Source organism: Protopterus annectens, chromosome 8.part0 (genome assembly GCF_019279795.1).
Source record: "Protopterus annectens isolate FY-2018-M chromosome 8.part0, PAN1.0, whole genome shotgun sequence".
Lineage (NCBI taxonomy): Eukaryota > Metazoa > Chordata > Ceratodontiformes > Protopteridae > Protopterus > Protopterus annectens.
In genome coordinates this window covers 473,927,503-473,999,591 of record NC_056741.1, presented here as the reverse complement: position 1 = coordinate 473,999,591, position 72,089 = coordinate 473,927,503, and the positions used below count along the sequence as shown (strand labels likewise).

At 40.4% G+C, this 72,089-nt stretch overlaps 2 protein-coding genes across 2 annotated transcripts; both read right to left on the bottom strand.

Moving 5' to 3' along the window:
- Positions 1 to 48,196: 48,196 nt before the first annotated feature.
- On the bottom strand, positions 48,197 to 50,835 carry LOC122808887 (P2X purinoceptor 7-like). Its single transcript, XM_044080000.1, has 3 exons — positions 50,816 to 50,835; positions 49,545 to 49,790; positions 48,197 to 48,506 (listed from the first exon to the last, which is right to left on the bottom strand). The coding sequence occupies exons 2-3, from the start codon at positions 49,758 to 49,760 to the stop codon at positions 48,231 to 48,233; spliced, it is 492 nt and encodes a 163-aa protein (XP_043935935.1). The 5' UTR covers positions 49,761 to 49,790; positions 50,816 to 50,835; the 3' UTR covers positions 48,197 to 48,230.
- Positions 50,836 to 52,156: 1,321 nt separating this feature from the next.
- On the bottom strand, positions 52,157 to 56,591 carry LOC122808886. The gene is made up of 10 exons (XM_044079999.1): positions 56,398 to 56,591; positions 56,220 to 56,312; positions 55,806 to 56,082; positions 55,434 to 55,716; positions 55,098 to 55,334; positions 54,940 to 55,016; positions 53,714 to 53,818; positions 53,395 to 53,615; positions 53,134 to 53,298; positions 52,157 to 52,508 (listed from the first exon to the last, which is right to left on the bottom strand). Exons 1-10 carry the CDS (start codon positions 56,571 to 56,573, stop codon positions 52,241 to 52,243), a joined length of 1,902 nt encoding a protein of 633 aa, XP_043935934.1. The 5' UTR covers positions 56,574 to 56,591; the 3' UTR covers positions 52,157 to 52,240.
- Positions 56,592 to 72,089: the final 15,498 nt, after the last annotated feature.

Genomic DNA, 72,089 nt, shown 5'->3' with positions numbered 1-72,089 from the left:
AGCACTAAAAACCAGTATAGGAACAATGATAAACTAGTGTTGTGTTCCTAGACCTATCCAAAGCTTTTAACACTCTATCACACCAACATTTTCTCACTGAACTCTCTTCTATAGGTATTTCACAATCCTCCCTTACATGGTTCCTTAGTTATCTATCTGGAAGGCAACAAGCAGTCAACTAGCAACAGAACCTCTCCTCTTCTCTATTAGTTACCATAGGTATTCCACAGGGCTCTATACTAGGACTCCTACTCTTCAAAATCTTTATAAACAAGGTTTATATTGCCATAGACCAAGCAAATGTAGTACAAAACACTGATGTTTCAGATTTAATATGCACAGCCCTTACAATATCCAAAGTCCAAGAAATCACTGAAATCTCTTTCTTTTCTGCTGAAACCTAGCTAAAAAATTCAAAACTTCTCCTCAGTTCTAATAAAACAAAACTTATACTTTTCACCCCAAAACATTATCTCTTTTTTTTTTTTTTTTTTTTACAAACACCTTTACTGAATTATCACTTGTGACTTAGGCAAATTTACATTAATATAAAAGTAATCAAACTGCGTTAACATGACAAACATTATACTTCACATATATTGCTATACATCATATAACCTAAGCCACATTGCATAAATTATTCAATTCCTGCCTTTTTTTAAAACAAGAAACATCTTTATTAAACCATCACTGACTACATAGGCAATCATATATTTATATAAATGAAAACAAGTCACACTGACAAAATCCTAGTTGCAAGCATTTTACACCACAAACCATACTGACACACTTCTAGTTGCAACATTATACAGCACTTATAATCTACCCAATCTTTCTCACTCAAACATTACATAGCTCATTTAAGTCCTGCCACCTTTTAGACCTCATTACTCCCTTGTATGTATTGTTCCCACAATTCCCATTTTTCCTATGTAGTTTGCTCCTACCCTTTTCTAAAGATCTCAGTTCCAGTTGTTTAATCTCTGTTACTATATTCACTACTTCCAGTATAGTTGGTTTAGATTTTGATTTCCATTTTCTAGTAATTGCTTTTTTGGCAGTCACCATTATTAGACACAGCAAGTCCTTACCATATCTAGGGAATTCTGATTCTGTATCACAGCTCAGAAAAATCATCTCCCTCATCAGACCAATCTGCCCACCCAGCATCTCCAACATTGCATCCTGCACGGATTCCTTACAGTCTGCCAACTCACCGCACTCCCAGAAAATATGTTCTCAGTTACCTCTTTCTTCCCATTCACACCTCCAACATTTACTGTCTGGCTGAGGAAAAATTCTCTGGTGTCTACTTGGGTTATAAGAATATCTATGTAAACATTTCCAGGCAAAAATCCTAAATCTTCTAGATTTTGTTGCATATTTGGGAGACATACATATATCATCCCATTATTTCTTTGTGGATTGCTTATCCAGTCTCTCTTCCCAGTCCTTTCTAACCTCCTTTGTTTGATTCTTATAGTTATCCTGCAATATTTTATATGCTTAACTAATTATTCCTTTTTTAAAAACTCTAACAGTGCTGGTCTTTTGTTTAGGACCCCCCTATTTCCTTCTCTTTGCCTGGACTCTGATATCAATTCCTGATAGGCAAGGCAATCTCTAACCTACAGTCTAAATAAATTCTTGGCATTTTCCCATTCTATTATCTTTCCCTCTCTAGTTATTTGTTCCCAGTACCTTGGTTCGTTTGCCAGTTTTCTCCCACGCAAATTATGACCCCCCCTCTTGCCTATTGTCTGTATCCCTAATTAAAGTTATCCCTATTGGCAGAATCTCCTTTCTCCATTCCCTTGTCGGTTTAGTTCTTAGAATACTTTCTGCTACTTTATGGATATAATATTCTGCATGATTATTGTTATTTTCCTTGAAGGCCTGCATCCAAAATCCTAGTCTCTCCTTGTTTCTTGAGCTTCCGTCATATTTCGTCATCATCCCTTTCCAATTTGAATGATAGTTCTCTGCTTGTGCTATGTATAGGAGTCTTAACTATGTAGCTCTGAAATACCCCTTCAAATTGGGTAATCCCAATCTGCCCTGTTCTTCTGGAAGAATCGGCTTACCCACTTGACTCTTGTCATCTTCATCTCCCAAATAAAGTCTTTCAGCTCTTTATTAATTGCTACCCACAACGTCTCTTCTGGTTGAAAACATATGCCTGATGTGTATAAGACTAAAGGGACTAAATACATTTTAACTGCTTGTATCTTACTATCCATATCCATATAACAAAGCTTCAATTTTCTCGGTTTTTGTATTATCTTTTGTTTAGTCTCTTCCCACATATCCTTAGCTGCCACACTAGAATAATTTTTAATCCGTACTCCTAAATATTTCATTTTCTCATGTCCCCATAAATATGGGTATTCCTGAACCTGTTCATGTGTGGGTACATAATTTACAGCTATCGCCTTTGTTTTAGCTTCACTAATGTTTTATCCTGAAAAGATCTGAAACTGTCTCAAAATGTTCCACAACACTGTAATGTCTTTTTCTGGTTTTGTCAGGCACAAAATAATATCATCTGCAAATAAATCCAGCTTTTCTTGACTACCATGCCAATTATATCCTTGAATTTCTGAATCCCTTATTTTCTTTGCCAATGGTTCTAAATATAATGCAAATAATAAAGGGGAAAGAGGATATCCCTGCCTGGGTCCTCTGCTCAAGCAGAAATTTTCAGAGAGGACTCCACCCACTTTAAGTTTCACCTCTGATACCTCATATATTCTCGTAATCAACCTTATAATTTTTTTAGGAAATGCAAATGCTTACATTGCCATGCTCATAACATCCCAGCTTACTCTGTCCAATGCTTTCTCTGCATCAAGACCTACCAAAGCAATGGTATTTTCTTACATTCTGCTTCCCTCTGGATCATCAACATTCTGTTAATGTTCTCAAATGTTTGCCTTCCCTCTACAAAACCACATTGTTCCATATCTGTCAGATTTGGCATTACTTTGCCATTATTTTATCCATTATAGACAAGGACACTTTATAATCATGGTTTAGTATTGAAATGGGCCTATATGAAGCTGGATCTGATGGATCTTTACCCTCTTTAGGTATTGCAGCTATCACTACTTTTTTCAGGACAGTGGTACTTCTCCTCCTTTTAAGATACTGTTAAATAAAACCTTCCAGATCTTTATCGGTTTTTTCCCTCCTTGCTTCCAAACCTTCACATGAATACCATCTATTCCTGGGGACTTTCCTGTAGATTGGTTATACATCACCATTTTTATCTCATCTCCTCTTATCCTAACTATTAGTAATTGAGCCTCATCTACCTCTAACCGTGACATATTGAATTCCTCCATAAACATTTCCATTTTGTACTTTTTCATTGATTTTCATATTTGTCTGCTTTATAGAGACTCTCATAGAATTTTTTAAATATGTCTAATACCTCTACAGGATCTCTTGCTACCTTCTTTGTTATAGGCTCCCTAAGTTTGATGACAGCTCTTTCTACTTTCTGTTGCCTGAGTCATTGCGCTAAAAGTTTTTGTGCTGTAGTGTTATCAAAAAATAGTTGCTTAACAGCAATGTTTCTAAGCTTGTGCATATTATTGAGGTAATCCCTTATTTTCTGCCTATCATTCTGCAGTTGATCCTCTTCTTGTTCTGCAAAATTCCCCCTATTCTTCAACACTTTAATATTTGTCAGTACCTCTAAATAACTCGTTACTTCTTAACTATAGTTCCCTTTCTTTTATTTCCATCCTGTTTCTAAACTCCACCTTAATTTTATCCCTCTCCTTAGCTATATTTTCAGAAGAAATTTCTATCCTCTCTAATAGTTCCTGAATAATCTGCATTGCTCATTCCTTAAATTTCTTTCTTTTCAACATATAGGTGTGAAAGTGCCAATGTTGCATTTTTATTTCATTACCCTATATTTTTATTTTAGCTATTATTGGTGCATGATCTGAAATAGTTATTGGGTGGGTATCAAGACCTTCAATTAAAAGCACGTGTTCTTGTGAAATGTAAATTCTGTCTAGCCTAGCCCAGTTTTTATATCTTGGGGAATAATATGTAAATTCACTCTGAACTTCTATTACTGAATTCAGATCTTCCATGCCAAATATTTCTATAAATTTCTTTAAAAATCTACCTCCTTTGTTATATTTTTCCTTCTAGCCCCCCCCCCCAGACACATCTTCACTGCTGCAAATCAAATTCCAGTCCCCATGTATAAGTAATATTCCTTGCTGAAAACTGATTACTTCTCCCAGAATTTTCTTAAGCTCCATTATAGCAGTTTTACGTGGAATGTAAATATATGCCAGTGTAATCATCATCCCTTGCCAGTAGCCCTTTAGCACTACAAATCTGCCATTGTCTTTTTTATCATCTTCTATCACTACTGGAGCTCCTCTTACAATTAATATAAATACTCTTCTATTTCTTTGTCCCAGGTATTCTACTGAATAACCACCCTGAAAACCTTTCTTTATCAAATTCACATGTTCAGTTCTTTCTAAGTGTGTCTCCTGTAACATGGCCATTTGCACTCTACACTTTTTAATATAGTTCACTACTCTTTCTTGTCTGTATTTATCTGTAAGGCCATTTACATTTAAAGACATTAAAGAAAGCATCATTGTTTTAAAAAGTTATTATTCCCACCTTTTATGTATAACACCTTTTTTTGTTAAATGCATAGTTCCAGCTTTTATGTTATATGCATGCATTGTTTTGCAGGTTGAACTTTTATACAGTTGTTTCTTGTCATAAACATTTGTGCCTATGTCACATCTTATAAAACTTTTTGTTTTATTGAAAGCCCTCAAACAACAAAACAAACACACCCCAATACTCCCATAAAACCTATTAACTTAATACTAACACAGAAAACTATGTACACCTTCAAATATTGAAGTTTTGCCCTCCTAATAGGAACAAAAGTCCCAAACTGACAGCCACACTCACAAACTTATGTTAACCTAAAAGAAAGGTCATCCATGCTAAGACACATGGTGGAGCCTGTGCTTCTACTAACTGCTGATTGCTTTTATCTTATCTTTATAGCCCTTCCAGCTGGGAAAACCCTTAATGTTTTCAGGGACTATTAACTACCTTGGGAAAGCCCCTGAATGCTTTCAGAGAACATTATCTACTCTGGGAAAACCACTGAATGCTTTCAGAAAAATTTGTCTCCTAGCCAATTTCTTCCCTTTTTCTTTTCCACAGCCAGTCATTCTCCACCAAACTATAGCCAGTTTGTCTTTATCAGATTGCCTCCATGGAGACATGAGAACCAGGCAGCCAGTTTCTCTTTATTAGATTGTTTCCATGGAAACATGAAGACCAGCTGCAGAATTGTTACTCAGCATACATGTATTTGCTAGAAAAAAGCCTCATAATATTCAACATTCTTTTTCATTTACTTGCTCTGTCTTAAAACCTATTACTAAATCAATCTAAGGTCTTTAATCCAGTTATTTCCTCATGCAAGAATGAGAAAAAGCACATTAATCTTGCTTTTATCATGCTTTTAACCAGGCCTTTTTATACATTGCAGTGTTTAGATTTCTTAAAACTGAGCAAGAAGACAGAGGGAGGAAGGAAGAAAAAAAAAGAACAGCAGCATCTGTTTACAATCCCCATTACACTTAAAAATAACTGAAAAAAATAACATTACATCATAGCATGTAAAGAAAACCATGTCACAAAACTGGTACTATTTAAGAAAAAAAATCTTTATTTAAAGTTAACTTTCTCCCTTCTCTTCCCTTCCCCAAAGCACTTTTCCGAACATTAATGACATGAAGTAGGACATATGTTTTAGAGTTCCCACAAGTCCAGAAAACTCTGAAAAAGTCCAGTATTTCCAGATTTGCTTGTTATGTCATATTTCACACATATAATTACTGCATTGTAACCCCATATTAGGTTACTGGTTTTATTACTGTTCATCTCTGAAATCCTGTCTCTGCTTCATTTCCAATGCACTCTCAATTCTTCTAGTCAACTCTCATGCTGCCTTCCTTCTCTCCAACATTTTCCATTGAAAATTTTGAAAAGGTTTCACAGGCACAGTCCATCTGTGGTTTATTAGTACCATAAGAACAAGAAGCAGAATCTTTTTCTGTTTCACAACTTACTTTTTGTTGGACAAACTTTTGTATTTCCTCCTTAGCATGTACTTCATCAAAAAATGATGTTGTTGTCCCTCCAGGAAAGAATACATTGAAGACAGCTGGGTATAGCAGTTTGAATCTCACAACTGCATCTCGACATTCCCTGAATAGTGGAATAACTTTGCTCCTCTTCTGTCTGGTGTAGAATGAGTAATCATTATCCGCAAACACTCTGTTGTCTCTTACTTGTAGTACTTTGTCTTTCTGCCACAGTTTTGTCAGAATCATCTCCTTCTGCTGGTAGGATTGCATCTTTGTTATTAAAGGTCTAGGTTGCTTTCTTATAGCTAGGTTTGGAGCATACACATGATGTGCCCTTTCAACTAACAACTCCTGCTGTGGAATACCAGTTCAGTTGTTTATTTGTGCTTTCATAAAATTAATGCAGTCTGTTCCTTTCAACTTCTCTGTTATAGCTGAAAATATCAGGTTTTCTCTTTGTGCTCTGTCCCCTAATTCTATTATTTTTTTAAACATCTCATCCTGAGCAGTCTCATATTCAGCCAGCCTTTTCTTTCTTTCAGCATTTGATTTTTGCAGCTTTATCATCTCATTTGAATATTCCATTTTCCCATCCTTTTGTTGTTTGTGTTGATATACTCCATCAATGTTTTATTTAGTTTAACCAGGTCTATATGCAGTTGTCTTGTATCTACCTGTAGGTTACTGGAAGTCATGTCATAAGGTTGCTTTGCTTTTTGCTGAACAGCTGCAGAACTTTCCCCAGTTAGTGTTTCTTCCTCACTTTTTGTAGCTGATTTTTCCAGGTCTTCTATATTTTTTATTCCTGGCATCCAGGCAGTGCACTTACTACCCACCTACTGAAATTTACCCTTAAATACAAGTCTACTAGCCTCTCCTGCTGAGTTTCTGTTTTCACACTGGGAGAGCTAGAAATAAGCTGTTACTCAATGTGCAGCCATCTTGGAAGTCACCTTCACTGCAAGACATTCTCTCAATCAAAAACAATCTTTAACTACTTGGAAGTCACCTTCACTGCAAGACATTATCTCAATCGAAAACAATCTTTCTTTAACTAAGGTACATGAGAATAAAGAAAGGAGATTTTGCTGATGGGGATGACTGCAATTAGAGGTACGGAGAATAGACAAGAGTGTTCTAGAATTTACTGGAGAAAACTGTCAAATGAACTATGGTATAAGGAGCAAATAACTAGAGAGAGAAAGGCGATAGAATGGGAAGAGGCCAAGAAGACATTTGAACTGCAGGTTACAGACTGCCTTCCCTGTCAGGGACCGAATCAGAGTATAGGCAAAGAGAATGTGATGGGGGATCCTAAGTGAAAAACATGTTCTTGTACAATTTTTAGTTGAAACTAGAACAGAAACAGCTGTTATAAAAGGGTAATTAGTAGGACACATAAAATACTGCACAATAAATATAGGAATCAATCAAAGGAGGATAGAAACTATTGGGAAGAGAGATTGGATAAGCAATTTACAAGGAAACAATGGGAGGACATATGTATGGCTCCCGAATTTGCAACAAAGTCTAGAAGATTTAGTATTTTTTATTTGAAAGTGTTTGTATAGGCATTTTTATACCCCAAGTAGACTATAAAGAATTTTTTTCCTCAGATAGATGGCAAATGTTGTCAGTGTGATATGGAAGAAAGATATAACAGTGGGCATATGTTTTGGGGGTTTAATGAGTTGGTAGACTTTAAAATTCCCTGCAGGATACTATATCAGAAACACTGGGTGAGTAAATGGGTGTAACTAAGGAAATTATTTTTTTTTTTTGAGCTAGGATACAGGATGTGAACTGCCTAGACATAGTAAAGCTTTAAGTTTAATTCTGGAGACTGCCAAAAAAGCAATTACTAGAAAATGAAAATCAGAGTTTAACCCAGCTGTATTTGAAGTACTAAATATTGTAACAGATAAAAGAACTGGAAGTGGGCTCTTTAGAAAAGGGTAGGATCAAATTACATAGAAACAATGGAAACTGTGGGAACAGTACATGCAGAATAATGTTTTGAAGGAAGAATGAGATTTAAGGGAAGGCAGGAGCTGATCAATTTATGTAATGTTGGATTGATGATGAGTATACATAATAATATATGTGTTGGGACTTCCAAGATGTCTGCACACTGATCAACAACTGAACTTCAGCTCTCCCAGTGTGAAAAAAGAAAGTGAAAGACAAAGACCAGGATCTCTGTCACTTTTAGTAAATTCAGTTACTGGCTAGCAAGCACACTACCTGGATGCCAACAAAGAATAAACTAAGAGAGCTTGAAAGAAAACCAGCTAGAAATGGTGAAGAGAAAACACTAACTGGAAAGAGTTCTGCAGCTTTTTATTAAAAAATAGTCCAAGTTCTGTCTTTGGTGCAAGACATGGCTTCCAGTAAGCTAGAGGAAAATATAAGTCAAATATGTTCAAGCTGATTAAAATAAATGAAACACTGAATGAGTATGTCAACTCAAATAACAAAAAGATGGAAAAATGTAAGAAGCTTTAAACAGCTAGATGACCTGACAAAAATGAAGAAAGGGCCGGCTGAGTATGAGACTGCTCAAGAAGAGATGGTTCAAAAATGGTAGAATTAGAGGACAGAGCACATAGAGAAAATAAGGGATTTTTGACTGTACCAGAGAAACTAGAAGGAACAGACTGTATTAATTTTATGAAGGCCCAAATAAACAACTGGATTGGTAAGATGGAAACCTACAAGCAGAAAGAGTTGATCCTGACAAAACTGTGGCAAAAGGGCAAATTACTAGAATTTGGGGGCAGCAGATTGTTTGTGGAACATGGTTATTCCCTGTAGACTGGGCAGAAAAGAAACACATTTATTCTAGCATTCAGGGAATGTTGAGAGGTAGGTAGGTAGGTGTGAGTTTCAAGCTGCTGTATCCACCTGTCTTTAGAATATTTTCTCTTGGAAGATCAAAGTCATTTTTTGATGTAGGACAAGATAAGGAGGAAATACAAAGTTTAGCCAACAAAAAGTGAGTCCTTCGGTAACGGTTCTACCACTTTTCTTCAATTTACACATGAATTTAATATGGATGAAATACATTTTTTGGATCTAAATATTAAGAAGGATTATACAAACAAAATACTTGTATCTAGTATATACAGAAAAGCATGTTTTTCAAATTCTTACCTCCACTATTATAGCAATCATCCCCCATTACAGAAGCGAAACATCATTAAGGGACAAATGGTCAGAGTGGCCCGGATGACTACAAGATACAGTGATTTGATTACTGAATTAGATTATGTACATAAATTATTCTTAGAGAGGGGCTACCCTAAATCTATTATTATCCCCCTAAAACAGGAGGTTATTAAGGGATGGGGGACTAAATATATCCCTTTACTTAATACGGAGGTTAGGCTTGACTACAATACTCCAGACGTTAATTTAAACTCTAATACTCAAGTAGTTTCCAATAAGTTTCTAGATACACCTTTTTTTGTTACAACATACAATGCCAATACTAATTTAATAAGAAAAGCAATCAACAAGACATGGGACATTTTTAAAAGTATGCCTAATACTTTAGGTATATTTGACAGGCACTTATGCTACAGTTTTAGAAGGGGGCCAAACCTCAAAACTATTTTTGAGATGAATAATCAAGAGATGGACACTAAGAAAAAAGGTACGTTCCGATGAGGGAGATGCCCCCAATGTACATTTATTGCCAATACAGAGGAAATATTACTACCCACTATTTCAATTACACTAAGAGGGAAATATTATGGTACATGTTACACTAGTGGAGTAGTATATTTGGCCTACTGTACTTTATGATGGGGTTACTATGTGGGCAAGACAGAAAGACATCTACGTAGGAGAATTTATGAACATATGTACAACATCAATAGGAAGAAGGAAACCAATGCCCTATACCGGTGCACACAAATTTGCAAGGAGGCAAATTTTAAATTTTGGATCCTGGAAAAGTTGCCCAAAGACAACAGAGGAGGGGATTGGGAAAACCAGCTTAGTTATAGGGAACCTATCTGGCAATTGAGGCTGGACTCCAACACACCCCCAGGATTGAATGACCATATATCACTTTTACCGGCCCTAAAACTAAGAGCCACCAAAATTAAAAGAAAAAGCATAAGATAAAACAATTAAATGAGAGTTTCTTTTTAAAAAAATAACAGTGAATATTATTTACCACTGTTTTTTAATTTAAATTTTTCTCATGTAATATAACAATTTAATGTGTAATGTTCAACACCAACACTATATATATATATATATATATATATATATATATATATATATATTTTTTTTTTTTTTTCATGTATACAAAATAAACATCATTTACAGATACATACACACTCAGTAAATCAAACTGACTGTTTTGTTTTATACACAATTCACAAGGCATCACTTTTTAACCTCAATTTTACATTTTTTTGTTTAATAAAGTCCTTTTGAGGACATTAAGTGGTTTTTAGTATATATATTCTTCTTGTTGTTGGATTTTTTATCTTAAACACCTGGCGCATGTATTGAACTATTTGTATCAAATTATTTAAATTGATTTATTATTGGTTATTTATGCTGCCTTTTATACAAATATATTACATGTATACATTTGTTGAATGGACAAAATTATTACAGTTATTACACTATGTTTCTTTAAATGTATGTCCTTGGAATTAAGGATTTAATTGAGTCAATTAACTTCATGGTATATATGTGAGTTTGTAACAATGGCAGTTTATTCTGATGAAGTTTCCATTTTATGGAAATGAAAGCACTTAATAAATTCTTTGTACTTCGCCATTAAATTCTTTGGTGGTTCGAACATTATTTGGACTTAAGAATTTGCTTAACATCTGTTTATCTGCTTCAAGTGTTTTGTGGGACAGCCTTCATTGGTTCCTGTGCAACGGAGATACTATGCATACACCAACTAATGATTGGTAGGTTGATGCTTTATACAGTTTTTTCTTATCATCATTTGAATCTATATCACATTTTATGACCTCTTGTTTAATGAAAACCCTCAAAAAAAACCCCAGAACAGTCCCATAAACTGTTAACTTAATACAAATGCAAAATGATATACATGTTCAAATAATGAAGCGTATCCATCTTAATAGGATAAATTCTCCCAAAAAGATGACTGCAAACACCTGCATTTACTAATTTCAAGTTGAAGTTATCAATACTAATATGCATCTTACTACCTGTACTTCTACTTACACTAATTGTTGTCTTTTTTATCTTTACACCCTCCCAGCTGTGAAAAACAACTTGCATGTTTTCAGAAAAGATAATTTTTAGCCTTTTTATTGCCTCACATTCAGCTTCCATGAAAAAAAAACAGAAAAAATGTAGCCCTCAACTACAGGCTTCTAAAGACTTCTTTATCTGGTTTTGTGCTATGTGGATTTGTGATTTTATATAGACTTCTAAAGACAACCTGAAACATTTATTGCTAAAGGAAAACTTTTCATTATATTCAGTGTTATCTTGTTTACTTGTTTCCATTTAAAACCTGTTGTTACATTAATCCAAGGGTCTTAATCCTTATGTTCACCTATGCAAAAGTAAGATAAAACATATCAACTCTACCTATATTATGATTTGTAACTTAAAAATGCTTTTGTCTAGCCATTTTCTCTTTTTGCATTGTAACACATACCTTTCTTAATACTAAAAAACAAAATAGAAATAAAGAAAGAAAAAAGGCATCTGATTACTTTAGTATCTGTATCACATACAGCTAAACATGCTTTATTATAAAGCATGCAATTTATATCATGAAAAGTTTCACAGAAATATTAAGAGCAGAAATTGTTTTACTTGCAGTTACCTTCTTGCTTCCTCTTCCCTTCCTCTAAGTGTCCTTCCAAACATTAAATGAAATGAAGTGAGACAAATCCCATTCATTTCCCCAAAAGTTTAACAAAGTCACCAAAAGTCCACTCTTTCCATTTTTTCTTGTATAGCCATATTTCACAAATGTGACTGACTCTTTGCAGTCTCACATTTATTCACTAATTTCAGTGTTGCTGGTCTTCTTCATGTTCATCTCCATCTCTCAACTCTAGACTCCTGTTCAATTCCAATGTACTCCTGATTTTTCTGTTCAACTCCTGTACTTTTCTCTGTCTCTCAATCATTTTCCTTTGGAAAAATGAAAAAGGTTTCTCTGGCAAAGTATCTCCATGTGCTTTATTATCAGAAGAATGATAAGTAGAGTCCCCTTCTGTATAATGACTCACTTTTTGTTGGCTAAACTTTGTATTTCCTCCTTATCTTGTCCTACATCAAAAAATTACTTTGATCTTCCAAGAGAAAATATTCTAAAGACAGGTGGATACAGCAGCTTGAAATTCACACCTACCTACCTACCTCTTAACATTCCCTGAATGCTAGAATAAATGTGTTTATCTTTTGCCCAGTCTACAGGGAATAACCATGTTCCACAAACAATCTGCTGCCCCCAAATTCTAGTAATTTGCCCTTTTGCCACAGTTTTGTCAGGATCAACTCTTTCTGCTTGTAGGTTTCCATCTTACCAATCCAGTTGTTTATTTGGGCCTTCATAAAATTAATACAGTCTGTTCCTTCTAGTTTCTCTGGTACAGCCAAACATCCCTTATTTTCTCTATGTGCTCTGTCCTCTAATTCTACCATTTTTGAACCATCTCTTCTTGAGCAGTCTCATACTCAGCCGGCCCTTTCTTCATTTTTGTCAGGTCATCTAGCTGTTTAAAGCTTCTTACATTTTTCCATCTTTTTGTTATTTGAGTTGACATATTCATTCAGTGTTTCATTTATTTTAATCAGCTTGAACATATTTGACTTATATTTTCCTCTAGCTTACTGGAAGCCATGTCTTGCACCAAAGACGGAACTTGGACTATTTTTTAATAAAAAGCTGCAGAATCTTTCCAGTTAGTGTTTTCTCTTCACCATTTCTAGCTGGTTTTCTTTCAAGCTCTCTTAGTTTATTCTTTGTTGGCATCCAGGTAGTGTGCTTGCTAGCCAGTAACTGAATTTACTAAAAGTGACAGAGATCCTGGTCTTTGTCTTTCACTTTCTTTTTTCACACTGGGAGAGCTGAAGTTCAGTTGTTGATCAGTGTGCAGACATCTTGGAAGTCCCAACACATATATTATTATGTATAATCATCATCAATCCAACATTACATAAATTGATCAGCTCCTGCCTTCCCTTAAATCTCATTCTTCCTTCAAAACATTATTCTGCATGTACTGTTCCCACAGTTTCCATTGTTTCTATGTAATTTGATCCTACCCTTTTCTAAAGAGCCCACTTCCAGTTCTTTTATCTGTTACAATATTTAGCACTTCAAATACAGCTGGGTTAAACTCTGATTTTCATTTTCTAGTAATTGCTTTTTTGGCAGTCTCCAGAATTAAACTTAAAGCTTTACTATGTCTAGGCAGTTTACATCCTGTATCCTAGCTCAAAAAAAAAAAAAAAATTTCCTTAGTTACACCCATTTACTCACCCAGTGTTTCTGATATAGTATCCTGCAGGGAATTTTAAAGTCTACCAACTCATTAAACCCCCAAAACATATGCCCACTGTTATATCTTTCTTCCATATCACACTGACAACATTTGCCATCTATCTGAGGAAAAAATTCTTTATAGTCTACTTGGGGTGTAAAATGCCTATACAAACACTTTCAAATAAAAAATACTAAATCTTCTAGACTTTGTTGCAAATTCGGGAGCCATACATATGTCCTCCCATTGTTTCCTTGTAAATTGCTTATCCAATCTCTCTTCCCAATAGTTTCTATCCTCCTTTGATTGATTCCTATATTTATTGTGCAGTATTTTATGTGTCCTACTAATTACCCTTTTATAACAGCTGTTTCTGTTCTAGTTTCAACTAAAAACTGTACAAGAACATGTTTTTCACTTAGGATCCCCCATCACATTCTCTTTGCCTATACTCTGATTTGGTCCCTGACAGAGAAGGCAGTCTGTAACCTGCAGTTCAAATGTCTTCTTGGCCTCTTCCCATTCTATCGCCTTTCCCTATCTAGTTATTTGCTCCTTATACCATAGTTCATTTGACAGTTTTCTCCAGTAAATTCTAGAACACTCTTGTCTATTCTCCGTACCTCTAATTGCAGTCATCCCTATCAGCAAAATCTCCTTTCTTCATTCTCATGTACCTTAGTTAAAGAAAGATTGTTTTCGATTGAGATAATGTCTTGCAGTGAAGGTGACTTCCAAGTAGTTAAAGAAAGATTGTTTTTGATTGAGAGAATGTCTTGCAGTGAAGGTGATTTCCAAGATGGCTGCACATTGAGTAACAGCTTATTTCTAGCTCTCCCAGTGTGAAAACAGAAACTCAGCAGGAGAGGCCAGTAGAAAATGTGATGAAATTGTGGTGATAAATGAGGTGAAAACTTTGATTCACAACAGACATATACATGGTAAATCAAACCTTAATACAGAAGAAAAACTAACTTTGGATGAAATTAAACACCAACACCCACATATCAGGACTATGAAACCTGACAAAGGGGGTGGGGTGGTGCTAATAAACAATTGGTCGTATACAGCAAAAATGATGGAAATTTTAAATTGGCATGGTAGGTATACAATTATTTCTAAAAATGAATTGAATATAGCCTGTCACAATACTGACATGACCATAGAAGACAATTTAATGCAAGGTTTAATTGATGAAAGACTTTACAGATTTTTTAAAGTAGAAAAGCCGTTCTTATCTACTATGTTTGGTATTCCTAAGACATACAAGAGTATAGATGATCCACCGTTGAGACCTGTTGTGACATCTGAAGGCTCTAAAACATAACCTTTAGATATTTACATAGACACAAAATTAAAACCTTTCTACAGATTATATACACACATTTTAATTGATTCTTGGGATCTACTAAGGAAACTAAACCAATTGTCCTTTCAAACTGATTATTCATTTTTGACTATAGACGTTAAAGATCTTTTCTCTGTGATTCTGCATGGCACATGACTTGAATGGTTTGAACACATGTTAACTGAGTTCAAATTTTTGAATAACAATGAGTTTAGACTAATTCTGGAAAACATAGAATTGGTCTTAAAGGGGCACTATCTCATTTCAAAAATCAGTAGCTTGCTAGAGTGCTTTGTTTACATTTCAGTGCTGTGTAAGTCACCTGATCAATGAGAGGCAGGATTTTCACACAAGCTCTTTAGCATACTGTAGGTCAGATTTCACAAACTTCAGTGGGGGATGGTCATTCTCTGCAATCTTTACAGTTTGTCCTTTTGTTTTTATCTTCCCCCACCCATAGGCTACTACATTGGCTGACTGACTGGTTTAGCCTCATCCAGAGATACAGTCCAATCACACTCAGATCTGCAGCCTTTGTAGCAGTGACATTACATCTCCTTTAGTATGTGCTTGTTTTTCTGTAAAACTTAGTGCAATGATTATCCCAGCCTAGTCAATTGTATTTGTTTCATGCTTGTTGATACATGCCCTTCTCCCTTAGCTGGTAATTGTTTTTCATATGGTCTGCAGTAGTCTTGCTTATTCGTGCATGTACTAATGCAGACATGCCTTTATAAAGACAGTTTCCCTCATTCTGCACAACAGCACTGGTTTGGGCAGTTACAACCTGCAAACAAACCCAGTGAATTGCAAATGTGCTTAGACTATAAAACCAGACAATCTTAGACCATTTGAAAAAAAAGTCATGTCACACATATTACAAATAAAATTATGTTAGTGCACTATAAGTATTTTCCCAGTAGCTAAAGCCCTTCAGCAGTCAGCAACTGTCTGTATAAAACTGATTGCATCCACCTGCATTTTTTTTTTCATCCCTCCAGTGTGGTGTAATGTTTAGATCTTTCACTCCTTTCCTGAACATTTGTCTGAAGTAGAGTTACACTGGTTACCATTTGAAAGTTGAGGTACATCTACTCTCTATATTTCCGTATATATTTTAATATCTCTGTGCATAAGTATTTATAAAGTATGTAATCTAAGTTTTTATTTATTTAGTTGTAAAGCCACGTCCTTCTTATGTCTTATTGACCGAATTCCAGTTCAAGGCATTATTGAATGTGTGTCAAATTTCTAAATGCTACATATCTGATGATGTGTGTATTTTATTAAAATTAAGTCTGCAGTGGACATAACTGTTCTAGCGGTATACTTCAGTCTTATTATCACACTTCTCATTACTTTTCTCCAATGTTCCTCTTTTGTGACTTGGCTGTGTTGATGACACCATTTAACCCCCTTATCAAGATGGAAATAGATATTAATTGAAGTAAAAACATGCATGTGTTAGGTGTTTATCATATTGATTGCTATTGTTATTTACAGTGTACTTACTGTATATATTTGTCTTTATAGATCCACATATATTTGTATGTCTATACGCACACACACACACACACACACACACAATCAGACACAAATGTGTCTCCCAATTTAATGTCTTTGTTTATGTATGCAGATGTCTATATGCCTATATGTGGGGTATGTTGGTGGATATATACATCTATACATGCATACAGTCATACAATGGCATGCAGAAGGTATTTTCACTAAGGTGACAGTACAGCTTCTAATAGCATTCATGTCACTGACATTTTTTTGCTAGTTTTACAAATTTTTTTTGCATTTGTCTTATGCCACTAGAAAGTATTATTAAAAGTGTGACTCAAACTACAAGAAATACACACCCATACATAAAGAAGCTAGAGTATAAACACCACACACACCACAACACCACAACACATAACAACATGTTCAGCACAAAAACACTCAACCACTCAAGACAGACACACACACACAACAGATACCCATATGCACCACACACCATACCAAAAAACATATATGACACATGACATGCAAACAACACCACATAGGCATACAGAATCACATACCATACAATTGATAGTCCACACACCAATATACACACACACCAGACCATACCATAACCAGTAAGGCCTTCACACCATATGATTTGTATTATTCATACAAGTATTATTTCAGTCACACAGCAATGAAAAAGATTGACACACACATATGTTACTCACAGACAGGATATGTTGTTTGTCCACACACATTATTTATATCCCACAGGTATGAATATGATCACACAACAGGTACAGCCATTGACACTCAATCAACACCCATGATGTCTCATGCAAGACACTGTCTTATTGACTGTTACAAATGAAGCAGACACTGAATGAAGACCATATTGATCTCTCTGATGACTGTATGTCCATAGATGTGATTGTCACACATGCAGCTGTCTGGCATACAGAAAGAAAATGATTGCATATTATTTGCCTTGACCTGCAGTCTGTCACACTGGGATCATAGCCTCCATAGCTGGGAACCTGACTCCCATGGAACCAATATGATGTTTTACATGGGCTTTTCTTTATCTGTCTAAACATGGCTGCCTCCTCATGCCACCCATTCTGCCCTTCAGGTCCTATTGTCTTAACCAGTGAACGTATTTCCAACCAGCTCTCTTTACAGCTGGCAAAAACATTTACAGTACTCAATGACTTTGTCATTCAGCTAATCATGTCTAGCACTCATCTCAAAGGATTCATACTTGGTCAATATATATACACCCAACTTATATCAGACAAAGTCAAAGCTTATCTGGTTCAAATCACACTTAAAGTGCACCTCACCTTGTGGCACATCAACATCATGCACCCAAGAGACTTTACCAACAATTGTCAGACACAGACACCAATGGGCTTCAAAGACATGCCAAAGACAGAGACACTTCAAGATTCATTAAAGACAGACACACCCCATTTGCCAACCAACAGCATGATGATCAACCCAAACTGCCACCATGCAAACTACTATTATAACCCCCCCCATATCAAATAATACAGACTCAACCAATTGCCAAAATTTCAGGTATTTAAGATTCATAAACCAGACCTAAATTACCAAACCCCATTTCCCACCCCAACACTATGGGAAAAAATATCTCACCACCCATGCCAAATTCATTCATAAAAGAGTTCCACAAACCAATTCATTTTTCTTCACTCAGTCCACCCATCACTCATAAGAGGCCCATCAAAACCAGCCATTTCCCTATACTCTGTTTCATACAGACTCCTTGAAGGTGATCTGTGTCTGGCATACAGTGCAATCTCACACCCTGCATTCATGGTATTGCGGCATATCCAAAAATCAAGCTCCACTATAACCCCTACGCACCACCTCACCCTGGTCTGTCATGTCAATAGGATTTGTTGGCATGACAGATTTGTGTACCACACACTGCCCTATCAGTGGAATACACTACCTCTCCACATCAACCACACTACCTCATTATCACTTTTTAAGTGCGACCTTGATAACTGTATGAGAACCAAAAAATACACCCCTGGCATTCCACATGTGTCCCTGGTGTGCAGGGTCTTTTGTTGCTGGCTTGTCTAAACATCTGCTAAACTATTGGCTAGGCTGATAAGGGCCTCAGTACCAATAGCCTGGTAACTTATTACCATCCTATTCTGAATTCGAATAGGCACTGAGTCATGTCCTTCAACAGGAGCATACTCTTGATTGCTCTGAGATCTAGAGTATGTATCATGGACCATACAATAATGACCTCCTATGACCCTATGAGGTAGGGTAATTTCTTCTTGAAAAACATCACCAGATCCATGAAAGAAGGCAAATCTGTGGATACAATCGACCATCACTTTGCACGGTCCCACATTGGGACATCAGTGATAAACTCTCCAACACTGAATATCATCTGCTGTGTTCTCAGGCAGGTTACTAACTGTTTTACCGACAGATGACACTCGGTGAAAGTACGTTAATTTACCTCAATCAGCCGGCCTGTTGATATTATGTTGGTTCCACAGGAGTCAGTGCCGGCTAAAGGAATCGGCTGGAAATCATAACTCCTCTGTGTGTTATATAGCATGGTGCTTCTTCACCGTTGAGCTGAAATCTACACTGCTTGGTCATAGGTGGCTACGCTTCCCACTGGTCCCTTCTACTCCATGCCTAGTATACATGTGTGACCTGACCTTATTCAATCTAATAGATAACGACCAGGTATGTTTCAAATGTGCTTTTTGCATATAAGATACCTACGCCAACAAAAACATCAGTTTCTTGATCAATCTATTTCTATGAACCATCTCATTTCACTGTCATTATAAGATCATTACTATTTACTACTGATGACACCAATTGTTATACTACCATTAGTGTGTAGAGATATCTCTCAACTGCACATGTTGTCCATGTCAACACGGTACAGTTTAGCTTTACACACTGTGCTACTTACCATTTTAAGTTCCATTACAGTATCGACTACATATATACCCATAACACATTACCAGTAGCTAAATATTTTATTGTTTATTTTAATAAGTTACAACAACTATATGTGGACTGTGTCTCCGAGATACCATCAACTCCAATTATGTTTCAAATCATTAGCTTTATCACCCTTATGTTTTAATTCATCTGCTTGTTACTGGATTTGTTGGTTTGTTTACTTCTTTCTTTCAGCTGGATTACCATGCAAGAAGATGGCTCACAGACCTTATAGACTCAAAACCCTAGACACAAACAGAAAATTATAAATGGAGCACAGATTAATGCCACATTCTGAAAGCATGTCAAACAGTTAGGCAAAATGCAGTAGTGTAAATCGATCAAGAAGCTAGTCGACGCTATATAACAAATGCAAATGAAGTGAAACGGTAACTACATCATTGCCAGCAAGCATGGCATTATTGTTCAAGCTGTCATTTTTGTATGGATCTACATATGTAAAATCTATACATATCTATAAGCTATTTAAAATACTGCATATGTAAAGAAGAGAAGGATCTTTTTTGTTACTGTTATGTTTTTTTTTTGTAGGGATGTGGTGAGAGAGGCCATGCAGGCATTGCAAGCGAAAGAGCGAGATGCTGACGACCGGAAGAAAAGTAAACAGATCATCCGCTGTTGGGCCCCCGAACGGGAACAGCTGAAACAAGTTCATGAGGATGATGAGGAATACTGTGCAATGGTGCTCTTTCAAATAACGAGTCTGTATTATACACATCTTGCATTGTTGTGATTTTTCAGCAGATTGTCTCTTTGTAACAAAATATCTAAGTTGCGTTTAATTGCAATTCACACACTTTCAATGTCAACCTGTAACCTTATATAAAACAAAAACTCGAGATGCATAGATATTACAGTTATGAAACAGGTCATTAAATAAAACTATGACTTCACCTGGGACCATGTGTGTCTGCTTGATTGCTTCTTTTCGAAAATAAATCAAACATCTATTAGCAATGGAATGTGTCTGTCTGTTGACTAACTTATGAATGTATAGAGTCATACTGGTGAGTTAAAAACAAAAAAATGCCCTGTATTGTAAAGGAATATGCATGCAATAAAATACTGTTATTTACTTGGGATTTCAAGACATTACAATTGTAAGTGAGGCCATATCTCTCACCCTTATAGCCCAGAGATAAAGGCCTTGTCATAAGTATTTCATTGCCTAAAGTAGTTAACAATGCACAAGATAGCGTAGACAACATTAACTTTACTCAAAAGTCTCACATAACAGCAGTAAGGTACAAGCAGAAGACAAAGTCCATGAGAGTCTCAGATGATGACTTACTTCCCAGCAAATACCCTCTACCACTTACACCCCCCCCAGTGTTATTAAAGAAATAAAGAACTCTTACTCACTGCTCACTTCACAGCTAAACACACTACAGCAATCAGCCCTCATTACATCCAGGGGTGCCTGCTATATGGTTGGCAAACTGACCACTCAGACACACTACAATGTCTGCTCAGCCACAGCCTCCAGGCAGACCTCATCCCTAGGCAATGCAGTACGTAAAATTTCATCCCACTACGTACAGCTGTCCCATGAACAGAGGCGGGCAAGTATGGACCCACAAGTTGCACTAGTCTTAAAAACAAGGGCATGGAAAAAGTGATCGTGGCTCTAATAAATACACAGGAAATATTCAACTAATGCACCCATCCCATTTGGCTTTGGTCAAGGGTAGGTCGCACCTGCTAAACCCATTGGACTATGTTCACTAGGGCCACTTGAGCCATGGGTGATGGACAACAACTGTTTACTGCCACCTCCAGCTGGCAAAGTCATTCAATATACTACCTTACTTAGGTATTATACAAAAATTCAGGAAAAAGACAACCACAAGTGTGACAGAAATATACAGGAGTACAGTTTATAAATTTCTTTGGGTATGGACCAATATGTTACATACACTTCTTGTAAAAGTATTTATAGGCAATCTAAATACAGTGTGTCAGACACCATGGTATACTTTTTATTGCATAGACAAAAATTTCAGTTATAACAGAGGTGCTTATGCGATTGAGCTCCAGATAAATTGTGTGATGTTGAATTATTAGGTGGGTACAGAGCAAGGGCATAGCCTGAATTTTACACAGCTGCCATTTTTTTTTTTTTAATTAGCTAAGACTATGACTCATAGTAAGTTTAGTTGGGAGCGAATTCCAGAATTTGCCAACTACATTTTCATAGCTGGTACTACACATGTCCTACCGACAGTTGCTTACGTTGCATGATGGCAAACATATTGTTAGACTTCCTAGCTCCCAACCACAGCACTCCATGGATTTACTCTCATCATCTCACACAATTGCAATGTTTTTTGTAAGCCTTCGATACAGTCATCTGAATTGTCCACAGTTCCTATCTCCCCTAATTTTTGCAGTCCACTGATTGCTAATATCCAGTCTCATACATATAAGTATCGGCTGTGGTTGTGACATGTACAGCTAACTGACTTTGTGTTGTGCATTACTTTTTATTCCTTCTGTATATTTGGATGTCTTTACTTTGCTCTAACAGACAGTTGTGATCAGTCTACCAACACTTGTAGTCACATGTATAACATTTAAAAAATTCACACTCCTGCTATAAACATGGATATGGATATTTCTTAAGAAACAATACATCTACTCCACTGTGGTGCCTACGTACCTCTGGCTAAAAGAATGCAAATCCTATGTATAATGATCAAAGGGCATAACATTTACTCATGAATAGAGAAACAGCCACCTGCTGTGGTGAAGGCACCACAGAGCTATGCATAATACTTAGCATATGTCTGGCTATTTCATCCCACAGCTTAATCAGCTAAGGTACTTTGAAATTAATGCAGCTACTGATTTTATCTTAATCAGACTTGGTAAAGGGAATCCAGTTTATGCACAAAGTAGGACTCATACTGGTGTAATCCACATTGTTCCTTATAGTGTCTGCATCTCAATGGAGTCCTCAGTCACTCAGTAGCCACTGGGGGTTCATTTCAACTCCAACTGGGTTAAAAAAAAAAAAACGGACTGGTCAACTGGCTACCTGCCATGCTGACTTCATTTGTGTTTCATTGCCTGCTTCTCACCTCTCAAGTTCTGTTTCATATTTCCATTTCACCAAAGGTATCTGTAATGCAACCGGTCTCACACAACAGGGCACCCATATTTCCTGTGTCAAACAGAATTCATTGACAAAACAAGTAACATTGCCTTGGATATGGCTGCATACTTTTCAACATTTGTCACCCTACATGCTGTCATTATTCTTCCACCATAACTTATGTGCCCTATGCATCTGTGTCCCAACAGGTATTGTATTGTACAGCTTCCCGGGTTTGAGATTTGCCAGTGCTCACTATTTGACGCAATGTAATGTAACGTAATGTGCCAACGACAGGTCATCGTTGGTATAACCAAGGCACTGAAGAGGTTATCAGGGACCTAGGGACACAAGTAGACAGTAACCTCTGTTTCGACAATCATGTTGGTAAAGTGGTTAGGAAACCCTTCCACACTGCCCACCTCATCATGAAGGTATTCACATCCAGATCAAGGGAGGTCATTGTTCCCCTGTACTCTTCACTTATTCCACCAATGATTGAATACAATGCCCCATTCGTAATGTATCTTACCTGACACCTCCAGCAATTGGAACGACCCCAAAGATTCCTCACCAAAAGGATAAAGGTGCTCAAAAAAATATCATATGCTGCCCGACTGAAGAAACTACAGCTGTATTCAGTTGCATACCGTCTGCTCAGAGGTGATCTGTTCCTGACATACAAAGCCATGTCCAACCTGGAATTAATGGACATGCTCCACCTCAAAATATAAAAATCAACTAGATCGACGAGAGCAGGGGAATAAAACCTCTACATGGATATAAATAGTATGTGCTGGAGGGACAGATTCATCACCCAGAGACTCCCTATGCTGTGGAACAAAATCCCGGTCCATGTGAGGCAGAGCACCTCACTGTCTCTATTCAAGAGAAATCTTGACCAGTGGATGGGAGATCGTTGGTTTACCCCAGGGATCATGTCTGTGTCACTACTAGATAGAGGCACAGCAGACTAACTAATGGTTATAGTATCCCTCAACCTAAGGGGTGGCGAAAGCCACGCACACTCACGCTATGCTTATAAATGCCCTATGGCAGATAGCCTAGTATGAACCTATGCACCTATGAACCTATGAGGGTCATGAAACCCAGCATTGACATACATAGGTCAAGCTGTACAGGAAGATCCATATCACAGAAGACACACCCATGCATGATTGTAGTCCCAGTACAGGTTAATTGTACAGTCAGACAGTGATTCCCCTCAAGGCAACCTCTGAAGAGTGGATGGCAGATGTGTATGTTTACCCTGGGATCACTGTTACGTCACGGGTGGATGGAGACACACAACACACAACCATATATGGGAGATAACTGTTGAGTTTCACACTCATCCACAAATGTGATGGGCCGCATAGTTCAACATATGGAATGCTCACAGTGGGCATGCTCGCACACTTTGTTAAATGAGACATACATCAGACAACCTGCCATGGTACGCCTGAACTGGGCATGCTCACACACTTAGTCCAAATATCAGTTTTGTACGTGGCCTCACTTTTTTTGCATTTGTATGTGTTAGTCCAGGACAGTACAACAGCATAGCAATCTGCCCAGTCCTCACAGTTAAATGACCACAGAAACATATGTAACGTACTGGATCCCCCACATATACAAACATCAACCACATCTATGTGTGTGCGGGAAATGCCCCTATTAGCAACTGTAAAAATACACTACAGGATGCAGACTCCCCTTTCTAAACACTGATGATGCCAGCACTCTATAAGTATATTACGTGACGTAAAGTTCCCCAGTAATCCGTATAGCGCGCTCTGCTAATGCGTCTGTGTTTAGTGTCATAACATAGTTAGGTAGGGGTTTGAATCCTGAAAATGGAATGTATGTGTGTTACTGTGAGTGGGGTTAGTGTGTGTGCAGAATGCTGTGATTGAAAAGTTCCTTTTGCCAACTGGGAGAACACACTACAGGGTGCACATCCGAAAGGGTACACATCAATCTTCCTAAACACAGATGATGTCAGCACCCTCTAAGTACAGCATTAGAAAGGATTACTCCCAGTAATGTGAATAGCACGCTCTACTAATGCGCCAGTCTCTAGTGTCATAACATAGTTAGGTAGGGGTTTGAATCCTGCAAATGGCAACTATGTGTGCTAGTGTGAGTGTGGTTAGTGTGTGTGCAGAATGCTGGGGGTGAGATGTGCCTTTTGCCAACTGGGGCTACACACTACAGGGTGCACATTTCCCTTAACAGACACTGATGTTGACAGCACCCTATACAAACAACATGACAACAGACAACTGCCAGTACTCAGTATAGTGCTAGATGCTACTGTAACACGCACATGTTCCGGAACATACCTAGACAGTGTTTTGAAACCTGCAGGTGGCAAGTGTGTGGATGTGGGATGTTTCTGTGTGTGCATTTCCATATGGAAAACATGTTGGATGTGGCGATCAGGGAACCACACTACCTGACGCACATTACACTTTAAAACTACTGAGGTTTCCTGCACCCTATGAGTACAGTTAGAGAAGAGGAACTATGTAGTAATCCAAATAGTGCACTTTGCAAATGTGTACCTGTCACGTGTCGAGACCTACTTATGTAGGGTAATAAATCATGGAAATGGCAGGTGTGCGTGTGTGTGGGGGTAGCAGGGTGTGTGTAAATGCATGTGTGGCAGAACAGATACATATAGCTGAATCTACAATACAGCACATGATGCACATTACCACAGTAAACACAGGGGATGTCACCACTATATCAGCACAGCCAAACAGTGTTAGTTGTCTTGTAATGGCAATGGGGCACTCTGCTACTGTGTCCATTACTGTCGCCAAGGTACAGATAGGCATGTTTTGGTAACACACAACTGCCACGTGTTGTTGTGTCACACAGTATGACCTTCTCCGGGTATTTGTATGTAACGATGCATGCCATTGCCTAAACCAGCAACGGCATTGCACACATGATGTATGTGTATGACACTTACACATAAATACCTGTGACCTGCAGTATTTTGCGCGTGTGACACATGCCTCGAGTGGATAAGTGTTATTTGCAATGTATACCAATATGACTGTGTCCGACTGTGCAGGGTCCACACGCGGTTTGTATTTATACAGTGTGGGTTTATATGATAAATAACCTATAGCAGGGGATACACATGTGGTCTGGGCCATGTAGTGTAAACGTGGTTGATGTACGGGTGCTGCATGTTCCCACCTGTTGTGTTACTGGTAACATGTTATTCCACTGCAATTCAGTGACCTCATGCTGTGAACACTTCAACTAGTGTGTTGTAACTAGAGTTATGCTCATGCACAATGTGTGATTGGATACAGCACAGCCATATAAACACAGTCCTTGAGACTGTCATATTGCCAGTGTTGTTATGGAGGATAGGTGTTCTGCCTGTGTATGGGGGGGTAGTGTTGGCCAGGCTATGAAGCAGATGGCGGTCAGACACACTGTTAGATGCACATGTGTAGGCCCTGATGCTTTGTGCTGTGCCAACAACCTGAATATGTGTGTATCTGTGGTAACTTGGGATACCACCCCCTGTCCATGTGTGCTACATGTGTAGGGTATGACAGGAATGGTTTTGGGCATAACCTGTCAGTGATGGGTGACACCTGTGAGCTACGAAGCCTGAATCTGGTAGTTTGCAGACATTGCAGTTTACCGTGCTGTGGACAGTGTCCGGTGCATGCATCGTCCACTGTACACAGCTGTTGTTGTGTAGCAGCACAGTTACTGTCCTAACCTGTGTGATACCCACTTTCCAAAGTTTGGTACGGAGACGTCACGAGGCGACTGTCTGCCTGCTGAACACAGGTAAGTGTGTAGTTGTGCAACTGTCATGAGCAGTGCAGCTATGAGCTAGATGGCTACCTAGTGCTTGATATGTCCCAGTAAAGAACCGGTCATAACTATCAGAAACATCTTCGTGGGTGTATAAGTAGTAGCAGCAGGGATTGGTGTTAACATCTGTCCACGATGTACTACATTTGTAATTCCACCTGACAGGGTATGGCATTACAGTGTTCAGAGTACTCAGTCCCCAGATTGGCTGTGTGTTGACATGCAACACATGTGATGTACATCCATGGCCACGGGTGATGTCCAACTGCACACATGCAGCGGCTGTGAGATTGCCACATTACTCACATAAACCACAACTGGAACATAGAGGTGAGGCACATGTTACCTTTGCATATGCTACCCTAGTAGTGTGATTGCCATGGTGAGTACCAACACATAGGGCCAATGGGGAACAAACTACAACAATGAAGAGGTAACAATGACAGTATGTAACAATGCTGATATGTAGGCACTATCAACATGTACCCAGGAGTGCACAGCGCAGATGCCCATGGTAGAACTGATATAATGTCATACTTAGTTGTGAATTGGATAACATTGGTACCGCACACAATTCTACATGCACAAACATCCACATTTCATATTCGTTGTGGGCAACCCAACAACATCACCATACATGTCCACCTTTGCATATCAGTAGTTGCGTTAGCAGCCCCCCTGTGCTACCCCTGTATGCGGCTATCTTGTAGTCTACCTCAATACTAGCATGTGATGGTGTGCAGCTGGTACACTTTGGTAAGTAGTATGGGTGCAGATAACAATTCAGGACATTCATACAGTTACTGCAGCAGGAATGCTGGGATATACACACAATCATAGTGGCAAACTGTACAGTTACCAACATGTTACTACTTATACACATCTATGTAGTCACCCTGTGCATCAGCAACATGTTTACCTTTTCCTGCACTGATGTTGTAGCATGCAGGAGGTGGCACAGTGTCATCATATGCACAGGGTGTGGGTTAGGTATGCCCAAGCCAGCCACTGGTACCACCAATTGACATGTGTGTGTATGTGTGTTCGTGAGGGGCAGCAGTACAGGGTGGACCAGTGTTGGTGCAGTGTGTGCGTGTATGTGTTTGCCCTAGGTGTTACATTTCTGCATGTGTGTAAGCACGCACACAGTTCCACATCATGGCTGCCATGTACAGGGTTTTGTGGACAGCCACAGACTGCACCTGTCAGGTCAACCAGATCAGTGTCTTTGGGCACGGACACGGTACCTGTCCCTGGCAGGGGTGCTACGGACCGTATCCGGTACTAATCCGGACTTGGTACTGTCATCGGAAGTGGGTGTGTGTTGACTGGACACAGGTCCCTGTTGGGACTGTCCAGAGCCACGTGCACATGGTCTCCTTGGGCGTCCTGATGACAGCACTAACCCAGCATTGCTGGTGCTGCTGCTGGCACTTGGGGTGCATGCACGGGCCTGTTGTTGTCCGCGCCGACTGCCAGCTGGTGCTGTTGCTGGCATACGGCCATGTCGACGCCGCAAACACCCACCATCGCCCTGGCCCACGGACATCTGGTTGTGGAGCAGCTGTTGTATGTCCCCACAATGTCTGTCAACGACATCAGTGAAATTACGAATAGCATTTGCAACATGCTCTCAGCTCCCTCAGACCTTGTCTGGTGTACCTTTCCATACGCGCCTGTGCCTGCATAACATTCCAAAACATAGCGGAGGATGACATACCTCTTTGGGCATGTCGGCCAGAGGCAGTACGGCCATGGATGCCCCCACGAGAACCCATGGGCGACTGTCTGTGTGGTACCATCGGAGGACCCTGCTCATGGCTGCTTTGTGGGGATGCATGTGCCACAGGTACCACATTACCCTGATCTATGCCCAATGCATACTGTCCATCACCTAGGGACAATGGTGACAAAGGATGTACTGGCAGGACGACTGTGCGCATTGAAGTGGTTGACAGCTGTGTACTGTCAATTGGCTGACCAATGGCAGACCCAGACATACCTTCCTGCACCATTACACAAATTTCCTCATCAACAGTACCTGGGGCACAGGATTCAGGTTCCCTGCTGCAGGTCACCAGAGCAGCACCAGAACCTGCGGGAGGAAAACAGTAAACACAGATTACAGTCTCAAGACATATTTGCCCGTGATGCACTTCAATACAAATGCACACATTCAGAAATGGACACATGCACACATGGACATACACACACATGCACACACGGACACACACACACACATGCACACGTTGACACATGCAGACAGGCACACATGCACACATGCACACATGGGCACAGCAACATCTGCACACATGCACACCCCACAGTACACACACAGATCAGTACTGAGTTACACTACTCTTACTAGCATTAGCAGGACTATTATAGGTATTGATAAACACACACACCAGCATGTATGGCCTGCCTCGGTGGAAGCCCGGAGGTACCTGAAAATATGAAGAGAGTAATGTCAGTGGGCACAACTGTGCCATTGTTTTTGCATATGATACAGTACAGTAGTACACCAGTTGCCTTATACACATCAGCCGCTCATAATGCCAGTATCACACATGCACAATTACATATCATGATGACAGATACATACCACGGACAAACCTTATGCATGCATGAAGTAACAGTGTACAGAACAGTCAGGTGTACATATGGCATCTTACCTGCACGCTCGGTGTCTTGCTGCTGTGCGGATCCAACCTCCATCATGATGCATGTATAGTGCTGTTGTTGTTCTGGGCCTGGATCCACAACACTTAGCAGTAGCCCCTCCAGTCTGGTGAGGGGGTGATGTGTGGCCACCCCCCCACCTGTGGCAACCTGTTGCCTGCGGATATGTGCAGCACGCTGGCGGACATTTCTGATCAAATCACTTCAGTGATGTCTCACCTGCTCATATGTCCTATCATGCATGCCAATATCATTTACCCTGCAGACAAGGTTTTGCCACAGTGCAGACCTCTCCTGCTGATTCTGGGTGGTGCGTGAAAACAGGATGTTATAGTCACGCACCAGGCTCTGGTGGATCACTTCATCCTCTGCAGCAGAGTATGCGGGATTCCTTTTTGGCGCCATCTCTCCCTGGAAAAGTACACAAACAGGATATTAGCAGAGTATGTCAGCAATATATGGTACACATACTGTACATGTTACTCATGTGTACTGCTATACTACTTCTCCCATATGTTGCATGTGTGTGTGTTGTGGGGGATGCTCAGGTAATGGCCAGATATTAATGCACAGCCAACACTTCTGAAACACTCTGGGAGTTCATCCCAACGTACTGTATGTGTGTTGCCATCCACCACTGTGATGTGGACACACATTACTCAGCCTGGATATACATATCTCAACAACACCACCAGCACAGTACACTACCTTGATATGTATGTAATTAGACAGTTATTCACTGGTTAGGACTGTGATGCTATCCATGCAGCCCACTGGGCCAGTGGAAGCCACAACCCACACTGCTGGCCCCTTTGCGAATGCTTACCACAGACATCCCACAGAGTGCATGGAATGTGCACACACATATCTAACCCAGACCGTATGCACACCAGTTATGCATCCTGTCCAGTGGACTACAGCTACCGGCACATTGTATAACAATAGCAGGAGGCTACTGCAGCACAGAGCAGATTCACATGAAGGGAAGACATCTGTGGTCAGCACTGGTAAGATGCTACAGTCTCTCATAACATTGGACACGGCCTACTCTGGGGTGAGAATGGACACACACACTATAGATAACCTCAAGGCCTTCATCAGTTATGTTACACATATGGACAAAATGCCTCTGATATGCTCTGTGCTAATAAACCCATACTTAACATTCACCAAACGCACAGATATTGGCAACATTGTTGCAGACAGTTTAGGTGCAGGTATCCCCCCCCATTCTCCCACACAAGAGGAATTAGTTATCACAGATGAATGTAACCTCCCTATCATCTCACATGTCCAGGTGAGGGCCACCCTCGACATTGCAGAACACACAGCATCACTGTGACAAAATGGTATCCCTGGATGTGTGATACGTTCACCCCTAGAGGACATAGCACCACATTACAGACTGATATTCAACACTGGCCGTACTACAGGATATGTACCTGAACAGTGCCATACATACACAGTGGTCCCACACCACTGAGGAGGAACCTCTACTGACCCTGAGAACTACTGCATCATATGCATAACTGGCCTGCTATCCTAAGCTATGGAATTTTTAAGTAGGGAAGACATGTACAGCAATATTGGGTACCTGCAGACACTTGTTCACGGACATTTTGCTTTTGTGATGGGCTGATCCTGACTTTTGAACATGGTTGACCTTTCACAACAGTCACTACAGCCATTGATGAGGGTAACTCACAGACTACTTATGCTAGGATCATGGACTAAGACAGACTTACATGTGATGTATACTCATCCCCTTTTGTTGGAGCTATGTGCACACAATATATCACATGGACATACCTATAGATACAGACATATGACACATTTTCATGGTTTACAGTATGCAAAGTATTACCTGCTACTTTACATTACCTGTGTTTGTCGCAGATGGTTGCATTACCAATGGCTTTGGTTTGTGCTGCTGCTGGCACAGCCTGATACTGTTGCTGCTGGCAGTGCTGACAGTTTAATGCTGTGTGTATTGTCTTTTTTATTTTTTTTGAGGGTCTCTGTCTCTGTCTCTCTCTATCTCTCTCTCTCTCTCTTCTCACTCTGTGTGGATGCAGAGAATGCAACTTTACTTATTGCATGTGTGGAGTGTTACTACAGGATGCTTTTGTAGGTATGTGCATAGGTCCATGTGATGTCCTCTGCACCAATTGTAAGCCAGCATTTGATAATTGCATGCAGCCAGTTGTGTACTGATTGCATGTCTCACTGTGATTTGAGGACAGTGCTATAGAAGGGTATGTGAGATAGGCGTTGCCCTTTCAGATTACAAGGGCATGGACCATGCTGGTATGCTGTGGACAGTGTTCTGTGAGTGTAAAGGTTAGTAAGTCTCTCATGAGTCAGGCTGTGTTGTAGATTCCGGTTGCTGAATTTGTCTCTCCTGTTCCCTGTAGTGAGTGTGTATGCATAATGAAACTAAACTATTATGGGAATCCAGTAATTATGACAGTAAAAGTCTACCTGACATGCTCTGGGTAGTACATATCCTATATTGCCTTTATATTCATTCATACTATTACATGTTATATTTATTTTAGCACTATGTTCTTGTATGCCAGTCATGGCTTAGTGGTAGGTCATACAGACTAGTGTTAACAAGGGCCTGGGGTGGGTCCTGACAGTAGGCTTTTATTTTTCTTTCGAAATGAGTACAGGACCTGACAATCAAAGTGCTAAAGGCACTTTTAAGCAGTTAAAAGGGTTAGTAAGTCTCACAGGAGTCAGGCTGTGTTGTAGAGTCATAGGTTCATAGGTTCATAGGTTGATACTAGGCTATCAGCCCTAGGGCCTATACAAGCCTAGCCATAACAATTCCCTGGCTATTTCTTCCCACATTATTTACTTTCCTGGACCCCTGTCTAGCAGGGCAACTGACGTGATCCCTGGGGTGAATTTCCTTTCTCCCATCCAATTGTCAAGGTTCCTCTTGAAGAGGTCCAAAGAGGCACTCTGCTTGACATGTATGGGCAATCTATTCCAGAGTCTGGGGAGTCTCTGGGGCAGGAACCTATCCCTCCAGCATGTTTTGTTTATTGTGATGACAAGGTTTAGATCCCTGGAGCGTGTAGCTCTGAGGGATTGGGATTTCTTTAAGTGTAGCATGTCCAACAGCTCTGGGTTTGACATGGCCTTGTATGTTAAGCAGAGATCGCCTCTGAGTAGACGATATGCGACAGAGTATAGCTGGAGTTTTTTAAGGGTGTCAATGTAGGGCATCTGCTTTAGGCCTGTCATTCTTTTAGTGAGGTATTTCTGAGGCCTTTCCAGTTGTTGCAGATGTCTTGAGAGGTACATACATGGGACACTCCGGGTGTGGGTAACCATTGACAAAACCCAGTTTCAAATCATATATATCGACCAGCACCCAAATCTCACTCAATTGACCCAGGCCACCTATTTGAACCAGTTATTATCTATCGTGATTCAATCCTTTATGATGATCTAGTGTCACTTCAAGTTCCCAAACATACATAAAGACATACTCATGCAGGCCATATCACCAATGGCCAATGACTCCATGATTTTGTCAAGTTAAAAGGCATGTAACAATTTTTTTCTACTCCACACATGGATGATAGTGTCTTGGACTTGTTATGAACCAACATCCTTAACCTTTGCAGCATCCCTGCAGTATCCTCTTGCCTGTTAAGGTCCGATACAAAAGGAGTCACTATCAAACTTACTGCTACAACCACTCCTACAGCTAGTATCACACCTAAAATCTTTTCTGAAGTTTATTACATAGTATAGAGGTATGGTATTCATAGGTTCAGAGCCCCATCACCCTCCACCTTTCTTATGACCAGACAGCAATTTCCACAACTACACCTAAGCACCATACCACCATTTACAGTGATGCACGCAATCCGGATTATCCAAGAGTACAAATGCATCCTGTGCAGGGAAGAGTAACCCTGTCTGGCGCACATCTGATATAACTATAATGTATGCAAAACAGTTCAATAAAGGCTGATGAACCGCTAGAATGAGCAGGATACGAATTGTAAGCAATGTCTCTGTATCCTGAACCAGCACTTCAGAGCACTAGTCAGATCAAATCCTGTCATGCAAACTGTGATTGAAAATTTGCCACATGTACTAAAGACAATCATAAGGCCTTCTTCTCGAATGATGCCCTCTGATCTGATCACTACGGGTGTTTATAGACTTCAAATCTACGATTGACATATATCAGATGTGCTGGCTGACAGATACACTGTAAACTATAACCATCCGTTTCCTCCAAAAATTCATACAGCACAACCATAGTACCTTCCCCCTTCCTCCTTATATCTATGCAAAATATCATTACTGCTCTCTCAGCATGAAGCATGAGAGACTGACTAACCTTCACACTCACAGAACACTGTCGACAGCATACCAGCATGGTCCACGCCCTTACAATCTGAAAGGGCAACGCCTATCTCACATACCCTTTTATAGCACTGTCCTGAAATCACAGTGAGACATGCAATCAGTACACAACTGGCTGCATGCAATTAGCAAATGCTGCCTTACAATTGGTGCAGAGGCCATCACATGGACCTATGCAGATACCTACAAAAGCATCCAGTACTAACACTCCACACATGCAATACATTCATTGCACAAAACCGACAGAGAAAGAGAGAGAGAGAGAGAGACAGAGAGAGAAAAAAAAGAAAGAAAGACAGCCAGCAACAAAACCAGCAGCAGCAGCAGCAGCAAACAGCAAGTAGGACCACTGACACAGCAACAGCTGACACAAACACAGGTAATGCAAAGTAGCAGGTTAATACTGTGTTTACTGTGAAACCTCCAAATGCAGTGGCGGCTGGTGACTTCAAATCAAAGGGGGGCTGCAGGAGACAGCTGAATGGGTGGGGTCAATAGGAACGGGTGTGACCAACTAGAAAGTGGAGGAGCTATGGTTAAAACCACAAAAACTTTAATTAAATATGTTGCCCTGGGTGCCAAACCATCATTATGGGAGTCCAATCAAGACAAAATGAAGTGTAGAAGAAAAAAAAATATTTCAATCCATTGGCTGCATGACAGCTTACGTAATATCTAGATGGAAACAAAAATGATGTGAGGCATGAAAAAATAAATTAGTTTTTAAATACATTACTGTAATGCCAGTCAAAATCAAGTATAAGAAAAACAAGCAGCACTTAACTCAAATAATTTCTCCTTGCACTCCAGTTCTAATTATAATTTATATTCAGCTTAATAAAAGTACCAAGTAACATGCTGAAAGTAGCAATCTCTGTGATACCCCCACTTGTAAAAATGTTTCTTATCCAAAAAAGACCTGCTGCCTGACAACTATCTATTTGTTTCATGGGGAAAACATGATCAAAGTAAAAAATGAAAAGCAAACAAACAAGCTCAACATATATTGCTTAAAGGATTACTGCACAGGATATGGACCACACATGATAGATTGGCATTCTGTTTAGGTTGCAGTCAAAGCCTGTAATGAGCTTAACATAATCTAATCCTGGCCTTTATTACAAATATTGTCATATGCATTTCAATACCCAAGGCTTATACATTATCTAGTTATGTAAGTATTCTCTGCATGGCAACAACAGAAAGGCTTTCACTGTTGGCAATACTGCTTATTAAAACTTACTTGCATCGTACAATATCAGACAAGCTTACCTGATGTTCATTAAAGCACTGCTACTTCAACACAGAGCAAAAGGCACTTTCTGAAAAGTAATAAGCATATATCAAGAGTATAAAAATATGACAGAAACCACAACATTCTGCAAAATCAATGACAGATGAAAAGCCACTGTAGTACTTGTGTTTACCTTGGATGGGGGGGGGGATAGTCTGCACATTTACACTGCATAACTGCTCCTTGCTTGGACACATCCAGAGTCACTACATGGGGGAGGGGGGTGCAACAAGTTTGTCACAATTTGAAATGTCTCTGGCTGACTGCATTGGCCCTGACACATTTGTCATACCGCTCAACCTCACAGCAAGAAATCTGGACAAAGCCATACATAGAAGTGGGACAAAGGCTCTAAAATAAGGACAATTTTTAAATATTGCTTTTATAAACTTAGAAAAATAATAGAGTAGTAGGTCTTGCATTAGTATGAATTTTCTGAAAGGTACGAAATCTGAAACTCAAATGTCTTTCTTTATTTTCTAACTTCAGTCTATAATGATTTGCCACTAATTTGCCAAAAACACAATTATATGAAAAATGGGCCAAAAATGTGATGCATAAATATAAAATAGCCACACAATACAGCTGGGAACCTGTCAAAGAAGGGGCACTTAATATTAGTACTGCTAACTTGAGCAGCTGACAAAATAAAATAATCTACATGCATTTCAGAAATAAAAGTAATCTATAACTGATTATTAGAGTTATTTATTAATTGTAAACCCTCCATGTTTTCTTCCAAAATTGCCATTTTGCAGAGGGATTATTATGGGAAGAGCAACATTTGGAGCCAAAATCGGGGACAGTTGAGAGGTTTGGATATGCCTAATTCTATAAAGCAATTTTATTTGCACTTACCACTCAACCTGTTAATGCAGGAAATCTGGACAAGGCCAAATATATTGGGGGAACATACAAACACTACTAAAATTGCTCTTGTATAAACTTAAGACACTTGATAGAATAACAGGTCTTGCTTTAGCATTCATTTTTCTGGAGGTTATGACGTAAAAATCAATGTCTGTCATTTAGTGACTTCATTCCTAAATGATTTGCCAGAAAACCACACATTTTATGAGGAACAAACTAAAAATAAGAAGCAAATATCTATTCATTCTGCAAAAATATGGAGAGCTGAGAGGTATAGTTCAACCAGGGCTGTCTGAGTTTGCTGTCCTTCCCTTGTCAAAATCATGGTCGATTGGAGCCTCCCCCTGCAACCATTCCAGTGTCCCATTTCTTGGTTATTTTGCTCCATTTACCATAAAGACTGTAATGTGCATACTGCTTTACTTATGCAATGATTTGGATTTCATTTGAAAGTTTTATTTTGCATTTTTACAGCACAAATCCCAATAGATATCTGCTAAACAAAGCAATGCAGTCTCACAATGAAAACAGACTTAGCATTAAAACTTCTCTGCCCTTGAAACTCACATGCATTGAAACAGCATTGAAACCCACATTAAAATAAAATACATTTTGCCAGTGGCAGATAAAGATTAACTTTGGTCTGTTTTCAAATCATAGGCCCCTTTTGGGCTGTTTTCAAATTATAGGCCCCTTGAACACGAAACATACACATGCTCTTTGATAAACCTTCCCGATTGTATTAAATTGTATTCCTTGTACAATACATTACAGTTGTTAGAGGGCATTTTAAATTTATTGTTTTGAACATTAGTAAACAATGAAACAAAATGCATGCACCAATGACCAAACTACCCAATTCAGAACATTTCCATCATAAAATTCTACTCAACCTTCTACAGTCCACCAGTATCAGTAAATATGCACAATCTCTGAAGTGTAAAAGTCATCTAAATAATTCCACATTAAAGAAATCTGTAACAATGAAGAGGTTGCTGCTAGCAAACAATTTTATATGTCATTGTTTATTCGTCTACAAATAAAGTGCCTGTTGCCCTTGAGGAATAAATTGCATATGTTGCAGTAAAAAAATGATAAGCTAGTAATATCCCAATAGGGACTGTATGGCAAACTGATAGGTTCATAGTTACTACTCTAGGTATCTTTGCCAAAAAGGACTGCAGCATCCACCCACTTTACAACACAGTCCAGTATCAGCAATGCATCTATCTACTGTGGGAGTAGAACCCACAACCTTCTGCATCAAAAGCAAGTACACTACCTGTTGTGCTGTTAACAATGCAAGCAGACTTAGAATAAGCAGCACTAAAGTTTTGTTCCCCTGCAGCTCTCAGCTCCTTGTAAAATCTACTTGTCACACAGTTGTATCTCTGAACTTTTCAGCACAAGAAATCTGGAAAAAGCCGAAATGTATTGGGGGGGGGGTGCAAAAGCCCAAAAACCAGGGACACATTTTAAACATTGCTTGTACAATGTTGGAAAGTTGCTAGAATAAAATGCTTTGTTACCACCATACATTTCACTACCACGTCTTGAACCCAGGGGACCCTGTGCAAAACAGTCAGATAAACATACCACTATACACAGAAAATCACGACAAACTAGTTAAAAACAAAAATGCAAACTGAAAACCAATAAGAGCGGTAGAAACCAGCTTTAATTTAGCGATAAAACAAATGAATAAATAACACGCTTTCGGTAAAGGCTGTGCTTCACCTTCATCACAATCCAAAATACAGAGTAAAAAATCACACATCTTTTAAAATATCGCCAGAAGGTAGTTAAAAACGTCACTTCCCTTCCAAAGAAGGCGTGTTACATACCTGGCGTTACGAAACAAAGATCGAAATATTTTATGTAATGAAAAGACATTAGCCAAGGTGTATTTATAAATTAGTAGTCCCTTTCCAATGTATAAGATAAATAGAAAGACATAAAGAAAATGAAATAAACAAGCAAATCTTCAACAACACAAGGCTATTAAAAAGCCCCTAATATATTAACACCTTACTAAATCCAGCAGGAAAGACATGCAATAACAGTTTAAATAAACGTCATTGTCAGAAAACTAGAAAAAACCTTTAGATAAATTGTTAACAGTGTTTCTCTAAGAAGGGTCTTTTATCTTGCTTGTGTGCAAGAAGTTTGATACATTACCTTCATTTAAAAGTCAGTTTAATCGATTAAATTTAAGTTCATGTTCATATATGTGAGATAATAAGAGACATTTATTAAAACTGTTATTGCATGTCTTTGCTGCTGGATTTAGTAAGGTGGTAATATATGGGGCTTTTTAATAGCCTTGTGTTGTTGAAGATTTGCTTGTTTATTTCATTTTGTTTATATCATTCTATTGATCTTATACATTGGAAAGGAACTACTAACTTATAAATACACTTTGGCCAATCTCTTTTCATTCCATAAAATATTTATATCTTTCTTTCGTAATGCCAGGTATCTAACACGCCTTCTTTGGAAGGGAAGTGAAGTTTTTAACTACCTTCTGGCGATATTTTAAAAGATGTGTGATTTTTTACTCTGTATTTTGCATTCTGAGGAAGGTGAAGCACAACCTTTACCGAAAGCGTGTTATTTATTAATATGTTTTATCGCTAAATTAAACCTGGTTTCTGCCGCTCTTATTGGTTTTCAGTTCACATTTTTGTTTTTAAACATATCACTATGCCAAATCAGCTGTTTTGAGAAAGAGAGGAAGACAAACTGAAATGGCTACCATTTAGTGAATTCAGTTCTCACCATAGCTGTCAACCTCTTGGCACAAAACACCTGAACAAAGCCAATCATGGGTGAAAACAGCCCCCAAACATATTCAGTGAATTCAGTTCTCACCATAGCTCTCAACCTCTTAGCACAAAAACATGTGGACAAAGCCAGTAGTCGGGGGGAATACAGCCCCCAAACATTCAATGAATTCAGTTCTCACCATAGATAGCTCTCAACCTTAGCACAAAATACCGGGACAAAGCCAATAATGGGGGAATACAGTCCCAAAAATAAGGACAAATTTCAAATATCCATTTTATAAACTTAGACATCTGCTAGAATAAACAGTTTTGTGTTACCATGTACTTTCTGAAGAATATAAAGTCTGAAATTCAAATGCCTGTTATTTTTAAACATTTAACCAGGAAACTACTCTCACTTGGGACAAAAGACAATTTTCAGCAGAGCAAAACTCCAGACACATTTTTGTGTGATGGGAGGACATGTAGACTACACACAGAAAGCACCCCAGCCAACAATCAAAACACCGAACCTGTAGCTGTTAGGAAGCAATGCTACCAGTGCACCACAGCACTAGAGCCTTTGCAAGGAAAAATGTAGATACAGAAACCACAGATTTTATGAGGAACAGAACCAATATGAGGCAAAAATCTGATAATTATTTTAGAAATGGTGGTGGATAGGCAATTCAGGTCTTTGACACCTGCATCCAAGATACAGGGTTCAAGCATGAGTATCTCTACCCACCACCATTTGTTCTCTCTAGCCACCAGTATATAGCAACTAGGGCATTGGACAGACGCACACACAAACACCATGTCATGTACAAAGCCTTCACCTACCTGTTTCACAAACATACTCCATGTGTACGAAGCACATCCGGCCAGTGCCCATTTGTTCAGCAGTATAATCCACTCATGAGGCCTGCGCAGCTAAATCCCATCGACAGCTTTCAGCTCACCCCTCATTGGCCCTGCCTGCAGGGGAAGCAGTCCAGAGCTGTTCTGTTCTGTGCGGTCATGTGTGCATCTCACAGCACAGACTGCTGGGTACCTCTTTGTCTACATTCAGACTGCTGATAAAGGCAGTCTGACTTCCCCAATGTGTCTGCGCATGTGCAGAAGAGTCAGGATACAATTTTTTGTTTCACAGATTTTTTTTTCTTTTGTTTTTTCGAGATGGGTGGGCTGCAGTCCGGCAGTCCAATAGCACGAGCCACCCCTGTCCAAATGTATCATAGTTCACTATCTATAGGTATGTCCATGAGATAGGTTGTGTGTACATAGTCCTGATATATATACATATGTAATATTGCTGTACATGTCGTCCATACTTAAAAATTCCATAGCTTAGAACACAAGGCCAGTTATGCATATGATGCAGTAGTTCCCAGGGTCATGCTACAGACTGTACAGCAGTCTTGCCTACGGTTAGTTGCACATGGGTGGACTTCAATGACGTAAGCATTGTCAGTTAACTGGACATATAGGTGTCTGTGCTGAATATGGAAACTCTACCTCCTTTTCTGTTTTGATCCAGATTTTGTGGCCGTAACACATGATATGTGGTATTAACTGGTAGTGCTGGTGTGCTGTCATGAGGCTTTCAACCGGTTTCTATCACTGGACAGACATCAATGTTCTCTGTACTGGGGAGGGCCTCAGGAGCATGCATATTGAGGGTTACACATCCGGCATTGATCAACATTACCATTCTGTTTCTTCCAGTTTAGTTTTCTATGGTGGTGGGTTAGTCTTTTCGGCCTTGCCTACGACAGGATCTCTGTAGGTTGCAAAAGCCTTAGGCAAGATCCAGACACTCAATGGGTAACAGGTGCAAGCCATCCCTGGAACAGCAGCATGTCTCACTATGGAGTCACCTATTACAACTGTATCAGGCATGTTGTTTGCTTTGTGTACTATGTGTTACATGTGCTATGTCTGGAGATTGTTTTATTGGGTGTCTGCTTTGGAGGCTTGTGTTGGTGTTGTGTGTTTGTAATTAGGGCCTCTGTGAATATTTTAGTGTTTATGTGTTCGGTTTACAGTCGTTGTAGGTCTATGTGGGACAGGGTTTGTGGTGTATGTGGTTACCTTGTCCTCCTGACTAGTTTTGACAGTACTGATTTGGGGGTGCTCAGGCCCCGGTTTGGCTACGTGGTTGCGTCTATCATGTATATTTTTAGTTATTGGGGTGAGTTGTTGTTGTTGTGTGTACTTCGGACAGGTGTCACATTGCCACTGGATTCACACATTCTAATTTTTTTGCCTGGCCTTAGTGGATTGTATGTGTGCACACATTTTATGGCCATACTAGTGATCACTGATTACTTAACTTTTTATGTTGGATCTATCATGTGGTAGCTTCCTCATTCTCTTCAATGGTTTAGTAATTGCTGTGGTTCAGCATGCCAGATGCCTGGGTGTATGGCATTGTGTCTTGTTGTTATTTGTGATTGCAGACTCCAAACACTGTTGGCTGTGTTCATGGTATGCCTGTATAACATGTTCTGCAGTGTGTCCCATGGTCTGGACTTGCACAGGGCCTTTCATGAATTCCACATTGGTTTGTAGGGGTGCAAGCTATGCTTTATACATGTGTTTCAAAGTGGTATTCTGGCCATGGACTGGGGTTGGGAGGTGTAACTACAGTGTGATTACTCTATGGTCTGGTCTTACCAGTGAGGGATACACTTCTCATCTTGACATCCAGTACACATATTTCTGATTATCACATCCAGTATGCTTACCCCTCTTGTGGAAGTGTTACATTTTGCATGTCCATTTTGTTTGATGGATTCTGGGAAATTGTCTACAAATGTGTCGGTGCTAGTATAATACAAAGAGTATAGTGACAAACGTCTCAAAAGCTGACTTCACACGTCTTCAGACTGAGATGTTATCCTTTAAGCCCACTGGGCCAGTGGAAACCACAGCACACAATGGTGACTCCTTTACAGACGCTTTCTACGGACATCTCCAAGAAAGCATGGACCATGCAATCACAAATAAAACCAAGACCCTCTCCACCAAGGGAAAGTGGCCTGTCTGGTGGGCACCAGCCATAAACAAACTGTATAACAAATGAAGGATACTAATGCAAGACAGAGCTACATGTCCTAAAGGGAAGGCAGCTGTGATCAGCACTAGTAAAAAGCTACATTCTCTCATAAAGACATCCAAGGTCAACTTTGAGACAAAAATCACCAAAGACAATAAAGATAACCAGAATTCCTTCTTCAGTTATGTCAGAAACCTGGGTGGGAACCCTCAGATATGCTCACAGTTGGTACACAACAACATAAATTTCAGTGACCTGACAGATATTGGCAACATTCTGGCAGACAGGTTCAGTGCAATTTTCCCCCTCCCTCACCCCCAAAAGAAGATAGTTATCACAGCTGAATGTAACCTCACTGTCATCTCAGATGTCCATGTGAGAGCCGCACTCAGCAAAGACAAGAACACAGCATCAATGGGACCTGATGGTATCCCCAGTTGTGTGCTACGTGAACTCCAGAAGGAGCTAAACCCGTATATACAAATGCTATTTAACCTTAGCCTTGCTACAGGATATGTACCTGAACACTGGTGTACAGCAACAGTGGTCCCACTCCACAAAGGAGATGCCTCCACAGACCCTGGGAACTACCTCCACACAAGTTTAACCAGCCTTGTCTGCAAAGCTATGGAAAGTGTCATTATGGAGCTGTTAAACAGAGACATTGGTGACCTACAGACCCTTGATCCCACCCAGTTCAGCTTTGTACAGGGCAGATCCTGCCTTTTGCACCTAGTTGACTATTTTGAAACTGTCAGTAGGGCCATTGATGAGGGCTAAGCGGTCCACACAGCCTACCTGCACTTGGCTAAGGCCTTTGACACAATACCCCACTCAGGCATCATAGACAAGCTCAACAGCTGAAATATAACACCATATGTCACAGGATAGGTTGCAAAATGGCTAAGAAACAGAACCCATAAAGTCAACATTGCAGGTGCCTTGTCAGATTCAAAGCCAGTCACAAGTGGTGTCCCACAAGGATCTGTCCTGGGACCCCTCTTATTTGGCATTTACTTTTCAGATGTGGAAGCAAACATAGGAGGGTTGTGCCTGACAAAGTTTGCAGATGACTGCAACTTAGGCACCATAGTGAATACATCAGCCGGCGCACACACATCCTACAGAATGCCCTCTCAAAAACAGAGAGCTGGTGCCGCAATCATGGCCTGAAAATGAATGCAACTGATGTGTATTCATCCCCTTTGGGAGGAACAAAGTACCCACAAATCAATACATAGACAGCAACCCACTGAGCACAGCAAACAAATCAGACACCTGGGGACCCATGCAGATAGTGACCTCTCGTTTGACACCCATGTTGCCAAGGTGGTTAGAAAGACTTTCTAACTTGCCCACCTTATCATGAAGGGTTTTCTATCCAGATCAAAGGAGGTCATTGTACCCCTATACTTCTCCCTTATCAGGCCCATGATTGAATACAAAGCCCCATTTGGTATGTACCTCACCCAGCACTTGCAACAGCTGGAGAGACCCCAAACGTACCTTACCAAGAGGATCACGGGTCTACAACACATGTCATATGCTTCCAGACTAAAGGAAATCCAGCTTTATTCAGTAGCATACCGCCTACTTACAGGTGACCTATGCCTGACATACAAGACCATGTCCAATCAGGATTTGGTGGACATGCTCCACTGCAAGCAATCCAAATCCACCAGAACCATGAGAGCTAAAGATTTGAACCTCAGCACATACATGTATAGGACATGCTGGAGGGACAGATTCATAACTCAGAGGCTTCTCACACTCTAGCACAGAATCCCAGTTCATGTTAGACAGAGTCCCTCACTGACTCTCTTCAAGAGAAATCTGGACAAGTGGATGTGAGATCGTAGGTTTACCACAGGGGTCCTCCCTGTGTCACTACTAGACAGAGGCACAGTCAATTAATTCGATTAAGTAAAGGGGTCATAATGTGTCACTAAGTCAGAGGCACAATATTCAGAATCTATTCTGTACACTTATTACCACTATAAGGGGTGGCAATAGCCACATCACTATGGCTAGGCTTATAAATGCACTAGGGCAGATAGCCTAGTAGCAAACTATGACACTAGGACACTATGGTGTATGTGTAGGTATTTTCAGTCAAGCAATATAATGTGGTTTGGGGGCTTGATATCTTCATGTATGCCAACATAGGCCTGGTGCAGTTCCTGCTATTAGGACAGTGGTCTGCAGCAAGCTATATAGTGGTAGGCAGTTTTAGCCATTGGTATTTGACCATGGCTAATCCATGCTACTTCTTGTTGTGGTACCAACATGGGGGTGTGGTTATCCATGACATTTATTGCTAGTCACCCTTGTTTTGTAGCTTCTTCCATGTTTTGCAGCTGTACATCACTGTATGAGGTGTGACTTGGTAGTGTTCGGGTGCTGATGTGGGCTTTGACCCAGTTTTCTATAACAGCACTGATATCTACATTCTCTATACTGTGTGCGTTTACACTGCACGCATCTTGCTGTTTATACTTCTGGCATTGGGTAGCATTACATCTAGGTTCCTATCCCTTGTGGTACCTATGGAGGTGGGTTTGTGTTTTTGTGGTTCATGATTGGTGAGGGTGGATGTTAGTCAGGGTCCTCAGGTGTGCATATGGTACATGGTGTTACATTACTTAACACATGGCATTCATGCCTCAGGTGGTGCTGCAGGGCTGCCTCTGTCGGATGCACATACTACACTCCCTGTACATGTTTGGAAGCAGGTTGTGTCATGTTAGGCATCACTGTTACTATATGAGTGAGTCAGAGCGGGTATCAGTCCCAGTGTTCCTACTTAGCCAGTGTATGTGCTATGCGTTGCCTCTTTGCCAAGGCCAGGGCATACTGGGCATGCCTCCTTCTGCCTACTGGGGCAAGGTCAGGTTGTTCCTCCTCAGAGTCACCCTCTGCCTGTGGTGGCCTTGGCAATGGTGGGGGTATGTTTGGCCCAGCCCTATGCTGGTCCTGCTGCAGCTGTTTCCACAGGATCATATTATGTATCATAGCACATATCATGATCATTTGGGTACATGTAGTTGGTGTGTACTGCAAGGCTCCACCAGATGTGTCCAGACACCGTAACCGTGACTGGAGCAGCCCAAACACACGCTCTATGACATTACGTGTTTGTGCGTGTGCCTCATTATGGCGTTCCTGTTCAGGTGTGTGTGCATTTCTGATGGGTGTCATCAGCCACGGCTCAAGTGCATAACCTGCACCCACCAGTAGGTGTCCGTGTGGGAAGTCCCCACTGGCAAATGATTGGTACAGCTGCGTCAGATGCCAGATGTGGGAATCGTGGTAGCTCCCAGGGCAGCCAGCACACACATTCATTATTATGCCCTGGGCATCACACACGACCTGGCAGTTGATGGAGGGGAATCCCTTGCGGTTGATATAGGCTCTACCCCGCTCACCGGCTGGTGCTTTGACGCGTATGTGCGTGCAGTCTATTGCACCCAGTACCTCAGGGTATCCCGCTATTTGCTGGAAGAGACGCATATTGCTGGCCAATACCTCATGGGCATTGGGGAAATATACATGATCACCGACATGTGCTGACATGGCATCCAGGAACTGGTGCAGTACCCTGGAGGCTGATGCCTGTGATATCCCCATCATATCACCAGTTGGTCTCTGGAAGGTACCTGTTGCTAGTATTCTTAGGCCAACACATACCTTGGTTTCCACTGGGATGGGTTCCCCTCTGTTGGTTCTGTGTGTGAGACGTGGCCTGCACAGCTCAACAATTTGCTGCAGAAGGTCTCTGTCCACTCTGTAGCGCTCTACTATCTCCAGCTCATGTAACCCATGGTAGGTGACCCTGGGCCTGTATACTCTTCTCCTTCTCCTCACTCTGGGTTGTCTGTCAGCATCTGCATTGTCACCACCCTCAGCAATTCGCCTATGCCTGATTATAACAGCTATGGCAGCCCCTAGCATTTCTGCTCTGAGTTTAGCTTTTTCAGTTTTCAATTCTGATAGCTTACTCCTTTCTTGCAGTATCTCTTGAGAGAAACACCCTGCACTGCTGTTTGCAGTGTTTTAAGTGCTGGGTTGGGCTTCTAGTCTGCCTGTGTAATTGCCTGCTTCCAATTGTTCGCACCAATTAACTCCAGCAGTATCCTCTGGCAGCTTCCCTGTATTCTGGTTGTTTCCTTTTTCCTCTCTGTTTCCTCAGGGGGAGCAATGTGCACACCAGCTTAAGCACGCTCACAGTTACTTAAACGCGCACACATCCTTACACGGTGTGAACTTGGCTGATTCATGGTAAAACGCGCGCACACAGCCTTACACACGTGCACGCCCGCGCAAACCATTGTAGACGGTTTGCAACACGCTCCCACATGTTGAACCTGCCTTACACGTGCGCATGCACGTATATCAAGAAAGTTTGAGTGTAGGGATAGTGTGCACCCTGTATTTCTTGACTTTCCTAGTGTTCTGTTGGGACACACCTCTCTCACTGATGTCTGTCTGTCATCTGTCACGTTACACTGCCCTCCAATGTGATACATTTATTTCTATCGTTCCCCCCCGTGATGTCACCTACCTCTTACTCTGTTCCTCCCCCTTCTGTAACTCTTACACTACTCGGAAAGTGCTCATTACCTATGTGGCAGTGTGATTCAGTATTGTAACCCTCATTTACATAGGATTGCCTAGTAATGCTTAGTTACATCTCTTACACGGAGCTTGCCCCCCTTGGCAACCACTACACGGAGGCCATATTGTTTTTGGTCTGCTAGTCCCTGCATTGTCATTCCATGTAATACATAAAACCCACCATTGTGGGCTTATAAGCTTCTGTTTTCACTTTTAGGCAGTGCCTAAAAGCAGTTTGCGCGGGTATGCGCTGCAGTTAAACATCAAAATCCCACGAAAAAAAAGAAAGTTATTTTAAATAATTTTGCAACACTTTTTAATGCCAATGGCCACATATTTGGCCATTGGCATGCTAGATGAAACATATGCACCCTTTATTTGGAGCTGACATAGCTCCGTTGTCAATTTTGCAGAAATGTACTCAGTTGTCAGCTGAGTACATTTCTGCAGCTAACACGTCCATTACACGGACTGCTTTGGGCTTCCTGGATCGCTCAAATACCTCATTTGCATATCTTTGGGCTGCAAATGAGGTATTGAGCATTTCCACGCCCAGTCCGTGTAAGAGACGTTATAGCTGTCTCTTACACAGAGGTTTGGGCTGTTCCTGGATCAGGAGGCTTACACGGAGGCTTACACTACTCTTAAACTCCGTGTAAGCCTTCGTGAATCCTGCTATTGGAGTAGCCCAGTTAACAAATGTAAAATAAATAAAAGAAATAAAGTTGAAATCATTACAATGCTATGCATTCAGCCCACCAATGTGAGGACGCCCAGACATTCCTCGGGCACAAAGCCCAGTGTAATGTCAGCATGTATAGTTACTTCACCAATTGCACTTGTCAGAGACTGCATGGCCAAGCACATAAACCAAGGCCATCTGTGCTCAGTAATGCATGTAATTATGGTGACGGTATAGCCAAGTTTTATTTTCAGCAGCATACTGATGAACTCTATGGTAGTCCTCACAAGTTTAGTGTGTAAAGCAGACATCAGGTGACAACAGCAGCCATTATAAGGGGTTGCTATTGAAATGCGTACATTTATGTGTTGACACTGTGCTAATTCATGTTAAAGAATGTATTCTTTTTTACTGCCAGGCCATACTGCCCACATGTGGTAATACTGCCAGGCCATACTGCCCACATGTGGTAATTCCAATGTTCTATGTTACAAGCTAATTGCTTTTGTTATATTTCCATCATGTATTGCCCACCATGATGATTAGCCTTGTCTGTAACTGTACTACTGTGAACTCATGAGCTACCACGTACAACTGATCACATTTGGGCCCACTGTACATAGCTGACTGCATATGATGTGTGCTGCTGGTACAATGGAATACAGATGTATAACGAGTTATACATCTGTGTAACTGTAGCAATGAAGGTGGGAAGCATGCCACTCAAGGTCTTGAGCTCCTTAGCACTCCCTGAAACTCCTTAGATTCGGTTGTTGTTTGTCATGGTTGTGAAACTAATGAGCACAGTTGTCACATGACCCTGTAGAAATATCTACCTAGCAGTAAATTTTAAGTCGAGGCCTGAGGTTTCTGTCTCGCGGTAACCACTGACAATCTGCCTTAAACCAGAATCTGACTCACCACGGATTACCGCTCAATCTTCTTTACATATGCTGTATCAGCGAGGGCTGTTGAATGATACAAATGACATTTGGTCCTGATAAACAAGTAATTTCTATTGTCCTCACTGCACTTCATGGCAACAAACTGTCTTGTGTTGCTTATTTTCACTTTGACTTGGGTTCACCTTAATGACACCTTCTGCAATGACTCATACTATACAGTACCACTACATGCTTAATTGCCAAGTTGTGAAAGGCCACAGCACTGAAATACCTCAGGGTAAGCATTACTGTCATGTGTGTATGGCACCACCAGCTATAAATGTCAGTGTGAAACACTGTTTCATGACACAGGTCATTGTGTCATGGACAAAAACACATACAAATAAATTTTAAGAATAATTCAGATTTTATTGGTAAACAAAAATCACACTGCAGACCAGCTTGTTTGCTATGGTAGTACTAAATGACACTAGAAATTATATTAACAGTCAAACCCCCCCCTCCGATGTGGTAGAAAACCAGTATAATGTCCTAATGCATCGGGATAACGGTCACGAATTCGCCACACACAGCAACTTGGAATTACTCTACGAACTCTGCTTCCCAGTCGTCCATAACGCCAGACCGTAAACTGCCGATATGAAGCATGTCTGTATCGCCGGTTTTCATCAGTTTCCGCAGGTATTCCGAAAATTGACCGCCTGTAAGTATCCGCAACACGTAGTACACCTTGATGTATTACAATTTCACTCATTTCCTAGAGAGAGAAAAATATAATAATTCATTTACGGCTCGGGACTAGGCCAATTTTCAGACATATACCAAGACTACATGAACATGTTACACAACTGAGGTAGTAAGACAATCGATGGCCATTCAAATGCACTCAGGCTGTATTGTTATAATGTTACGTTAGATTTGGTGTCACATAAACTAAGATACTACACTGCTTCTGTTCTTCAAAACAGGTAGGAAGTCTGATGCGAATGTTCCCCTGAAAATGCATGTGACCTTATTTGTTACAGCTGACTGCTACAGATACATGCACTGCACATCCTAACTGTATTTCTGTTTAGATACAGTACATTCAGGCATCGACACACAGCTATGAGTTCCATTTTAAGAACTGATGTGACAGTGTTTTACATGTATGTTATCACATAACATTCCACATATATATTCTACCCAGTTACATTGTACGTCAGACACTATCCATCATGAATGGTTAACATGCAAATACATAAATTCAAAGCTGCAGGGGTAACTTACAGATGTAAGTTATTGCACTCATACCATGCATCAAAGCAAGATAGTTATATGCATTAATCTTGCATCAACATGAGTTGAGGTAACCTAACTCTGTCCATATGTTCATCAGCACTGTCAGTATCACATCTTTCCATTTGTAACAACTGGTGATGTGTGCATCGATTTAACTGCCACATTTTTCAAGTGTCTTTTGCAATCTTTTAGAAGTATTGAAGTACAACCAATTATCTGATCAGGAGCTATAGTCAGATATGCAAAGGCACGTTAAGATATATATAAGGAAAATTTCAGAAACAATGCATTTCTGAGGCTAACACCTACAACTTGAAAGAAATGAAGGCTAGCAAGTGCATTTGTAAGTTAGTACTAGACATAAAAAGCACACCTGATCAGAGAATGGCAAATTAGCTGGCATGTAATGCTACAAAGTAACTCCTGTGACAAGGTCTGCACTACATACAATCAAATTAACTGTAAATGCTCATGGCCAATCAACCACATACTGTTGTAATCACCACGTACTTACCGGAATTAATGACAAACAGTTTGTGGGCCCATTCCCACAACAGACTCTCTCTCTAGAAGTCGGCATACTCCTACAGCAATGGCACAGGCACCATGGGGGAGGTAGTTCGGCATTACGTTGATCATCATGTGGGATGTTAATGGACTCATCCTCATCCAGAATGTCCTGTACTAGTTGAGGATTACGTTCTGCAATAACAGTGAACAGCTGACGCATGCGTTCCTGGGAAAGCCTGTTAATTTTTGCCTGTAAGTGCACCAGAATAAGCATCTTATTCAAAAAGGAATGTACTAATTAAACCTGTGCATGCAACTATGGCCAAAACACTTCACACTGATCATTATCTGATTACTGCCAAAGCTTATTATACAATATTACGTATTGCTCTCGAACTGTTACTGTGGTTGTCAATAGATATAATCCAAGTACCCTCATCCATGCATTGATTTCCAAGGTGCACTTTGATGTCGCTTACATCTACTACCTTCAGAGGCTGTCTACACATACTACCATGATGCCCCCTTGTAGGCAAATCGCCTGTTTGTTGCCCCAATGTAATTTACGCCAGTACCTCTAGTATTGTACTGACATGGTACAGTCACCAATACGCTCAAACGGCACTGCAGTTAGCTGACTAAGTAATCCTTACACGATCTAACACTCCTATGCTTTGTCAAACTTCCATTGATTGCCTTTGCCAAGATTGTTCATTTTGTTCCTCAGGATTCCTTGAAAGTACCAAAATTAACTAGCTGGAGGTACTCAAGACAAATTGTGGACTACAACATATGCATCACACTTGCCTAAGGCAAGAGACAAGCAGCTGTAGCAAAGATGTCAGTCCATCATAAATAACAGGCATCATTGTAATATCTGAGACTGTCCTCTGGGTTTTTTTTTTAATCATAAGTGTAGTATATTCATTTTGAAATAGTATCACCCTGTGTGCTAAGAAATTTAATATCGCATCCCTCTCCATAACCATGCCCTCACTGTCGTTAAGATATCCTCTATCTCTGGAGTAAAAATGCAATGACTGCTGATTACACCCATGGAAGAAACTCAGAAAAGCAAGGCACGCCCATGCACAACCACACAACACACCCACAGCAACTTACGTACAATGCAATGTATGCAGCACCTCAACCATCATATGATAACAGTTATAATGAACATAAGACTTACTTGCCCCATAGTATGGCTACATACAGCTAATTCTATGACTCATTGCATAACTTGTGTGTCAGCTTCTCACTAGTTCGATGCACTACCTGTAAAGTAAGACCATGTTGTTCTTAGCATTCTGTCCGGTGGATGCAGGCCTTGGTCCAAGAGAACTGACTCTCCTATTTTGCTGTAACTCACGCCTCTGCCTCCCTGACATTGTAGGTTGTGTTTGTCCCTGTGTAGTCCTGAAAGCACCCGGTGTCTGTACACGATTAATGCCACTCTTCTTATTGTTTTCCATGGTACGTATAACCTGAAAAAGTAGTACAAGTGGAAATCAGTAAACAAACATACTGTATTAGTTGAAGGCAATTCGGGTCTGAGAAGGCTGCAGTATACTACTACTGGATTAATTTCATATGCAAATAGACACGTAGTATGCTTGGATAATCTCTGTTGCCAGGCAGAGGTAATTTGTTAACAGCATTACATTAATAATTGTGTCCGGCATGCAGTACATCAATCCTTCTTTGAGTACAGATCTTTTTCCATAAAAAAGGAATACTAAGCATGAACTACAGTATTGATATATACGCCAACCTCCTCACAGTTCATTTCACAACACTGCTTCATAGCCTTAAACCAATCTGATTATGTGTACACGACTGCACAATATACCAATGGGAAGTCATATACTCCTGTAATATGCTACTAATAACTGCACAATTCCCAACAGCCTACACTACTTTATGCTCCCTTAATGTACCTTGTGGATCTCTGTTTTATGATGTATAATAACAAAAATAAAAGACAGCTGTTGCAGTAATATTACAGTTGTACCACACAGTGCATTACCACACTTAGCACTTTTTAAGGTTTACTTGATTCAACACAACACTCGTCGTGTCTCAACCTGCGATACACAAGGGATTAGTGCACAATTTGTGTGAACAACTTCATTTAAAATACCTTTAGTGGGACACTAAAAGATGTGAATATTGTCATTCTGAAAGGTGGAGAACACATAGTACAGACTATTAATTAACCACACAGTAGAGATGCTCAAAAACTTATTTGCACTGACACAGATTAGAAATGCACACTAAATGTTTTTTCACTTTACTAGAAAGTTATAACAATTATTCTCAACTGCAACGCAATAGGCCAACGTGGATAGTGTGAGTGAAATTAAGGGCCATTTGGGTGAATACGGGGAAACTGCCAACATAGTTTGACTGTTTGGGGCATAGTTCACGGAGCTGTAGTCTTCTGTAAAAAAAGACAAAAATACAAAGGTTATAAAGACAGACATAAAAAGTAGCACTGAACAACTGTGGATCAGAAACTATTAGACCAACGAGACATTCAATAACAATTGTAGTCATTGCAAGGCAATATCAATATTTGCAACAAGAAGCAATTACGTAACTTCAGAATGATGACAATTCCATGACTGCTCTATCCTTTTGACGCATAACTACGAAGTTTGATGTCTGTTATCTTTCCATGTCAAATGAAGCCAAAGTCTACTACAAATTGTCTGAATGCTGCTGAAATCTTGATAAGTGTTCCTCGACCAACTGTCTTGTGTCTGGTGGTTGATAAGGGGCAATTGTGGGCTGTATGTTGCGTGGATCATCATAAGACAGTGTGGCTCGTTCATGAAGTTTAGTGTGGTCTGCCAGTCTACGTTGCAAAATTTTTTCCTTTATTGGTATGAGGTAATTGTAATCTTTACTTTGTTTCATGCGCACCACTGTCCAACGTCCGCTTTTCTTGTTAAATTTTCTACGGTACCTAAATATAAAGTGGATAACACTTCATGATACAATGAAAGTCAAGTAACAGCCTTTATTTAGAGTTTAATGCTTTGCATAGCATGTGTACAGCTGAAAAAATACAATGTGTAAGCCATGGTTGTCATAATTACTGACACTGAGTACAGTTTTGCAGCCAATCATGTAGGTCCACCAAAAGCTGCTTGACTAGATATATCTGACTTCAGGTAAAATGACCAAATGTGAGTATTACCGTTCATTAACAGGATATTGGACATATTTCGATCAATGGTGGTGGTGCTACTGCATGAGTCACTAACTTGATGTATCTGTTTGCATTACGCTAACATTGGTCGTACATGTAACACATGTGTTTTTATATGTCCATGTGTTTACAGGTATGTGCAGTTGAAATACAGACTGCTGCAACTGAATATGAATTACATCCGTTGTTAGCTGAAAAGTATAAAATATGAAATGAGTTCAAAATTGACTGAGTTTCCTACTTGTGTGCATTTCATCCTTATACCCATGCATGTCAGATCCCATAACTGAGGTCTACAGTTGATAACACAATTAGAAGTAATGAAACTATAGATTGCTTTGACTGTTGAACCGATATGTGAATATATGAATTTTCTTACACATATCTGCCTTCCTTGTTACGCGCATATGGACGACCTCTGTGGCTGTTGTGGTCTATCGCAGCAAGAAAATTCCGAGCCCGAAATGCAGGGAAAGTGTAGGATTGCCGTTTTGAAGCATACTTTAATATGACCTGGTGGAACTGTTCTAATTCTGCTGTAGTTCTACACAGTGAGATAAGAAAAATCACAAGTCAGAGTATTCATGTCCACATGCACATCAATGTTGATAAAGGGAACCACAAAGTACAAGTACTTTACCTGTAGCTGACGTAATGTCTTGTTTTCTCCACAAATCTGGGGTCTAGAACAATCTGCCTTAACTTTTCATGTGCTGGGCTGTCAGGCTCTAGCCATGGCGGCGCATGCTCCACCCCAAGAGACTCATGCTGACATTGTCCAACCGGTTCATAGTTATCATGTATCCCACTACCCCACTCATGCTGGTTTACCACATGGTATAAAATACCACCCCAATGGATCTATGGGTAAAAAATAGATAAGAGAAATAAAATTCATGTTGCAACTTCTACTGCTTCATATAAATTAACTGTACGATTAATGCGATGCATTTACATACCATGAATTCTTCTGTACTCTCGGAGTGCTGACAGCAATACCAGAAGTGATTGACAATTTGCCTGGTCCACTGACACAGAATTCTGCAGCCACGCTGCAGTCCAGCCTGTTGTGTAATACAAAAAACAAAGCGATAGACAATAAGGTAAATGTGTATTTCAGTAAACTGATGCATTTCCACTTGACAGTTATGATCGTATTAACCATTACACAACGTGATGCTAAGTGTATTATTCCTAGCACTGGATTTCAGAATAGTGTGACGAATGTATAAAATGTAGTACTGGTTACTGCATAGACCTTTGTTATCACTGTATTGCTATTCAGTACATTTGCAAAAAATCTAGTTTAGATCGATAATGCAGTAGACACTTTTCAATAGGAAGGTTAAGCAACCTGTATAAATCGACACTTCTCTTAGCACAATGCTAATTGACAGTGGATGACAGTTGAAATGCAAGCAAGACATGTTCATGATTAAAACTAGTACGACAGTGTAGGAATACAAATATTCTGAAAAACTGAATCGGTATGCTTGGACAGAAGGGCCGAAACGCATGGTTCATTTTTGAATACTCCACCCTTTAGTGTTACTTCATGACATCCAATCGATGGGGAGCACAGTGGCTATAGTCTCTACCTTGTAGTGGCTTTGCACCACAGCAGGTAATGATGACACAATAGAAATGGTTACAGTATCGGATATACTTCTCATGATATGTAACCTCCACAGAGCTAAAAATAGGGTATCAATTTCCAGGAGTTGCCTATGTCAGGAATGTTTTTTGTTCAACTAAAACATAAATGCAGACAATTAATACTCTGTGTGGTAGTATAGCCAAATACACCCTACGGTGTAGTCACAAATGTGATGTTTTGCTTACAAACTGAGTAATGGAAGTTAGTGCAGTTACTATTTTAGTAAAGTGTGGTTTTGGAATACTATGCTTGCATTTTCAGAAGACATTAATGTATATAGTGCTGTACATAATGGGACACTAAAAGAAGACATGTTCCCATGAATGTCACAAAAATGCAGTAGAGTAACTACTGTCTGTCTGGTCATACCATGGTGATGAAGAAATCGAAAGTATTTCTAAAAGAATCTGAACAATTCACAAGTACTGCATTCTTTACTGTCATGACCTAGTAACCAAAAACATTGTTAGTCATTCTGGAAAACGTGAATGTAATAAGAGTACAGGAGGAAATTTTCTCTAGTGTTACCTTGTTAATTCGTTTAGCAAGATTTTTGGCCCCATGCCACATATCAAAGGAGTGCTTGATTGATGCATACCTAGTCCCTGTAAAAGGAAAACATATCATCAGACCTTAAGCCCGCAAGGTTGAATGCAAGTATGACAGTGCAGACAGACAAGACTTACTCATTAGTTTAGCAATTTGTGGATGTGCATCAGTCACCAGCTCATCTATCTTGAGTTGTGAATCTTGAAGAGTTTTTATGCACCTCTCAAAGGCCAATTTCTCCATTCGTGGAGAACTCAGTTCTGTTTCTCTTTTGTCAACCACTTGTATGAGCAAAATCTCTTTGGTTTGCTCATCCATGCATGTGTAAGTGCAATACTGTGCAGAGTGTCCGGGACTATCCATACGACCATCACCTACAAATATAAACCAGAGCTGGTTTAAGTCCCAAACAGACATGGATAATGGCAATGGTTTGCATAAACTTTACCTTAATAATAAATGTAAGGACTCACCCAGGATTGTCACATTAATGTGTTTACGAGTGGACAACATATTCCTCACCATCTCATTCCAGTAGTCAGTAACGACTGGGACTATGTATCTTCGCTGTAACCGGTAATAACTGGCTTGGTGGATAAATGCTAAGCCAAGACACTTTGCTAGCAATGCTATCTTAGCATAGTTGTTTCCAGTCAGGAAGATTGCCGCTGCTATCATAACATCACCAAGATGTAAACCCTTCCTAACTGTATGTTGACTTGACCACTGGTAAGCAATATGACCATTGCAACACACCTACAAGAAAGACAGTGTTGTTAACAACTATGCATGCCAAGTATTATTACAAATGAGTATGGCTTGTATGGTAGCCCGATAATACCTACCCATGATAGCTTGATGCATGATCCTTTGACTGTGTTTGTTACTGACACACCTTCTCTACATATATCACAATGTTGTATCATGCATTTCTGTGCCAGTTGTATGAGTTTATTCTTGTACACCAGTACAACAGATTCCGTGGAAAGTGATTCTGCACTAAGTTCCTGATTTCTTGTTAATGTATCTGCAGCAGTTGACCTGTCTGCTTCTAATGACTGTACAGTCTGAAACTCACTGTCTTGCATTCTGTGTTCTGGCTCCTCACAAAGGCCTGCAGAGCTGCTCAGAATTGATGCCAGCACACAGTGCATAAAAGCAAGATAACAGAAGGGGAGAGACCAAAAACAACAGAATTAGGTATATGCAAAGCAAGAGTGATGCATCTGTAAATGAGGCACACTCATTAAAGCTAAAACCTGTTGAGAGAATGGTCAACGGAGGATGATCTGATACATGCCGGTTTGCTCTTTTGCTGCATAGGTCGTCGACAAATGGTGAATTCTTGCATGCTGGAATAGGTGAACATAAATAATGGTGTAAATGTTTAGAATGCAATTACAATCCACCATTCACAATGTAGAAAGTTGGAATTACCTTTCTGTTGTGCTTCCTTGTGGAGGGGTGCCCGATGGTATGTATGACAAGTCGTGATGTAGCACGTGATTGTTGCCTCTAATGTCTTCCAGAGGGAAAACATCTGACATGCAGTCATCATCATCTTGTCTCATGTGTCTGGAAAACAAAAAGATTGTAAGAATCAGCATGTACATTTAGAATCAAGCAGAGTGTGTTCCATTCACACATGTGAGATATGATAACTGTGCAAAGTACTGGACTTGTCACGGTTGGTGTTGCAAATTTACCCGAAAATCCCTGAAAATAGGCTTGGAGCTGAGAGAGTACTAGATGTATTTGCTCTGATGGACATTGGAGTGGACTGAAGTTGGGGCAATGCTGACGGCACTGCATCCATGCATGACTGGTTACTTTGATTGTCGTACCTGCAATCAGGTGCATACACTTGGATTATTACATTGTCTGACTGCACTTCATATCACTTCTATCTAATTGAGATTAAATGTTAGTTTTTTAATAGTACTGTTAGGCCACAGTAGGGCACAGTAGGGCACAGTCTACAGATTCTACCGGACAAGAAAGCCAGTGCATCTGCTGCCGCATAGTTTGTGCCTCTGAGTAGGCACTCTATGTATATTTCAGCTAGAGGTCCAATTGATACACCCATGTTGGAGCTGTGTAGATAACTAGCAAGATTCCATTTAAAAGCCAAACTGTACTCAATGTATCACGCTACACAAACACAATACATTACGTGGTTACACACACTAAGGGGATGTTGACTAGACAGCTCATACAGCATGCCTTTTGTTAGTTTATGGTTGTAACACACATTACAGCCCTATTATAATCACTGACTGTCCTGTGAACAAATGTGTGTGATAACTATGAATACAAACACACTAAGGAGTATTGTAACAACACAACACTATGATGCATATAATAAGATAAATGCAGATGGTTAAGCATACAAACAGACTTACAAGTTAAGCAGGAAATGTGCCACTTCCTGATGCGATTTTACTTGTAGATGATGCTTGACAGCCATCCAGCGATCAAATTCACTACCAATGGCAATCCATGTGTGTCCACGTTTAGCATCCAGTGCTTTCTTCAGGCGTTTCTGAGCAGAGAGTGTTACTGACTTTTGGTTCCCGTTGGTTGTGCCGCCATTGTTGGACAGAGTTGACATGGTGTACCTACCAGTTATACAAACCGTAGAGGAATAGTACATTATACATCAATGTAAGTGTATTGTAACTGATGATGTTGAAACAGCAAAGATACAATCATGCTGACAGCAGAGCACCTGAACAAAAGGCAAATGGTCGAAGAAGATTAGGCATCGGCCAGGTGTGGTAAACAGTTGCTGACAAACATGACATATGTGATTAACATGTAATGGACATTAATACATGGGACAGATGGTTTTCCGAAGTCAGCTATATAGCAAAAGAATGAAAAATTAAAATTCTCACAAACATACAATATTACATGTACTGCACTGTGCATTGAAAACAGCAGTGCTCTTTTCAAGATACACTCTCTGATGGCCAGTATGCCAATTCTAATGGCATGATGAAATTCATATACTCAACTGTATATTGATCACTATATTATTCAGCAGCTAACTACACATGTTAGCAGATGAGTGTTGACTGTGTCATATGCATCACCACACACAGGTTATGTATGTCTGAACGTATAATAATCCGTCAGTACTGTGTGATATACATTGTCTATAGATTCATCTTAATAACTCGGCAAAGTATTGGGATGTGCAGATGACAATGCTAAGCAAAGGCATAAGCAGGCACATAGGGTTTGTGATGTCAGGGATGTACGTTACTTTGCTGTACCCCTAGTCAACCACATACATAATGAGATGTGAAAGAGTTGTACGTGAATAACGAGTAAGTATATAATGATAATGAGATGGTAACTTGGGCATCTACCTTTTGCCAGCAGAAGCAGCCAAAGGTAGGTCCATGGTTATGTACCGGACTTCTTTAGATATGTGGTAAATTGGCAAGTGCAGGTACTGACCTGTTATCACCTGAAATTGAAAAAAAATTTAGTGTGTGTGCTTATGTATCCTAGGAAATGAATATTGATTACATACTGCAAAAAAATGTAGTGTGTGTGCTTATGTATCCTAGGAAATGAATATTGATTAGGATACTGCATCATAAGAAAAACAATACCGGATACCTATTCATTCAGATGTTGGAGACATGACCATTAAGGTTGGCATATGGGCATGGAATTGCTATGCACAGTTGTAATGTAGGAGAACAAGTGCTGTGCAATGCAAATCGATCTCTTTGGCAGCTGAACAGTCAACAGTGTGGTACACTAAACAGCCTCGTAGTGAAATAAATGGTTCCATAGTAGGAGACAGGATTCAGATTAAATAAATACCTGTATGATCATTAAGCACACAAATCAAAAAGATGCAAAGTTAAATGATGTGAGTAGAGCAGACCAAATCAAGTCATCCATGGCTCATGAAGATAAAGATGCAGAAAATGACAATGGTGCCAACCACATTCTCGTAATTATCGCCTGGAGCTGATAACAGTGGCTGCTGAGAAAAAATCATAGAGGACATTTAACATGAACAAATAAAACTGCATGGGACACAAGTTAAGTGTCACATACACTGTGATCTGCATGCACTTGTATGCACAACATGTCACAGTTATGCTTTGTGAGTAGACATGCTTGAGCGGTCCAACATTTAAAAGACAAGCAAAGAAAATTGCTTTTCAGGGATATGTGCAATGGTGCAACATGGTATACTGACTGAAGTGGCCGTATTATTCTCCACAGTAGTCACATTCAGATCTTATGATAGTTAGCTCTTTCCATATAATTGAGAATTGAAATTTAGAAGTGAGAAAGTGACAGTTAGTAGTATGTCCAGTGCCAGAATCCACCATATCACACATGCTCTGAAGTCTCTCAAGAACATGTAATGTTATGACAGTCATAGTGCATGCTGGAGTGAATGACTTGAAAGGTACCTCTCAGGACTATACGAAGAGAAACATGAGTGAGCTTGTTGATTATCTATCCTAGGGAGGTATGTACCTAGCCTTAAGCTGTATTCTGCCATCACCCAGAGTGATGACGCAATACAAACAGAACAGGATCGACTTTTGTGGTTGAATGGTGATCTAGTACATGACAGTGTGTGACTATATTATCGACCGACAACAACACATTGTCAAAGATGCCCTGCATCTGTCTCACCTGGATTTCATGCTTCTGCCAAAGTCTTCGGCCTCATCCATAGAGGGCCTACTTAAAACTGGTTCTAAGCTGTGGAGAGCACACCAGCCTGACCAAGTTACTCACGCCATCATACATTGAGACTCCAAACAGTGTCTGCTGTAAAGCCAAAGGAGGCATAGTTGAAGTAGACATTAAAGACATACACCACGTCCAGGCCAGTAAACAGTAAGAAAAGGAGACACTGCAGGTGCAGTTAACAAATGACCAGACACCTATTCAAATCGTAGATGGCTAAGAACCGGAGAAAGTGTCGGTGCAGTTAATAACTAGCAAGACCCCTTTGGAAGTTGTATCTGGCTACTGGTGCATAAATGTGAATGAAGATGCCCACTATGCATATTTTAACCTGTTTGAATGTGTCAAGATGAAACCCTTTACACTTGATTCAAGTTGATTTTAACTGCCCAAACATAGATTGATGAGTGTGTTAACCTACAATGTCTCAACTGGTGACAAATCACAAATAAATGCATGGACTGCCTACAGCTCAGTACAGTACATAGAGTAATATTAAATAGAAATAAATGGCCCGCTCTAAATAACATCTTTCCACCTTAAACCCCAAAGGAAAGTTTTTGACGTTCACATCTAAGTTATATTCACAAATTGTAATGTCCTGCTATAGAAATCCTCCTCTCCTTAGGTAATAATGGCACTGTCTGCCTTCCACGCTAAGGACAATGTCAAGCACTAACAAGTGAAAAACTCAGCTTTTCACCAACCTCTCCTAATGGAATATGTAACTGGATTATCCCTATCTGGGAGTATGTAATCAAAGGCCCCGGGCAGGCTATCCTCCGGAGTTCATAAGCATCTTATAGCTTAACCTTCCTAAGCTAACTACCATACAATCTATCACACTATGTAAATATAGTACATAGCTTTGTACTTTGGCTTTAACTGTGTGAATTGGTAGAAAAGAAAATGCATGATATTTTTCCACTATGGGCAGTATTGCTGACACTTTGTATTACTGCTTGTACTTCTATCGGAATTCTAGCTTTACTGTAATTAGTGTAATGGAGACTCCACCAGGCACTCAACTGAGTAACTACAAAGGCAGTAGAAGGCATAACAGAGGTAACATCACAGCAGGATGGAGTAAGTGCCCAAAGTAGGGAGAAACTGGAACATCGGGAATCATATGAGGAAGACATATCAACATGTAAAAGAAAAGAAAAAGAGATGTAATATGGTGTAATATTTATGCAAAGGAGAAAGAAAAAGTAACCAATGCAAAAAGAGAAGCATCAAAGATATATCAAACTTCCAGGAGTTTTTAGGGCAGGGGGTTGGTGGGTGGGGAGTTGAGGAATAATGAAAATAGACAACACAGATGGAAAGTTATGGCGAGTACATAAACTTCTTTATCTGATGTTATCCATTTTCATGCTATCCTCAACTTATGGGACAGAATCCCCAGCTACTTACATCTTCAAATCGACTCGAGGAAAGATATTTCTGAGCACCATTAAACCAAATGATGCTCTGCCCCTGGAGACCACATCCACTTGCAATGACTAACAAATGTATGAGGAGTAGCTGAAGTTGCTGCTGCACAAATGTCACCTATGTAGGATCTTGACTGGAAGACTAATGAAGTAGCCATGACTCTAGTGGAATGAGCTTGTAATGATTTTGATAAAGTAATGTCCAATTTGTTGTGTAATATATATACATATATATGTATAACTGCGGTGGTGGTGCTGCGGTAGCGTTGTCTCCTCACTGTAAGATTCTCAGCTAGAGCGTCTTCTGCGTGGAGACATGCGTGAATGGGCGTACCTTCATTGAAGGTTGTGTATCAGGGCTGGCAACTCAGCACGTAAAAAACAACTGCCAATCATTAGCGGACCGGAGTTCCGCTGTGGCAACCCCTAACCGGGAAAAGCCGAAACAACACAAATACATACACACACACACACACACACACACACACACACACACACACACACACACACACACATATATATACACACACAACACACATCTATATATCTCTCTCTCTATATATATATATATATATATATATATATGCATATAAATATATATATATGCACGTGTGTATGTATATATGTACATATATGTGTGTATATATATATGTGTATATATATATATATATATATATATATATATATATATATATATATATATAATGTATACACTCACACATTATATATACACACACACACACACATATATATATATATATATATATATATATATGTGTGTGTGTGTGTGTGTACAGAATGTGTGTGTGTGTGCACATATATATATATATATATATATATATATATATATATATATATATATATATAGTAAGCAAAGTCCTTCTGACAATAGTGAACTACACCACACGTCTCCAATAACGAAAATAGTATAAAACAAACAAAATGAGATGCAGAAGGCTGTAAAATCCAGTATAAAAGGCCTTTACCTAGTATATATGCTATACACCTGATGAAGCCTATATGTGAAAGCGCTTGTGTTGTTGCACCAAGTAAAGGCCTTTTATACTGTATTTTACAGCCTTGTGCGTCTCATTTTGCTTGTTTTACACACACATACACATATATACATATATATATATATGGTTCTACAGAAGACCGACCGCGAATCGGAATTCCCAGAGAAGAAGAAGAAGACGAAGACCGTAATCGCGTTGCAGAAGAACATCGACAATGCGAAGACGACCGACCGACGGATGACAACAACGCCAGGGATGCCCATGGGGGGGAAAGGCTGTGTGGTATCGGTGTAGGCGGACGTTAGGGTCGCGAGGCAGGTAAGTGTGGAGATTGATGGTCTGTGGGGATAGGGGTGGGTTAAGTGAGTTAGGGTTAGGGGGGGTTAAGAGCGAAGGGTAGGGTTAAGTGAGTTAGGGTTAGGGAGGTAGGTAAGTGTATTTTGGTGTGCTTGTGTTGTGTGTGTGGTTTGTGGAATGGGGATGTGTTTTGTTTTTAATAATTGTTATTGTGGTGTGTGCAGTGTATGGGCGGTTATGTGTGGTTTCGTGTTTATGGACTCAGGTAGAACCATATATATATATATAGGTATACACACACACACACATATATATATATATATATATATATATATATATATATATATATATATATATACATACATATACACACACACACACACACACACACACACACACACACACACACACACACACACACACACACACACACACATATATGTATACACACACATATATATACATATATACATACACACATAGAACTGCAGTGGTGGTGCGGTGGTAGCATTGTCGCCTCACTGTAAGATGCTGTCCAGTTCGATTCTCAGCTAAACGACCCCCGACTGCTTCCAGAGGAAAGCAAACGGGCCGCTGTTCAGGAGCGCTGGTAGCGTCTGCCAGAGAAATAATCTCTAGCACCCTGGTTATGCGGATCCCCCCTCTACCCCGAAAGGGACGTCTTCCATAGGAGTTGCCCCCTCTGCCCCGGGGGGATTGTTCACCACGAGTGTCATGACAGGGTCCTTGGGATTTCTTTAACCACATATTTCCTCCCCTTTGGTTCCTGGAGTAGTACCTCTGGGAGTTGTTTGCCCACAGCAGACAAGGTCTTTCAGTCTTTCTCACTACATGTAAGTGTGTCTTGTACTTTGGGTCAAAAAAGTGCAGATTTGTCGACAGGTACATTGATGAAGGAAGATTTAAAGGGGTCTGCGAAGTCACACAACCACATCCAAGCATTACGTGTCATGACAACGCCTGATGCGGCAGCTCGAGTTTCCCCCTCAGTGGAGGAGATATCAAATGCATCGAGGAGTTCAAGATGGATGCAAGGGTAGCTACCTGCGAAGCGACAGTATCATGCACCTCATCAGGCAGTACCTCACCAAAGAGGGAGACATTTCAGAATTTAGGTCTCTTTGGCAGGGAGTAAAGTGTGCCAGATAGTGCAGCAACCGAATGGTGAATGTTGCTGAAGCATAGGTCTGTTTCTCTTGTCTGTCCATGGTCCAGGACTCTGTTTGGAGGATGGATGGTGGAACTATCTTCTGCCAGTTCCCTCTTGGTGGCTGCTGCCACGACCATAGAATCAAGTGTCAACTGCTAGGACCAGTGGGGCTGGTCTTCAGGTGTAGATATAATTTTTTTGTCTGGCCTCTAAGGAACATGTTTTACCTTGTCCGGGGCCTTCCAGGCACGCTGCACAATGATTTTAAAAAAGTCATCTGCCATTGGAGTCACCCAGGAAGTAGATGGCCAGGCACAGAAGGCCTGCAGGAACACCAATTCCTCAGAAGGGTTATAAGACTTCCAGTCTCCTCACTGCTTGAGGATTTCAAAAATGTCTCCGAATGAAATGTCGTCTGGGGAAGACCATGGGGACCCTTCCCCCTCATCACAATCAGCATCTTCAGTGATAGATTCTTCTGGTGAATCAAGGTGCTTCCTCTTGCATCGTTTATTCTGGGGTGGCTGCCCAGTGGGATCTTCTGAGGACGACTCCAGAGAAAGGGTTCCCTTCAAAGAGAGTTCTTGTGACTCCCATGCCCGGAGTCCTGAAATAGAGGTTTGGGAGAGGTGCATGCTAGGGGAGGGTTCTGATACTGATGTTATTGCTGCTGACTAAGAGTCCACTCCCTGTACAGCAGGCCCACCTGAGGAGGGATGGGAGTCCGGAACTGGGGTCACACCTCGCCGTGAGGAGCCCACCTCCAGGGGAGGAGCTCTGAGAGAACTGGAAGCCGGAGTCATGGACATAGACTGTGCCAGCAAGAAAATAGGCGCAGTGCTAGGTACCAAGGTACGGATGGTCCAAGTACTGCTTCGGGAGAACATCAGTTTCACTGGAGCCAATACAGCAAGGGTGGACAGGGCTGACAGGGAAAACACTGCTGCTGGAAAAGAGACAGTATGCACCAGAGTGAAAGTATGTTGTCCTTGGCAGGTATTTGAGTTTTGGAGCCAATGAAAAAAGAAGTTATGTCTTACCATAACGTTCATCTGTGTTGATGATCCTCATTCAGTCATTACTCCTGGGTAGTCTGTTCCAACTTCGGAACAGAGTCGGCCATCTTCCAAGCTCGAGGCAGCAATAAACTGTCGAGCTAAACTCTTACACACAATTCCCCTCTCCCTATTACCTCAGATAGAGTTTGCAAGTTGAAAAAGAAGTACAGGCTACCTCTGATCAAATGACCTAAAGAAACAGGATGATGAGATCCATTATAAGCCTCAGGAGCGGGAAGAAGGGAGGGCCATGGTTAAGGTGTTTGCCTTACAACCACAAGGTACAGCATTTGAGTCTCACAAGGGATAACTGGCTAGGCTAAAAATGGCTCACACGGGCAGTTAGTCTAGTACTACTCTATGAATCATAATGACTGAATGAGGATCATCAACCCAGATGGAACGTTATGGTAAGACATAACTTGTTTATCTGATGTTGTTAATCCTCGTTCAGTCCTTATTCCTTAGGCAGAGTCCCCAGCTACCTTTATTCCTGGGAGGCTCTCATGGAAGGACATTCCTGAGCACCACAGAACCAAAAGAGGCTCTTCCACTGGAGGCCAAATCCAATTTGTAATGATTGATGAAGGTATAAGGTCTAGCCCAAGTTGCAGCTACACAAATGTCATTTAAGGAAGCTCTAGCATGGAAGGCAGCAGAAGTTGCTAGTGACCTTGTAGAATGAGCCCTTACAGATGTAGCTAAAGGAATATTGTGTTTTTTGTAAATAAATGTTCTGCTGTCTTTCAACCATTTAGCCAATGTGACCATAGAAACAGCACATCCTACTCTAGGTCCAGAAAAGGCCAAAAAATAACTTGTCTGATTTGCGAGAAGGCTTAGTTCTGTTCAGATAAAAACAGATTTGTCTGTGGGCGTCTAGGGTATGTAGGCAATAATCTCCTCTGTTTGAATGATTGGGGAAGAAAATAGGCAAATCAATGGTTTGGTTAACAGGCATTTCAGAAATCACTTTTGGCAGAAAGGAGGGATTAGTTCTCAATGATACTCTGTCGTTATGAAAACTCAAGTATGGACGTTTGATGCACAAGGCGTGAAGTTCGGAAATACGTCTGGCAGAAGTAATGGTGACCAGGGACAAAGTTTACCAGGATAGAAATTTCAGGTTGCAAGAGGAGGCTGGTTTAAAAGATAACGCTGTCAGAGCTTGCAGAACTAATGACAGGTCCCATGGCTGAGTTGGTTCTCTGAAAGGGGGCTTTCAAATGAATTACACCTTTCAGGAAGGTCTTACATAGCTTGTGCGACATAAGGGAAGAATCTTCCAAACCATTGTGAAAATTAGATATGGCAGCTAAGTGAACTCTGATGGTAGATGCTGATAGTCCCGACTGAAGAAGATTTGATAGGTATTCCAGTAATACTGGCACTAGAGCTGAGTAAGGGTCCATTTATTTTTCTTTTAGCCAAATAGTAAACTTCTTCCACTTGCTGGGGTATATATTCCTGGTGGAAGATTTATGGGATGCAATAAGTATGTCACGTACTGGGGAAGAAAGGTCATTCTGCCCAGCAATCACAGGAAGTGGAGGAGCCAAGCTGTGAGCTTCCAGCTGTTCAAGTTAGGGTGAATCAGGTTTTGTGGATGGGAGATAAACTCTGGGGTTGGATTGAGAATCCACGGTTGATCTAGTAGGTGAGGCCAAAGAAAAGGAAAACAAATTTGACGAGGCCAATATGGCACTATGAGGATTACTTTGCTCTTCAACTGGCGGGCTTTCTTCAGGAACTGGTGAATGAGGGGAAGAGGGGGAAATGCATAAAGCAGACCAGAGGGCCAATCGTGGACTAGAGCTTCCCTGGGTGACTGTGCCCGAAGGGGAATCAGGGCAAAGTAATTGCTGCATTTGTAGCTGTTTGGGGATGCAAAGAGGTCGCAACAAGGGTGACCAGTGGTTGAAAATCTACACTGCTATTAAAGGATTCAGGGACCACTCGTGAGGTTTTAGAATGCACCTGATCAATCTGTCTGCTATCATGTTGGAACTCCCGGGAATGTGAGTTACTATCAGAAAGTGGTTGGTAGTCATCGCCCATTGCCACATCCTCATGGCCTCTCGACAAAGTGGGTAAGATTTGGTTCCACCTTGTTTTGTTGATGTACCAGACTACTGCCATGTTTGTCTGATTGTATTGCAATAGTCCATGAAGGAAGGGGGGAATGCAATGCTTGCAATGCTAGAAGCACCACCCTCAGTTCTAGGGCATGGATATGCAGATGGGCCTCTAAATCCAACAATGTGCCTTGGACTGTCTTTCCCTGAAATAGCACCCCCATCCGGGAGCTGTCTGTGGTCACTGTAGCCTTAGCCTTGGGCTGTTGAGGTGTGAAGAGGCAAGACCATTGTAATGGGTTCTGTGACATCCACCAAAGGAAACCTCAGAGGGTGACAGAGGGGACCCTTCCCCATCAAAGTCTGTGTCTTCTGTGAGGGACTCTTCTGGGAGTCCACGTGCTTCCTCTTGCATGTACTCTTGCATGTATTCTTGCGATGAACTTCCTCAGGCTGAGATACTGGGGAATACTGCGCAAAAGGGGTCTCCTGTGGGAGTATGTCACGAGAATCATGCCCAGTGTACGCTAGGGGTGGTTGGTGTGAACTGCAGCCCAGAGGGGTACGGGAATTCTGACAGCACAGGGTCGCCTACAGAGGCAAGTCGAAAGCAACTGATCTACAAGGCACACCACATCATGTTCAGAAAGGCTTCTAGTGGATCTCATAGACATAGCTGAGGGGGAGTCAGGTCTATCCAAATATGGGGTATATTGAGTGCTCGCAAAAGGGTCTTTAGATGGAGAATATTTTGTCCCGAGTAGTAAAACAGGAGTCTGCACTGAGGACAACAGTGCTGTAATGGTCTGTACTATTGGGGATGGTACTACTAGTGTCTGCACCGAAAAAACAGTGGTCATGCTGAGGACAGAGTCTGCACTGACAAGGTCGGTGCCGTAATAGAAGTCAGAACCAAGACTGGTGGCAAAAGAGTCTGTACCAACATGGTAGCAGTCGGTGCCATATATATTGTTGGTGCCGAAGAAGGTATCAAAGTCATTGATGTCAGGACATACATCGATGTCATATGGGTCTGCATCGACTGGATAATTGGTGCTGATGAAGTTGTGTAAACCGTGGAACAGCTCAGTTCTGATAAGGTTTGCACCACATTCTGTGCTGAAGTAGTTTGCGCCAATGGCTTCGGTGCTGAAGATGTCGGCACTGAAAGCCTCGGAGAAGAGGAAGTAAAGTCTGAAATGGTCGGCTTAATTTTCTTTTGTCTTGGTTCGTGAGGGTCCCCGGGTGGGAGACGATGAAAGAGACTTAGATTTCTTATGGTCATCATTTTTCTTATGGGAACTAGGACAGCTTGAAGCCTCAGACCCAGAAATAGCCTCTGTAAAAGCAGTTTTAAGAAGTCTCTTTAAAATTAATTTATTCTTTCTTTCTGCCAGGGTCTGGTTAGAAAATTTCTCACAAAATACGCATGGCGGGTCAACAGTTAAGTGAGGCATACCCAAACAGTATACATATAGATTATTTGCATCCGAAGTAGGTCATTTGTGGCCACAATCTAAACATCTTTTAAATCCCGGACTTCCTTTATTTCCGCCATGATAGAGACAGAAAGGGGAACAAGCGAAAAAGAAGGTACCACCAATGGTACAAGAAATACCCAAAGGTAAAGGAAGAAATTTACCAATGATGGTAAAGGAGTTACCCAAAGGTAAGAAAAAGGTTGCTGTTAGATGCAATAGGGTAAAAGATAACTATTTATACCAATAACTGAAGAAAACATTTCAAAAATCAAAATTTTTGCCAAAGTAATGCACTTCGCTCAAGAGAAGTGGCTTGACACGACTGAATGGTGACAAGGCAAATTAGATCTGAGGTAACAGGGAGAGGGGAATTGTGGGTAAGAGTTTGGCAGGAGAGTTTGTGTCTGCCACGAGCTTGTAAGATGGCCGGTTTGGTTCATGTCAGAACTGACTACCCAGGAGTAAGGACTGAATGAGGATTAACAACAGATCTGTCGGCACTGAGGCTGGGGATGGTGCCGAAGCAGGTACAGTTATCGGAGCCAATGTCTGATACAAGGATAGCACCGAAGTCACTGGTGCTTGAGGTCAGAACCAAAATAGGGGTGAATATCATGGACAGCACTGAGGGAGAAGACACAGAGCCTGGTGCCAAAGAGGTCCGCGCTGAGGGCCCCGGAGAAGCACGGAGCCAACTCAGTTCTGCAACTGATGGAGATGCAGGAACTGAGTGACTCCATTTGTCCTTATGTTTTTTGGTTTTTGGAGGGGATGAGACCTCCAACCCAGATAGAGCCTCTGAAAAAGGCATCTTGAGTAATCTATTTTTCCCTATTTTTTTGGTCTTTGGAGGGTGTGTGTCTTGAGTAATCCTTTTTTTCGTTCTGCTAGTGTACAATTACTAAAACTAGCACAAACATCACAGTCAGAATTAATATGATCCACACCCAAACAGTAGACACAACGAACATGTTTATCTGAGTTAGGCATCTTACGTCCACACACTTGTCACACTGTTAAAATCCCAACTTAGCTTTGCCTGACAGAGGGGCAACAAAGCTATTCTATAGAAAAATTAAGGGAGAAAATACCAACAATGTTATTTTAAAAAAATACCACTAGTAAAAAGGAAAGGCCTGTCAAAAACAGGAGAGAGGGACACTATCAATAAAGGTAAACAATTAAAATTGCCAAGAAAAAGGGTAGGAAATAGGCGACAGTGAGAAAGGGCTAACGACTAACTAATTGTTATACTTGTGCTCTTACCAGGTCTTCCTATAGAGTTTTAGCTTGCCTGTGCATTAGTCTCCAGCAGCCAGTACCACCCCCTTCTTAGCCCCGTGTAAACAGTTCTCTTCCAGCCCTTTATTTGCACTTTTCTTTTTCCTCTACCTCTCTTCTGTCTTATTTGCAGTTGTACCCCCTCTCCCTCCTACTTACTTACACTACATGGTAGGCGCCCCCCCCCCCATCCCAGCTTTCTCTGTCCTATTTTTTTCTGGCCCTAACTTGCCCTTTTCCGGCTACTTGCTGGTATTTGGTCTTTTCATTTCCCCTGTAACCTCTACTCTACCTTACTGTCCATCTATCTCCCTTATAACTATACTAGTTTTTCACCTGTAACCTACCTTTCTCTTTCACACTTTACCCTTTCTTTCTCTGTACCTTCTGTATGCCTTTTTCTGACTAAATCTTACCCTCACTTCTCCTCTCACTGGTATACTCTGGTCTCTATCATATCCCTTCTATTTACCTTCATACCTATCTCAACCCACTTACCTGGTTTTTCTGATTGTCTCCTTTCTCATCTTCCTTTCGTGGTTCTACCTGCTCCGTTCGCCCTGCGGGCTCACTCCGCTCCCCTCCCTACCCCCAATTCCCACCCACCCCCAGGAATCCTAACCTTATAGCTCCCTAGACCCTCCCTTTATCCCTACCATCCAATCATTCTCTATCCCACTCAACTGTGACCCCTCCCTTCCACACACACCTTTTCTTCTCTCATGTACTCCTAGTCTACTTTCATTCCCACCCTCTTACAGGCATCACTCCACCTCTTCTGGTATTTCTTGTCTTCTTTCCCTCTACTCATTCTACCTGTCCCTTACCCTCCTTCTACATTTCTATATCCTTGTTTCACTCTATTTCCTACCTATTTATTGTACCTTTCCTCTTCAATCCACTTCTACTCTTACTCGCTTTTAAAAAATGCCTCCCCACCTACCTACCCTGCTTATACTCTTAGTCTTAATCCCCTTCTTACTATTCTCTGCTCACCTCCTTACCTTCTTTGAAAACCCACTTAATACCCAGTTTTACTATAAACTGAAACACACTTCTACTACCTACACTTCTCTCACCTCTTTCTTAAATGTTAATTCCACCACTAACTACCTTCTTCCAAAGTTCCATAGACTCTCCCATCTTAACTACACTTCACCCCTAGATAAGAAAATGAAACTTCTAACCCTTGTTAAGAGCAACTACTTAACCAAACCAGATAATCCTACCTTACAAGATGGTGACATCCACCCTAACCCTGGCCCAGTATCTCCTTCCCCTCAAGTAGCTGGACCTAACCCTAATAATACCTTACTGATTGGACATCTTAACATTCGTAGTGTAAACAACAAAGTTCCTTACCTTCATGCCATCCTTGATACACACTCTTTTGACATTCTCTGCCTCTCAGAAACCTGGCTAAAACCAGTAACAAAAGATACAGAGATCACACCCCAAGGCTATAATATAGTAAGACTTGACAGTTCTAAACGGAAAGGTGGTGGAGTAGCAATCCTGTTTAAGAATCAACTCAATATCTCTACACTCCCTGCCTGTCCAACCCTGGATAGCAAAGTAGAAGCCATTATTACTAAAGTCCAATTAAATGCCCAAAAATCTCTTTATATCATCTGCGTATACATACCTCCGGGTAACAATATACCTATCTTAGAAGACTTTCTCAGTTGGGTTTCTAACACTTACCCCCAAGAAACTATAATATTAGGTGACCTTAACATAGACTGGAATTCTATTAATACTGATAATCCCTCCTCTCACATTAACCTAAATGGTTTTACACAATCCATTAGCTCTACTACAAGATTTAATAAGTCCAGCAAAAAGAGAGTATCTTAGACTGGATACTCATAAACAAACTCAACATTACATATAATGTAGGAACTTTGCCTGATGATATCAGTGACCATTGTTTAACATATATTACAAGAGAAAAGACTGATTGTTTAAACCTCCCTAACTTAAGAAAAATACATTCGACCAAACACTTTAATATAGAATTATTTCAAGCTGAACTGAATGCATGTAACTGGAACACCTTGAAATCTCTTCCTCTTGAAGATGCAGTAATATTCTTTAATTCTACCTTCTTATCCATTCTTGACAAACATGCTCCAGAGCGTACCATCAGAATGAAATCTAAGACAGCCCCATGGCTCTCTAGCGAAACTAAAAAACTAATCCTCTCTAGAAATAAAATCTGGGCCAAATGGAGATGCCATAGAAACAGCCCTGATTTACTTCACTTCCACCAGCTCAGAAATTTGACCAAAAAAGCAATTATCACAGATAAGAGAAAATTCTACTATGAACTTCAAGATACTCATTTTAATAATTCAAAACAATTCTGGTCATCTGTAAATAGACTCCTTTCCCCAGGAACAACCAAAACCCCTTCCCCACTTAATGCTGACCCAGACACCCCTAACCTAACTGCTAATGCTTTTAACTCTTTCTTTTCCGAAACTATTCTATCTCTTGCTAGACAACTGAACACCAACAACTTCTATCCTCCAACTAACCTAGTAGACTCCACTTTTAACTTCTCTCTTCAACCTATCTCCA

Coding starts and splice junctions, on each gene's coding strand:
- LOC122808887 (XM_044080000.1), bottom strand. CDS start 49,760: ATGCGTCAGCTGTTCACTGTTATTGCAGAACGTAATCCTCAACTAGTA. Junction 48,507..49,544: donor ACTGTTTGTCATTAATTCCG/GTAAGTACGTGG, acceptor TTCTCTCTCTAG/GAAATGAGTGAAATTGTAAT.
- LOC122808886 (XM_044079999.1), bottom strand. CDS start 56,573: ATGTACATGCTGATTCTTACAATCTTTTTGTTTTCCAGACACATGAGA. Junction 55,335..55,433: donor CATTAATGTGACAATCCTGG/GTGAGTCCTTAC, acceptor TTATATTTGTAG/GTGATGGTCGTATGGATAGT. Junction 53,299..53,394: donor AGACATTACGTCAGCTACAG/GTAAAGTACTTG, acceptor CTCACTGTGTAG/AACTACAGCAGAATTAGAAC.